Consider the following 70,909-nt stretch of genomic DNA (forward strand, 5'->3'; position numbering starts at 1 on the left):
TAACGATACACAGCATTTAAAAAAACTCAACAAGGGTACACTGGTGTCCATGTTAAAAAATCTATATATAGATATCTCTATCTCGATATCTCTCTCAATATCTCTATCTCAATGTCTCAATATCTCTGTCTCTACCTAGATATCTCTATCTCGACATCTCGACCTCGACATCTGTATATCTCGATATCGTTATCTCTATATCTCGACATCAATATCTTGATATTGCTATCTCAACATCTCTATCCATCTATATATCTATATATTTGTCAGAGCTCTAACTATACACCGATCAGCCATAACATGAAAATCACAGACAAGCAAATCTCCAAGGAAGGACATCCGGTGGTAAAGGGTGCCCAAGGCTCAACAGAGGCCCTACCTCTAACTTACAGGAGTGCAAGGATCTGCACCCAATGTAATGGTGCCATAAACCACAGCATACCTTCAGAATTCCTGTAGAGTCATGTAATGCCTTGATGGCTGATCGGTGTATACAACACAGGAGTTCCCAAGCAGACACTTGAGAAGCGCTCTGACGACGAAACCGAGGGGCGTATTGGTGATCAATATTTAAATTTCAATTCAAAATTTGATTTTGCAGAACGCCCTGGAATCGTTACACCCTTACACAGAAACTGCTCGCATTTCTAACCAATGAAGCTTCAGTCTGAGCCAGTCTGCATCACAGTAATGAGATCATACTAACTGCTGGCTACTGGTTTTCCTCCACCGTCAACCACACTGGCATATTTGTGCAATTCCATTACACACAAATTAGCCTCCTTTTTTGCTCGCTTAGCATGGTGAACATATTTAGCCCCCATCCCCCCACCCCCCGCTGCTGATGCATGTCTTGTTCTGAGTGCTGAGCCACCGTCGAAGCATGAGTGGAAACCACACCAGATGTTGTGAACATTTGTTCTCGGTCTGCAGAAAGCCAGCGGCAGGAACGCGGAGTGCGTCTTCATCGAGATGATGCTGGAGAACAACTACACGGCCTGGATGTCGGCGCGCTACGTGGGCTGGTACGTGGGCTTCACCAAAAAGGGACGACCACGGCGGGGGCCGCAGACCCTCCCCAACCAGCAGGACGTCCACTTCATGAAGCGATTCCCTCCAGGAGAGCAGCCCAGCCTGCAGCACTGCAGCTTCACCACCGTCAGCAAGAGGGGCAGACGGATGAAGGAGAGCCACGCTCTTCCTGACTCCCCCTCATCCTCCTCCTCCTAGGGAATGGCGGAGACCTTCATCCTTTCGTTGCCTCTTGAGCGAACCGTAAAGACTGCAGATGAGGGCCAACGTGCATCCCCATGGAAACAACCAGTCTAGCTAGTTGCCTGCTTTGCTCAGTTCCAGTTCTTTTGCACTGATTCACCAGGCTGTCCAGCAAATCTGGGAACTCTCAGTAAGCTCAGCCGAACGGACGTTTGTCGAGGATCGGGTAGCGCCAACAGGTTTGGACAAACTGCAAATCCGATGCTCCAGCGATGCTCCAGCGATGCTCCAACCAATGCGAACAATGGCATGTCCGGGCCCTCAAAGGGTGCTGACATCCTGAACCTCTCAGGCAGGTACCCACCTCCAGGTAGAGGTCAGTCAAGGGAGGAGCCTGACCAGACGCTGTGTAATCAATCAATCTAATGTAACCAAAGACGGCTGGGCGTCTGTCCAGGCACTAAACTAAACTCTGAGAACTCATGACTTGTGACAAGGGCACCGCACCCAGCACTTCAAGCCAAAGAATGCCCCTCCAGTGTCCAGAGTCTAGTCAAAAGAAAAGAATGACCTCCGATTAGAGGTAAACCCAATGACCATTCCACAGCCGTGGAGGACTGATATGTACATTATTTAACGAGTTCAACTCTAGCTGTGTAGCATCTTTGACCCAAAGCATCACATATGTTCTGCTTGATACACTAATAGGACGATAGGACAACTGTAAAGGCATATTATGTTTAAAAAAAAACAAAAAACAAAAAAGACCAGATGAATGTAGCTGAATCTAGAAGAATGTTGATTTTTGGTGCTTCAAACACCGCCCACCCCATCACGAACTGTTTTGAAGAAGAAGAAGGGTCTCTATAGGAACCATTCCACCATCTGAGCTTTAAAATGTCCCGTACCCGGCGTCATAATACACATAGCATTGCAGAGTTCTCTTCTTTGTCAATGGTTCCCAACCCTAGGACCTGTTGTGTTAACCCTGCTTCCAACATACCCAATCCTAATGAGCTAATCAGCTAATTAACAAGCCTCAAAGGCTACGTTCACACAGCAGGTGTTTCATTCGACTTCATTCGACGTCAGTCCGACTCGACATGTCACGTGAAGAAGTGCTTATTTGTGCTTGAGCATCAGTTTTGGGGCGTTTGGAACTGTTCAGACGAATGTCGGCTACAGGTCACATTAAAAAACATGGGATTTGGGCCACTTTACCTGCTGTGTGAACATAGCCTGGTAAAAATAACTGGTAACTGCTGGGCAGGAGGACCTCCAGGACCAAGGTTGGAAACCTACGTTCCAGTCAGGAAAGCTTGCATGACGGTCATCAGATCCAGATTTTCTAAAACCGAAACTGGATCAACATTGTCTTGAGTAGCATGTAAAAGTATAGGCTGTGACTCTCAAACTACTCCAGCACTCAAGCACCATCTCTGAGTTCCATTTCCAGAGCGTAGAAAATAAGGAGGTTTGAAGCAGCGCCATAGAAGAACGACTTTTGGGTCCCTATGGAAACATTCAACGGATGGAGCGCTATTGGCACTCCAGTGGTGGGCAGAGTGGGGCTCATGTAGATAGACTGATTTAGACCTTTGAACACCAGTGACTTGGACTTTGGACTTCCTGTTTTTGCTCACAGTTAACATCTATGTACTCCAAGTGGTAACAGGTCAACTAGGTCCTGCAACCCAAACATGCACATGCTAGTGGGTGTAGCGGCAACGCTTTGAGAGCATCCACCTGTTTAAGACATAATGACAGTAAGTGAATAAATAAACGACCTGGTCACTTTACATTGTGAAAGTTACTGCGTATGGCGGCACCCGTAAGTTCATAGTTACGGGAATTCGGTGGAGAGTATGAGTATACCTCCACCAAAGCATCCAGCGGTGGAATCCAAGCCCAAACTACATGCCTTGTAATAAAACCTTCTGAACCTTAACTCAAACATCGCTGAACATGTACGAATTCTCCAAGCCAAGTCTTTGGTTGAAAATTTGTTGAAAATCCAGCATATAGACACTGTAAGGGCCAATGTACAGTAAGACCCTGGTACGCTACGATGCCCCACTGATGGCTGAAGTGAAAATGTAACTATTTTGATACAGGTTGTGATTAAAAAATTGTTTTGTTCGTATTCCATCATCCTTCTGTCATCCAGACATTCCTCACATTCCCTAAAGCAAATCTGCTCTCTCCACCTGCTGGAACGGGACAGTATGAAGAACGAGGCCTAAACACCCATCGAATTCATCTGCACGATAGCCCGCCTTGCTGCAGGTTAATGCCCTGAAATACTTCTCCTCACTTCCTCACCCAAAAACAGCCAAGCTGCTTCCTCCTTAATTAATAAACAACAGGTCTAACAGTGTAACCCGGGCCTGTGTTTCCTAATCAGCAGCAGTGGGAAACTGTAGTGGAGCAGTTAGCTGAAATATGAGAACACCATCAGGAGGAGAGCAGATTACAGGTGTACAGCGCAGCTTCCCAGCCACTTATTAGATTAGTCTTAAATGAAATTACAAACGTCGATGGGGATTCACGACTGAAAAGCCTTTCTTATACTAGGACTAAGCTTAATCTGTGCCTGGGAACGCGTCCCCGGCTGCGGGTGAAAGGGGAAGCCAGGGAGATGTGTGTGGTGAGAGCGCAAGGCTCCGGTTTTCCTCCGCATTCCTGATCAGCCTTATTGGGCAGCGGCAGGCTTTCTGCCTGCAGACTCACTCGGATCCTCCCTTTGAAACTCTCTGCTCCACACACACACACACACACACACACACTTTCTATACCCATGGCACAAACTGGCTTCCAGAAATCTCACTTTCCCAAATCAGACAGTTCTCCTCAAGAAACCAACATTCAGCCAGAGACGACCACTGGTAGACCAGAAGGGGAAGATCTGAGGAGTTTCAGGCTTCAGCTTTGTGGTGGGAAACCAGGTCCCCTCCTCTAAAACATGGAGCCAGGAATGATCGATGCCCAGGTTAAAAGGTGATAAGGGGGGCCCAGATTTGTTGTCGATACGTGAACAAGGCAGAGATGATATTGATAGGGTGAAGTTGGATTAGGGTGGAGAAGCTTTAGACATGTTTTATTCCATAGCTCCACTTCTACCAAAAAATAGTCAACAGGTGATTATTGAAGGTATTCCCAGGCTTGAAACCAATCAGTACTCTGATCTGTCACAGTTTGTCTATTAAAAACAGGTGATCAGGAAGTTCTCCTGGAAGGTTCCTTTGGGAGGGAACCCACACCAGCAGGATCTCATAAATGCATGTACGCATTTATGTTGATCCTCACAGTCAAAAGGTTCGAAAGCAAGGCTTCAGCACACAGCCACGACTTTAGCAGTTTCTTGTGCGGCGCCTGATGTACTTCCTGTGGAAGGTACTGCTACCAGCAGTGCCTCTGAAGTTCAGTGAAGCAGTACTTGGTGCTGCGTTACGTTCACCATACCTTCACCTATAGGCTATATGCACCAAACACCACATACGGCTACACCCCTAGTAATGACTCCGGTATTTCACTGTATTTGGTGAAAGCCCCCAATACACTGAGAGCACAGCTGGATTTCTGTGCATTTCTCTCCCCATTAAGGCTTAAAGTACCACATTTTGTAATCAGTGAACGGCTCTGCAGAGCATGTCCTAACAGCAGAACCTCTACAGTACTTAAACTAATAAAATAGTGAAGGAGAGAGAGAGACAGCACAACCTTCCAGAGCTATTAAAGCAAAGAACAATGGGCAATGGGTCAGTCTAAATGACACACACACACACACACACACACACACACACACACACACACAAGACCCTCAGCCAGAAATCTGCTCATATTTTGTCACCGCTAGGCAAAAAGTGTGGTCTCATGTTTGGCGTTTTTCACTTTCTGAGCCTGGCCGTGATTCTTTACCTTGTATTACAACTTCTTGATAAATGGACCAATAGAAACACTCCAAAATGACCTTATTAAGTTGGCTTAAACTGCAGTATGGATGTGTTTTATTTTCTCCTGTGAGGTAGCGGCGCATCTCATTTAAAAAGGGCCGGTGTTACAAAGCGGTTCTTTGCGCAAAGCCATATAAGATCCATTTTTGGTTCCATAAAGAGCCATGTCGGCCATAGAGATCCAGAAGACACCCAAAAAAATATAAATAAATAAATGTTAATCATCCATGTAATTGTACCACCTCGCTTACAAAAATGGTTCTTTATGGAAGCAAAAGTGGATCTTCTATGGCACTGCTCAATTAACCATTTTTACCACCTTTAGTCACATCCTTCACAGCAACTCTGCAGCCAAATAATGCGGCCTAGCAAGACTTCATAACTACGGTTACATCTTAGGTTTAATTAATATAATCTGAGGATAATTTAATGAACGTACACTTAAATTCATCCACACAAACTAACATTTAAAAGGAAAAAAGCCCCCCAGACTAAAAGGCTACATCAGTGCCACCTCCGAAGGACACATCGCTAGGCTGAATTTTAAGCACCCTCTGCATTTTTTTTTTTTTTTTTAAATGGGACGACCCTCGTGGCATACACGGTCCCGTGACCGAGGCACGGCAGGGACGATCCACAAACAGCTATGAGAAGATACCGCATGCAGGCAGACTCACGCGCACACAAGCACCGGGCAGTGCCAGCTTGTTAACACTCCTTCACAGTCAAGTACTTTATTCTTATTAATAATAATGTTTTTTTTTCTTTAAAAAATCTTTTCAATATACAACACCATTTTAGACAAGACATTTGTTTACAACTAAATTCAGATCAGTTATGGGTCATTCGGAACCTAGACAAGCGGACAGCAAAAGGGACTAAGACAGAGAGGAGAAAGAGCGCGACAGAGGGAGGGAGGGAGAGAGAGATAAAGCTAGAGCTAGAAGGGAAATGGAAGGACAGCGCGACATACTGGAGAAGAGAATTTGGAAGGGCCAGAATTACAATTATTAGTACAAGATCACAAAGAAAGCGAAATGAAGTTGATTTCCCAAATAAAAAAAGAAAAGAATAAAAAAAGTAAGAAAGACAAAAACAAAAGGGTTTGGGGAGGAGTTGGGGGTTTGAACGGCTCTACTGTCCCATCATTCATTCATGCAAGTACAGTCCTCATGGAAGATTCACTTCCACTGTTTCCTTTTTTTTCTTCTCACAAAAAACAAAAACAAAAAGTAAAACAAGGAAAAAAAACAAACAAAAAAAAGTTAAGATAGATACATAGTCCTTGGGCCCAGGGGGCAGGGCTAGGGCAGCCATCACTCAAGATGTGGGGGCGGAGCTCTTCCTCAATGGCATCCCTCTCTCCATCTTATCCTCCACAGAAAGGGAAAAGGGAGGAGCAGGGCTGAGGGTGTGTGTGGGGGGGGCATTGGGAGCCAGAAAAGACAAAATTAGATGAATGGAGGGAGGGAGGGAGAGAAAGAAGGGTGAGTGGTGGAGAGGGGTGGCGTTCCTCGACCTCTGATCCTGGCACACTACCACAGAGACTCGGTCTTCAGGACAGTCCCCGCACACACACTCTCACTCCGCACGCCTCCAGCGCCGCTGCCCTGTTAACAGAACACATGCAAACACTGTTACTTACTGAACAAACGCACAGACTGACCACATCTGAACACACCTGCATTACCTTCAGAATAACAATTATTACCTTTAATCTATTCATATAACCACATTATTAATCCACTAATTGAACATCAAAAAAATAATAATAATAAATAAAGCTGTTCTGCCGAGTGGCGCAACTGTCTAAAAGCAGTTAAAGAGTACATCCACCTTTTAATATTAATGGATCTGCTTCCAGCACTTTTTGAGGAGCAGGCAGGGTAGAAAGCAGCCAATCAGAGGCTTTTCGGTTTTGTATTTCAAATAGGCAGCTATGGAAAGTTAACATTTAGAAGGTTGCCGCCCAATCTAGCAAAAAAATATATTTTCATCCAATGATGCGGAATTGAATTGAACCACTTGGGGCGGACTAGCCAGGTTTGGAACAGCAAGAGTCATTTATCAGCATAAAACGTTTATTACTGGACAAAACTAGTAATAAAACTACACACTTCTCAGCATACTGTGGACATAAGCAGCACTTCAAGAGACCTGACTAACTGCATAGATACTAAAAATAAAGCATAATCTGAGGTTTAATTACACTGAGTGCAGAGTTGCATAATGTGAATTTAGTGATGCATTTCTCAAAAATGCTGTGCAGCTGCTTCAGTCTACATCTAACCTCTAATTTTTTAGCACAGATCCCAACATGAATATGAAATGCAGAAACTGGGTCCAAACATTAAATGTTTGGATTTGCCGCTTTTGCCCTTCTCAGCAGCCCAGCGTAGTCTACACTCTCTGCTCCTCAAGAGTACAGTGAATTCAGAATTCAACACTGGCTCGATGGCATTCACACACATTCCTGAAACTAATCTAATCAAAACCAAGTGAAATTTGAGATGTCATGGGATTGAACAGCACTAAACTGGAATCCATTACACTGATGGGAGGGCACATTTACACCCTTAGTTCCTGCGTATTAGACGGGTTGGTGTACACTGTGTGTGTGTGTGTGTGTGTGTGTGTGTGTGTGTGTGTGTGTGTGTGTGTATAGACTCACCTGCTATCTGGATATGTAGGTGTACGTGCGTGATGGCGATCGCCCTTCCATTTGACCATTAGTCGACACGTTCAGAAAATCCCAGATGAGGATGGTGTCGTCATGGGAACTGCTGATGATCTGGAACTCGTCAAACTGCAGCCGGAACACTCTGCCCGAATGCTCCTACACACACAGACAGACACAGACAGACTTAGGTCACCTGTACTTCACATTGTTAATTATTAATTTTAATGATCTTTTGGTTACTGCAATGAAGGCAACGGTGATGTTGCCTAGATGTAATGTCAAGCCTGCATGTGCACACGAGGTGTGTATGCCAAGGTCACTCACCACCAGTGTTCGCAGACACAAAGTGCTGGCCGGGGCTCTTGGGTCCAGAGCAGCCTGCAGGTCCCACACTTTAATTTTACTGCACAGACAAATACACAGCAGAAGCCATTAGACACAGAACCTACTGCCACTGTTCAATTAAACACCATCAGCCCATCTCCACTGCCTGCAGCCCACTGGCTAAACCAGCACTCCCCTACAGCTGAAACTGTTCTGCTTTAGAGCTCCTCTTACACACACACTAGCAAACCATGAGGATCTAAAAGAGACCGTGTTGGACAGTTTTCTTTGTGACAGTATAACACGCTGTTTGGGGACTACCAGCCAAAAGAGGATTATAGCCTACAGCTATTAAAGAGGAGCGGGAGTAGTTTATTATTATAATTATAATAATAATAATAATAATAATAATAATAATAATAAATTATTTTGTGACAAACCAAAAAAGTAATAAATGTTTATTATTTTAGCTTATATATTATTTAACTCAAACAAACTAAGCTGCAAAAACAGGCAGTTATAATTGGTAGTTTTCTAAGGACCCAAAAAACAGCAGTTCTTTTACATAACAGTTCAGCTCCACTCATCGGCAGAGAGAGTCCTATTCTATTGGCAGTACCTCTCTACAAGGACTAGATGCTGTGTGTGCATTGGGTCATCTGTGTCAGCAATGGGTGCAACTCAAAGTCACTGAATGCATTAATAAAATGCTGTGTCTACAAACATTTGGACATATGAACTCACCTCAATTTTTAATACTGCTCATCTGCTTTGATACATCGGCCTCAGGTCTTTAGTTATATTATTATTATTAGAATTATTATTATTAATAAACTTCAGTAGGGCTCAATTAATAAGCTGCTTAGTTCGAGCAGGTGTTGTGTTCGAGCAGGACCACCACCACCACAGCCCCTCCAGAGTTGGGTAGCACTGTAAACAAGAAGGGTGTTTGGGAACACTGCAAACTTCACCGGATCCTCACCCATCATAAGCTCCACTCACGATCCTCTTGTTATCGAACCGAATGCAGCGCACCAGCTCCTCGTGGCCTTCCAAAACCCGCAAACAGGCACCGCACTCAATATCCCATAGCCTGCAGCCAGACAGAGCAAATATTAAATTTACTCCAGAGCCAGAGACTATAAATCATGGTAGTGAACACAGTCAGAGCTTTATGAGCCGAGCTGATCTCATTACACTCAAACTGACACTGATAGAACATAAAAGCCAGGCAACAGCAAATGGAGGGTCAAATCAAATACAAGACCACATTCATTCATGATGGCCACAACCGCCACACACACCTGATGGTGTTGTCAGAGGAGCCGCTAACCACAAGCCGGTCTCTGTACTGCAGGCAGGCGATTCCACGCTTGTGACCATTGAGAGTGCGCACAAACTCACATGTGCTCGTGCTCCACACCTAAAGAGACAGACAAAACAATATACATTTAATAACAATAATAAGATAGCATAGTGCTTCACACACACTGTTTAATATTAGACTTTTGTACTGGGCCTCAAATCAACAGAATTAATATACAGCAGACTCTATTCTGAATTTAGCAAGTCAATAAATCCAGTTCAACAGAACGTATTATGCACCATTTGTAACGAAACAGTTGGCCAGTGGTCTTTAAGTACTGTGGATATTATAGAAAATATTATTGTCTATTATAATAGTCAGTCTCCATGATCAATCAATCAGTCTTGAACCGTCTACCAGGCAGGGTACCTCCAAGTTAAGACATTATTAAACAAGTTAGTAAGGAGACCACTCTGCTATTCGCCCAAGTACTCTCAGAACAGGAGGGTCTTCAGTCTGGGTCAGACAGCGAGCGACTCTGCTGTTCGGACACCTAGGGGAAGCTTAGGACAGAAAAAGGTCTGGACGCTTGCCTTCCGTGGTCATTTGAGAGGTCATTTTATGCCTCCTATTTTTCTTTAAACATATAATACGATTTTGGCCCAATGGCCTATTGTAAAGATGTAATTGACCAGTCTATGCAGCTTAGCGGTTCAGGTTTTTTTGTTTGTTTGCTTTACTAAAACAACCCTTCACTTCTGCCTCGTATTCAAAATGAGAAAACTATTATTATTATACCAGATTGTACCAGCTCAATTATGAAATTAATCAGGGTAACAACAGTCCCAGTATCAGTACTCAGAATCTTTGTGCTGCAACACTCCTCCTGACTCTGTAATGTGTGAATGGGCAGATCTAAACTGCGGTAGCTTAAACTGGATGCTAGGTTCTATAAACAATGTTTACATACAGCGAGCTTTTTTTTTTTTTCACGGCAGAATTCAAAATTCTGTTTGCATGATAATCTCTACGTACAAATTCAGAGATCTTCAGGACTGCACCGCCCATCAGCTTCTATTAATTGTGCCTTTCAAGGCAGCATTTGCCCTTTTACTAAGAGCTGGAACACTGAAAGCATCTGTAGTAATCAACAGTACACTACAGATGCAGGAAATACAGATAAGGCTGAGAAACCCTGGAGTCTCCCATATTAAAAAAAACATCACGATTATAAATCCAGTAACAAATCAGGTTCACAGTATCCAGAACAAAGCTCCCAGACACCAGAGGAAGCACAAGCTGGAAACACAAACTCATTATGAGCCCCATTCTCGGTCAAAAACGGTCAGGCATGTGTAAAACAGCGACCAGTGCAGTGTGGAGTCATGTGAAAAAAACACACACACACACACACACACACACACACACACACACACACACACACACACACACACACACACACACACACACACACACCCCTGCCTCATTATTTGGGGAATGTTTTGAGAGGGTGGGAGCTCCAAGTGGTGGACGTTCTCCCTCTCTCAGTTCTTTTTTTCCCCCCATGCAGAATGACTTGGCTAATGTCCCAGGGCGATGGGTGGGCTCGCACGGGGCTGCTGTGCGTTCCTGGAATCCCGATCGCCCGCAAATCCAGCGTCTGGGAGACAGAAGGGCAGGAGACGGAGCGCGATCCAGACGAGGTGAGCCGACAGGCCGCAGTCTGGCCGCCGCTCAGCCTGCCTGTCAAAACTGCAGCCTGTAGAAGATCTCAATGAACTGTGGGCTCAACAGCCCCACAGCGCCCTCTGATGGACGTTATACTAATGATCCACACTAAGGACTAAGCCCAAGGGGAGGGGGGAATCGGGGGGGGGGTAGGAGCTCGATGTTGCAATGGAGATTTAATCCTTCACGTCATCAGGTATGAAGGAAATGAAAATAAATAAATAATAAATATATGTATTATAAGGTGGGCTGTCCATTTTGCTGTTAGAATCACTAATCGTTATAATCGTGCATAATAAAATAATTCATATTATGCAAAAATATGCTAGTCAATGTTTTGGGGTGGAAAAAAAAGCATTTTAACCGCAAATACATAAAAATAATAAACTGATTTGTTTACTTTATGCCAAACTAGCAAAATACATTACATAATTCTGAAACATAATAAAAATAGACCAATAATAATAATTTTATTTCCAACTATGGAACACCCGCGATTCCCAAAAGAGTCAATTGAAGAAGAATCAACTGCTGAACGAGGTGAGAGACTTGCACCTCTGGATGGCACAGATTTTTTTTTAAAACCCTATACACATGATCTCACTCACCTTAATGGTGCGGTCTCCCGAGGCAGAGACGATGTACTTGTCGTCGAAGTCCACCACGTTGACGGCGGCCCGGTGGCCCACGAGCACGCGACGCAGGCTGATGTCGGTGGGGGAGGCCATGTCCCACACGGCGATAGAGCGGTCCTTGGAACACGTCACCATCAGACCGTTACAGAAGCGCAGGTGCAACACCGCCTCGTTGTGGTGAATCAGAGTGTTCAGTACCTCCCCCGAGTTCACATCCCACACCCTAGATTTGTGCAGCACGTGTGTGTGTGTGTGTGTTTGGGATAAAAGAGAGAGAAAACAGTCAACACAATCGCCATTCCTTTACTGCAGCAGCAAAGGCGATCAGTCAGGAGACCGAAGCAGTGTGGAGAACCGCCGCTATGGGCCAACTGAGAAAGTCCTCCCGTACGAGACGGCGCCTTTTTTTTTTTTTGTTTAATTACTGTTTTGGAAGAGTGCATCCAAAACACAGAAAGCTGTGGTTTAGGATAAGTCACACTGTCGGCTCTGCACTTTCTCACGTAGGGTCGAGAGTCTCCATTCCACTATATATAAAAAACAACCCACGCTCAATTCGAAGCTTCACAGATGATAAACTGCACTGACCTGACAGTGGAGTCGGAGGAGCCAGTAACAATGACCCTCTCGTCATACTGCAGACACAGCACAGACCCTGTATGTCCCGTCAGAATCTTCAAACACTCCAACGACTGTTTATCCCAGATCTGAAACCACACACACATGCATATGAAGGTCACAAAACCTGCAAAGATTCACTCAGCAAGCATAGATTTTAAACCACGATTCATTTTTAATTGGATAAATGACTCGACTCACAGAATCACCACAGTTTTATAATAACAAGCTCATATTACTCAGCTTAGCTAACTGAAGCCCAAAAAAATCTAAACACCCCCCACAACTCATTTCCAGCCCAAAGCCCATGTGTTACTGGTTCCACCTGCATTGCAATCTTAGGTTTGGAAAATCTTCTCCAGTCTGGAGCCCAGAAACTACTGCATAATACATGCATGTCAGTTATACAGTCCCTGTTCTAATGAGGGCGCTCAGAATAACCGGTATTGACTGATGAGGTCAGAATCCAGATCTCACATGCAGAATCCCTGTCGATGCAGAGCCACCAGGCAGGACCACAGGTCATGAAGACCAAACCAGCCAATCAATCAGCGTGTCAGAAGCTGGAACTGACCTGCAGTTTATTTATTTGGTGCATCGACTAATGCAGGGAGTGGTTTGCTTAGGTCTGGGGTTGCCAAGTTGCTATTTAATCAATAATTTATATGTTTAATTATTTATGAAGAAAAAAAAAATTAATACAAATCTACTGGTTAAAATGAAGGACTTTACAATCGCTCTACGAGGAGTTGCTCAAGAAGTACTGACTAAATAGCCTTTGAAATGCATGCATCATTACACACCTGATCAAAGTATACTTTTTCAATTTCAAGTTTAAGTTTTGATTATATTTGATATTTTAATGCGTCAAAATGTGTTATCTGCAACTCATGTAACCTCCCAAATAGAATTATTTGTGCAGCTGCACCACTGTCTTGGACAAAATGCAAATATTACAATACCTACATTTTATAAAAACAAAAAATAAGAAAAAAGCTGCACAAAACTGGATATTGCTCTATTGAGAAATTATGTCCAAAAATATTTGGACATGGTGCATCTTTATATCTCCATTTCTGTTTTTGACTTTGAATCAGGCAGTTATTTTTATTGTATAAAAATTATGATGAACGGATCAATAGAAATGCTCAAAAATGACTTGGAATAACAGTTTGAATTTTCACCAGATGTTACCATAAGTCAATGACTCAGAAGGTCATAATATTAATAAAGCTCTGCATGTATGCAAGATTGGAGATGATCACTGATATAGATATAATCTGCCTCTGCTGGACAAGTTATGGAAATTAAGAACAGTGTGAATTCTTCCTTTGCATCAAGCAGCAAAAAAAAGTAATTAGTAATTTAATGTACAATTTGCCTTACATGCCATTACACATCCTGCGCTGCGACTACTGCGCATACCCACACTGCAATGGCAACACCGTGCAGCCTGAACATAAAGCCAGGAATCCCGCCTGCCCACTTCACTGTGATCGGGTTAACCCATGTGGCTGGTTTCTCTCTTCAGCTTAGATTTTCCTTAAAAGAAAGACTGATTCAAGTACATGTGGAATATACCTTGATGGAGTTGTCTCGGAGGCCGCTGATGATCTTGTCGTCGTCGTACTGGAGGCAGTAGACTCCTTTACTGTTCTCAGACCTGCACTGGATCCTCTGAAGGTTGTGCCTTCCACAGCGCCAGTTAGCCTCGATGGTCTGTCAGCAGCAACAACAGAGACGCAACATGACCACTGCTGGGATTTGTTCAGTGTACAGTGCTACAGAGCTGGAGGATTTCCCTATGGCCTAGACTGCACAGGCTGCACGCTCCATCTCCTTCTGCAGCCCGCCAATGTCAATCAAGCTCCCAGTAGCAAGTCAAATCACCCAGATTACAACAGGTTACCTTGGTGGTCAACCTTTTTACACACAAACACTTTGAGCACATCATGAGTGATGTACAATGGGAGGTCTGGCGTACTCACCTCAATGTCCTGAATGATTTTTGGGTAAAGAGAGCGGTAGTACGAGTTCGGTGGGACTTCTGTAGTTCGGTTCTTGAACAAGTACTTTTCCCTGTGGGAGGAAGTGGGAAATGGTCACAAAGCAAGCACTAGACCACAGCTGCAGTGTCACACAGCTATAAAAAGAAACCAACGGGTCAACACAGTAGGTTCGAAGCTGGAAGCTGTGCGACACCTGCCAAGAAAAAAGGTCTGAAAAGGGACCAAGTCTTAAAAAAAAAAAAAAGAAAAAAAAAAGGAAATAATCTAATCCTTATCAGTGGATTTATTTATTGTGCTATTTTAATAAGACTAACTATTTAAAGAAGTGTATTCTGACATATCTATATATTCTTTATAATAGAAAATACTATACTTATAAATATTCTGCATAATTATAATAGCTGAAAAACTGTAGATCCTCTTGTTAAAATGCTTGAGACATTGCCTTTGACCAAAGTGACCAAGTCTCGAAAACGGACATTTCACTTTTTATTGTATGGCACTTTAAGACTGAATATCTAAAGACTGTGTCCATCTAGGTTTATTTTCTGCAGATGTTACTTTAACTCATCCTACACTTACTTTTATTAAATATTCTGCAAAATTAGATTAGTTGCCCTAAAAAGCTCCATCACAAATGTCTTACTTAAACTTAAAAATGTATTCTCTGATGATTGAGACATTGCCTTTGAGAAGACATACTGAAGTTCACTGGGTGTGGTTACGGATGTTACAAAACATTATACCCCTGATGCCCATCACGGGGAAATGTACTATACAAACTATGGTTTTACATCAAATATCAGCTCAGCCACTGCATAAGGCACTGAACTACTACCACCACAAATAACCCTAATTCCACACCTATCAGCATCCAATACCACCAGAGGCAAGAGCTAAGATATTTTATTTAACACTGTTTCCTTATTGTTCCCTTTCATTATGAATTAATTAATTAATTAATAATTTGCCCTGTTCCAACACCTCCACCTGACTGCAGGTGGGGAGGGGATGCATACTAGGCCCAAAACAAAAATAAGTGTTAAGCAATATTACACACTTTCCTAAACCATTCAACTACCACACTCGAACACTAGGGACGTCACTTTGAGCTCCGATCAGATCTTCTCCTGAAAGCAGGATTTCAGGAGGAGCCCCTTAAACACAGTACAGAGTGGTGCACTGTGTGTGTGTGTGTGTGTGTGTGTGTGTGTGTGTCAGAAACTCACCACTGGTGCCTCTCGGAGAGGCCCTTCCAGAGCGGGTCTGTGCGCACCATGCGCTCAATCAGCTTCTTCCAAAGCATCCCCTCGGAGATGACGCGCTGCCACTCCTTGCAAACCAGCTCTGCCGAGCAGAGCGAGCGCGCGTCCAGGAACGACAGGATGTTTTCCGCTATGTGGTCCAGACCCTGAGCTGCAGCGGGCACACGGAGGAAAAGGCACAGAGAGAGAAAGACAGATAAGAGAACGGACTCCTAACACGTCCACCGCAGCGGGTAAATTTAGAAACGCTTCCTTGCTGATGTCCACTGAAACACAAAAATAACCCCGCCCCTCCCCCCACCCGCCAATCATAACAAGGCTTTTAGGATGTCCACCTACATCTGCACAAAGGAAGGAAAGAGAAAAAAAATGAAAAATACTAAAAAAAGAGAAGAGAAAGAAATGAAAGAAAGAGAAATAAAGAAAAAGACATTCTGAAGTAAGAAAAAAAAAACTAGAACATGAAAAGGAGAAATAAAAGTAAAAATACACAAAAAGGAAATCAAAAAGGAAAAAAGAAAGTATGAAAAAAATAATGAAATAAATAGGAAAAAAAAGAATAAGAAAATGGAAAGAAATGAGAGAGTAAAAAAAAAATAATAAAAAGGAAAACCAAAACAGGGAAAGTAAAAGAAATAGAAAATATATATACATTAGTAGATAGAGAGAGACAGAGATAGATATATGAAAATAAAAAAGGATGGAAATAAAGAAAAAGGAGAGAGAGAGAGAGAGAGAGAGAGACATACCCGGCAGCGCTGTGATAAAGTCCCTTTGGAGCATGGGTTTGAGGTAGGAGTTGATGTGGCCGTGCTGGTAGTGGCACATGCGTGAGATCAGATGTTCCACAAACTCCACCTGGTCAGCTTCAGACCACTGGTCAAACAGCTGGATACAAACGTCCTTCTCCTTCTCGTAGTTCCCCTCCGACGGCCTCTTCCTGGAGCCCGTCAGAGGACCATTAGTGATCTGACAACGAACAGAGCCTGTTAGAACCACGCAAACCATCTGCTTCCCACACGTATCGGATTCTCCCACCACCCTGGACCACTCTGGATCATATTTAGAGATGCGCCGATACAGGAAAACCAGGGCCCGTGCAAATGTCCGATACCGGGGACCACCTGGGTCGGCGTTACAGAGAAACAGGACATCAACTTCTGAAGAGACGAATCAATTAATCAGATCTAGATTGAGAAATCGTCCTTCATCTGGAGCCGCTGGGGGAGAAATCCTGTCTCTCTTGGTTGCTGAAGAACTCGCAGCCTTTTCTGGACCTCTCTAGCTGTCTGTAGGAGCTGAGAGGTGGCAGCGCTCCTTTTAAAACACACACTGGTCTCATGCTCGTCTCAGCTCCACGCTGGGCTGGCTGGGTTTCGTTGTGCTGCGTCTCAAACCACACACTTCTACACTTCAAGCCTGTTTTTTTTTTATGCATTAGATAAAATAAAAATCATATATTACACAGGGCAGTGGTGGCTCAGCGGTTAGAGCCCCGGGCTATTGATGACCGGGCTCAGCAAGCTGCAACTGTTGTGCCCTTGAGCAAGGCCCTTTACTCTCTCTGCTCCCCGGGCGCTGGAGTTGGCTGCCCACAGCTCTGAGTGTGTGTGTGTGCTGACTGCCCCTAGTTCACTAGTGAGTGTGTTTACCATTACAGCTGGGTCAAATGCAGAGGACACATACTTGCACCTTTCCATTTTTCTACTCACACTGCCCAGCGCTACGCTATTAAGTATGGGAGTGTGCAGTTTGGGACACAGCCCTTGCGTCTGTCGTGAGCATAAATGCACCATCTTTCCAAAGATTCATGTATCCAATTAAATCTAACAAACCAATCTGGATGAGACTGAACTCCACAGTGCTGCTCTCCAGGCTTTAACAGAACGTTGAATTATGCAATAAATAAAAAAAATAATAAATAAAATCACCAGTTTATTGTATTGATCTGTTAAGAATTCAGTGAACCATAATAATCCTGGTATAAGTGTTTGACAGATGATCTCTTCTCTGACAGAAGGTCTCTACTCACCTTAAATACTGTGGTGGTCTTCTGGGATAGATCTCCAGTATGGGACTCCATACCTGAGGTGTTCTGAAAGACAAGACATGAAATGGTTAGAATTGCTAACACCAGTCCTAAGAAATTAAAGAGGTCACAGGTGTTAGAGCGGATTTCGCCCGGGACTCCCAGCCTGTCCAGTAAGTGGACGCTCCAACAGCAAAAGTGCAGCTCATGTCAGTTCCTCTACAGCACAGCTACTCCATGTACTGACCAGAGAGGACGCTATGCAGGTCCTGCTGCAGACGAGCGCTTTCTTCCAGACAAGACTGTCTGTCTGTCAATCACTTCACTCCTAAGTGTAGCCCCGCCTTCTTCTGATAGAGCAGAGTAAGGGTTAAACTGATGTCTGGGGGAAATTAAAATTGGACTTTAGAATTTGGAGACTCTGGAGACGGAAAGACTGTTTAGATGAGGGAAAGGGGCGGTGTTTCGCCACTGAAACATGGGGGTGGGCGGAGCTACACATCACACTGCAACCAGCCAGCAGAGGCAGAGGTTAGACCTGCGGTTGCTTTCCTTTTGAGAGACGCCGAATGAACTCGTGTGGTGTGACGGACCAAAAACACAGCCGATTTCCAACCACTCAGTATAGGTAAATAAGCCCTGTTCTGATTGGCTGCCCTGCGTCGAGGCTCACTGAATAAGCAGCCCAGGCTGAAATTCTCCTTAGCAACTTCAGCGTGAGCTGAGATGTTACATTTGCTATTTCTACTGCAGACAAGAAGTCAGCTGCGCAGCTCATTTCCCACAGCATGCAGCTTTTCTTTGTGTACGGTAAACAGTCCAGCAGAAGCGGGTCGGGCGCGTTGTGTTGTGGGTGGACGCTGGGCAGGAACTGCGTGTAACCTGTCAAACAGCTGTACGCTAGATGTGCTCCACAGCCGGATCCAGGAACATACGACAAAGCAAGCAATAAGGCAATCTGCATTCATACCACGTGGTGGGACAGCGCATGCTATGGACTCAATTTTAGCGTTTTTAGGCTCTAGTCACGCAACTGACTAAGAACAGACTTTTACATTGGGTTTAAAACATTACATTTACTGGATCTGGACACAGGCACTCAGGTCATTGTATGGATCCTCATTTATTGTCTCTGATCTCCAGATCATCTAAAACTTCACTGGAGAAGGAAAAAACCTTCCCTTTTAATGGAAGTAATTAAATTAAAGCATTTCTATTGGTCCATTCATCATGAAATTCTGACGAAGCAAATGCCTCCCTGGTGGCAGATAACTTAACCCCAGAGTTTATCCTGTATCATAAAATAAGTGATGAGGGACATTCCTATTGGACAGTCCTCACCTCTGGACTCATCTTGCTTTGTGAATGAGCCTCATGGCTGCCTTCGCTCGTAAACCTTTTGCTATCACAATAACAATAACTCATTTGGATTTCCCAGCCTCCCTTTTTCTCCATCAATCAATAAAGCTACATTCTGTAGCATTTTTACCTCAACCTGGAGGTACCAACAACTGAAAACGGTCATTTATGATATCTCAGCTTGAGCCGGATGCTTATACAATTCTATGGCTCTATCCGTACCGCAAAAGGTGGCCCTTAGAGTATCGGCAGTTATCCAGGGCCGTGTACCGGGCTCAACAGGGAACCTAATCAATCAACCTCCACTTAGTCGATCCTGGGGTTCTGGAGTAATAACAGCAACTTATTTTTGGCTGAAGGATTAGACAGGATTCAAGCATATTCAGTATTAAACTCAGGGTTTCTTGGATGTGTGCTATTTACATTAAAATCTGTTGTATGAAAGCAAGGTTGTGGTTGTGATGTTACTCGTGATATTGCTTGAATAACAGCTTCAGAATCACTGTGATGCTCCACTGACCTGTGATGAAGAGAACGGCTACTATATAGCTGCTAACTGCACAATGCATCTCTGGAGAAGCAGGCAGGACCATGCTAGAGAAAACTGCTTAACGATGCGCAATTAGTGCAAAATCCTGCGCTATTACTCTACCGCCTCGGCCCACATGCTTCTTTCAGAGTCAGTGTCGGTTCTGTATTTCTCAGAAGTCCAAAAAGAGTGCATGCTAGCGTGTCTTTTGATGGATGGCTCAAGGCACGATTTCCACTTGCCGACTTCAGAGGGAGTCCAGGAGAAAGAAAGTCCAATGATGGATTACACAGATATTAGAATTTTGATTCTGTGGCTTTATGACTGGTAGATGTAAATGAGCTCTGCTCTGACTGGTTGTATTGCTTCTCACCCATAAGTCAAGTCAAGCTAAAACTCTTATACTGATAACTTGTAACTTCAGCCTTAGGGGGCGGAGCTATGCGGTCTTCGGCTGAAAGGATACATGTGGAAGCATTAACGTTTAGGATAAGTAGTCAAAATTGGGATCCAGATGCATCAGATTTTCCATGTATGGACTACACGGGCTTGGGAGTACGCGCCAAACTCACGCCCAGATTCCTAGACACGGACTAAGCCTATTCTTAGACCAAATTAAAGTGCCCATGACCTCACTACTGGATATTCTCTTGCTTGGTCTGGTCTAAGCTTAGCCTTACTCTGGGGCTGGGGAAGTGGCCATCAACTTTTATATGCACACACAATTACATTTTTCTGTCAAGATAAGGTGAGGGAAATTTGTTTTTCCTGAATGACCCTTTAACGGAAAAGGCCCTAAAAAACGACTTCCCCAATTCAATCAATTAATCAATAAGTCATTCAGGACAACCAATGCACATCTCCCAAAACACGCTGACCAAGCAACGCAAGCCTTACAGTCACATCCCACAGCTGAGGAGCGTTAAAAGACCATAAGACAGGGTGGGACGGTTCCTTGAGAGAGGATTAGTGACCTATGATGAAAGCACTTATTCCAACTTAACCCGTTTCCCCCCCAAAAAGTGTATCATTTATAAAAAGGGGTTACAGGGGTGTCTATTTTCGACCCCCTTGACAGGTCCTCATATACTCCTGGGACCTCATACACTCGACATACAGAGTGGTGTGTGTGGTGTGAATACAGGAGCATGCCAAGTTTGGGCACCCCGTCCAAATATCATCCTCCAAGAAGGTCTCGCAGCTCGGTCCTTAAACACACACTTTTCAGACACACCTAATTCACTAAAACCACCTGCCTAAGGTCCCCCTCCCTCGTGCCGCCAGGACGGCTCTGACCCGTCGAGGCGCAAACTCCACAAGACCTCTGAAGGTGTCCTGGGGCGTCTGGCACCAAGAGTTGTGAACTGGGTCCAGCGAACTGGGTCCAGTGACCAGTCTCCGGCTCGCCGGCTGTCTGCTTCACGGCCCGCGTTTGAGTCCCCTGATCTGCACGGCTCCTCGGCGTCAGCTCCTCGGCACCAGCTCCTCGGCGTTTCCACTCTTGATGGAGAAAAGAGTGGACACACTCCTACCCATCTCACTGTATCCATGGCAACAGGAAGCAAACCCACAGCCAGGGCAGATGCCATAATATCAGCCACGGAGACTGACAAAAAGTGATGCTGCGTACTAGCTGAGGTCTGTGCTGATTTCTAGGAGGAGAGGTTGTTCCTTTATGGGCCTTTTTGGGCTATAACACACACACACACACACACACACACACACACACACACACACACACACACTTCCCCGGTCATATTACTAAACTCAGCGGGCATCAGGCGCGTATTTCCCTCGGCTTACCTTCCATGCCTCGCTGGGTATCTGATCAGAGCCGTATTTGACCTTAAAGACCCCTTTCCAGGCCAATTTCACCCTTAAGCAGCGAACAGCGCCCGCCAGCACCGACGGGGCTATCTAGCTACAGCTAGCTACGTACGACACTACAGTCCACAGGAAAACACGACGTTTTGTCCAAACCACAGCAACTACGACATTTCACCTTTAACACGGCGTAGACCTGATATTATACTGGAGCTAAAGGCCCTAGTCTTTAAAAACTCTACATTATCCATTCGCTCCTAATTTAACCCACAGCAGCGAGCCGAGGAAGCCACCGTCGCCGCTGGCTAACGTTAGCTAGCATAGCTAGCTAGCATAGCTATTAGCACTAGCCGCTAGCTGGCATTTCCTCGTACGGTGTATCTTAGCTAGCTAGCCTTATTTACACGACTTAACGCGCGGGTAACAACGACAAACCTTTACTTTTTACCAAATAAAAATGTCAAACGAAAGCGCTGGCTCGGAATATTAATATTATAAGCTCTGTTAAGGAGCTAGCTAGCCAGCCAAGCTAACCGGTCGACTATAAGCTAGCTAGCTAACATGCTAGCCGCGTTAGCATCCGTCTACGCAACGTAGCTAGATAGATAAACGGAGAGTGAATATGAGCCATAAAGAGCAGATATCCGTACTAATATCGCCAGATATTATAAACAATAATCCGCGGCTGTGCTCGGATTACCGAGTAACTTCACTATGAGCACGGCGGGATGTTTGTAAATGAGGCAAAACCCGTCAATCTACCAAAAGGGGAAAAAAAAAAATCAAGGCGAGGCTTTAGCTTCAGCTTTAGCTTTAGCTTCAGCTTTAGCTTTAGCCAACCGCTAATAATGGCGCAGCGGCGCCGCAGTGAAGCCCGGCTGGCTGCTCCCAGCGGCGGGGCCAGCCTCACTCAGCTCGCTGCGAACACGGTGGTTTTGCTGAATTCTCCTTAACCGGCCGCCTCCTCCACCAGCACGGACATACTCGATACAGCTCAGATGTTACCCACAGACATCCAGCGCGATGTTTATATCGACTCCCAGATAAATAATAAATAATAAAAAGGTCCGGCCAACGATACGGAACTGAAGCAGGGGAAGACTGCCCAGACGGACGTCCACAGACCTCGCTAAAGGCTTGTCGTCGTCGTCCTCCTCCTCCTTCCTCTGTCCCCCACACTTTATTCACTAAACGGGCCGAAAGCGCAAACACTTAGACAGATAGATGGAGAGATAGATGGAGAGATAGATGGAGAGATAGATGGAGAGATAGATGGAGAGATAGACAGATGGATATAGCCAATGTTAGCTCGGCGGCTCAGGCGGCAGCTCATCCAGCTAGTGCTAGCTGGCTAACTAGCTAGCGAACTACCCCAGCCAGACTAGTCCTCGCCTCTCCCGTCAAACTGCTTCGGTTTTCGGTTAGTTTTTCCAAAACCAGGGGGTCAAACTTACCATAAGCTCCAACGTTTTGTCCTCCATGTCCGGCTCCATATTGTTGTTCCCCCGAAACTCGCATCAAAAAATGGAAACCCAGCCCTGCAGCTCCGGCGACGTCATACGAGAAAAGGGAGAAGGTGGGGTGGGGCGGGACACCGCGGTCGAGTCGGCGCGTTTGATTGGGCAAAAAAAGCGCACAGAGGGCGTGGCCGTGCTCCGCATATGCGCTGTGATTGGTCAGCTCCAGCCCCGATATAGAGACAAGAGGTGATCCCCAAATGATTCACGTTTTCGGTACGAGTGATGCTAAATGCTGAGAAACGTTCAGTCGACCTGATTCAGCACCCGGAGGGGGGCACAAGGGCCGAGCTCGGGTCTCGAACCCACAACCCACCGGTCATCAATAGCCCGGAGCTCTCCAACCGCTGAGCCACCACTGCCCTAATAAAGTACAGAAGGCCTTTAACGTGACCTCTATCTCTGTCTCTCTCTATCTCTACTGTTGTGAAGCTGCCCAACCAACCATTTATGTTGAATGTAGTTTAATATTCATATGAACCTTGAATATTATGAATCTAATGGGCATCAGATCCCGATCTTGAAAGTAGACGAAGCAGACACGGGCGTAATAAGCTTGCCCAAACAGATCTTCTGCTAGGCTGTAAATGCAGGCTCGGTGTTGCAAAACCTGCCGAAAGGAAGTTTCTCAAATGCCTGCTGGCAAAGGTTCACACTACAGTTCATGTGGACGAAAACTTCAGCATCGAAGTAAAGAAACCAGAGATGGTTCATGAGACCCTACTGAGCACTACGTAGGCAGCAGGTAGCCAATCGAGATTCACTTAGGGCTGGGCGACATTTTCACGATACACAATATCTTAATATTTATCATGATACATGTAAACACAGACAGATTCACGGATGTGCCACTCTTCGTAATGAACCCTACAGCTGATCAGGCCTCTTTCAGCACTACCAATATCTTGAATATGCTTAGAAAAGTATCACAATAACAATATTTATCACTACATAATAAAATATCGTCATATTGCCCACCCCTAGATTTGTCTCTGAAAATAGTGCATATACCCAATACCGCATAGGCCCGTCCTGACAAGTACGCTAATCGACTTATCGTGTAATGTATGGACAGGCCTTTAATAACTTTTGGTGACCTTGATATTGCCCATTGTGTTGACTGAGCGAGGGGAGATCATTAATGTCAACTAGTCAATTTGTAGAATGTCAGAAAACTGCAGCTTTAATCATTTTAAATATTTTTATATTTTTATAATTCCAGTCTCAGAATATTCTTAATAATTAAACTGTTTAAAAGGGGGTAGTTGCATTATTACGTTATACACTTTCATATCAGTGGCATTAAAATGCCAGGTTTTCAAAATGACTTAGAAACAATGTTATATTTATTATAAAATATATCTTAATTTTATAAAGTTTTCACGACAGGACGAATACTACAATATAATATGGTTGTACATAGGGCTGCATGATATTGTGGAGGAAGAAAATAACCCTGACACTGCAATATTTTATATTTATATTATTTAAAAAAAAAAAAAAAATCAGATTTCACCAAAAATCTACGATTCATCATGTCGTAATATTAAAAATGCACTCAGTCCTAATCCTGAAATAATGTCACATCCTAGATTCTCTTATGCAGATACTGATGCCGTATTTTAGCACAGCACTGGTGCAAGACTAGGGCTACAACAGTGAATAAACCCCCCCCCCCAAAAAAAAAACAAACAACAACAACAAAAAAAACACCCACAAGATATTTGCAAACAATGAGAACGTTTAATACATCTGTGACCTTATGTAACAAATGATTTATACAAAATATTGATGGGCTGAGCAAGGAGATGAGAATACGGAAAATCTGTTAAAATAGGGAGCATCCTCATTGTGATTACTGTTCTCCTATTAGACTACATCATTGGGTTTGCTTGCTGCCTAGTAAATCTGACAAAATCAAGGAGACCGTGCCACAATTACTGATAATGTCCAGTATGTGCTCATCTTCACCCCCCCCCCCCCTCCCCCCAACCCCAACCCTAACCCTAATCTGCATACAGTCACTAAATGACTAGGCCAAGTGAAGGGCTTAGATTCTGGATAAGTGACGTTAGGAATGGGGGTGGTTACAGGCATAGGGGATAGGATTTCAACCCTAAAAAGGATTTACACATCCATACAGTCGCAGTCCAGTCCAGCTGAGAACCCCTCCGCCACGGTCAGCATCCGTAGGCTTTCCTATGAGCCTGTTCAGTCGGTAAGAGCCGGAAGCTCATGTGTAAAAGTCCCAAATCGTTAAAATACCACAAGGCATAAGATAAAAGGTCCAGACTGTGGTGAACTGTGCCATCACACCATCCCCCCCGTCCACAAACGCACGGTTCAGGCACACAAACATGGTTCGCATGAGGTTTGGGGTGGGCGTTTTGTTTCAGGGCGGTAAAGCAAGTAAGTGGTGTACGTTCTCCAGAGCGAGGGCGAGGGCAAGGCGGACTTGGCCCGGAACACGCCTCCCTCATTTATACGGACGCAGCAGAACTGGAGAGACCTGGTCCTTCTGTGAGGGAGACGTCCTTGCACACCGTCAAGTCTGCTGGGATAGGAGGAGCAGGAGGCTCAAGCTGGCTTGGAACGCATCACCACCATACTGATATACAACATCAAGAAGGCCCAAAAAAAGGGGGATGGGTGTAAACTAAGGAACGGAAGTGCTAGTGTGGAGAAAAGGGAAAGGGCTCAAGGCCGAAGTCGTTCCTGCTTGTCGCATACATTGCTTAAAAACAACACAATAAGGGGTGGCTTAAAGCCCAGTCCTGGACTAGGTCTTCCTTTCAATGGAGACTCTCCATTCAAAGTGCTGTGTAGTCCAGGACTAGCCTTAATCCCTCTCCAGGAAACCAACCCGAAATGCCATAAACTCTCAAAACAGCACAGCAGTAGCAGCAGGGGCCAGTAAAACTAAAAGGAGGGTAAAGAGAATAGGGCTGCACAATAGGTCAAACATATCGTGTGCTAATCTTTATCATCTGCAACACTGTGGCTCAGCAGACGATGTGACCAATCACAGCTTACAAATTCAATATTGCAAAAGTAGCAAAAATCCAAATCCGCAATATCCATTTATCCATATTTCTTTATATATTTATATTTTACGCCCATACCGTGCAGCCCTAACAAAGAAAAACAGGGGGCAGGGTTTCTAAAAGCTTATCAGTATGCGTTTTTGTTCTGATGGAGAGCTGAGGCAGGGCGGAAAAAGGGGTCCGTCAAGTCGGCACGGTCGCTGTGATGCATTAATGAGGTGTAGAAAGGAGCAAAACCCAGTCAGCTTCATCCAGTCAGGAGATGGAGTCACTGTGTTCTAATGTCAGGGATACATTACATGTAGATACCATTTCTCTTCCCCCTTCGCGTCGTAATCTGCTCGTCACCGATTCACTCTTCCTGCCTTCACCCTCCTCCCCATCCATTCTCTGAGCGGTAGAGGGAGAGATCCTTGACGTGTGAAAAATTCCCCGGTTTGTCAGTCCCGACTACCTAGTAGTCATCTAAATCAAACAACTCGTCATCCTCCCCCATGTACTCCATGCCCTGGAAATCCACCCGGTACCGCAGGATTCCTACAGCAGGAGCAGAGAAGAAGGAGAATTGATGAACAGTTGGTTAAAAGGTTTGTAGAATTAGCAATTATATGGACGTTTAGGAAGGGTGGAGGTATGAGCTCCATTTACATCACCGATTGGACACCCATTTTAAATGACTCCGCATGATTTCATATTACATTCACCGTTAGTAATGGACACTGATGGAATTGGGCCTCCACCTTTAACTCATCTGTGCAGTGAACACACACTGCAGTGCCCTGGGAGCACAGAGAGGCCCCAACAGTGGCATCTTGCCAACAGTGTTAACAGTGTCGAGCATATGATGAAAATCATATAATGAGACATCACACTGGGATCGACCTGCAACCCAGTCTAACTCCCCCGCCCGCCCCCTGCATTTCAGGATATGAAGGATGGCTTCCTTACCTCCAATACCGCCAAAGCCTTTCACGAACTGTGACCCCTCCTGGCTCTTGTCCGTCACAATCTCCAGCGTGGCCCCGAATTTCTTGTAGTTGTTGGCAAACCACTCGAGCAGAGGCATGCTCTCTAAGAGTTCATGCTCCTGCCCTGTCTGAAATGCACGCAAACACAGAGAGAGAGGCTGAGTCTGTGGATACGCCGCAGTATCAAAACACCATCAGGCTGCACGACTTTAGATCTGCACCCTGCACTCACTTCTGGAAACCCTTTGCACACAGTCACACTGCACCCGCAAAGACTTTCCCCCCCACCCCCACCCAAATAATGTAAAAATTCAGATTATAAATATCTGTTCATTTAACTGCTTTTATCAGTGCAATATTGTAAATAGAGAGTATGTATAATGTGTGTGAGTATATATGTATAGTAAAGGTTAATGTGCAAATTGTGGATCACGATACGATAAAATATCACCACATCGCCCAGCTCGAGCGCTATATCATCTGAACCCGTTACACGCTCACCTCCTTGTCTGTGAAGTGAGATTTATCCTTCTCCTGCTCTGGTGTCAGATACAGCGTCTTCTCATCTAATACGGGACAAGACAACAGTGCATCAGTCAAAACGCGACAGCCTTCGCAATCATATCTGAGAGGGCAATAAAATATCATACATGTCCAAAAGTTTGTGGAAACCCCTTCTAAATCAATGCATTGAGCTACTTTAAGCTGTACCCATTACTGACCGATGTGAAAATACACACACAGCTTATCTAGTCCCTGTAGCGAAGAAGTACTGCCATTAGAATAGGACTCTCTGGAGCAGACAAACATCATGAACCCATTGGCTCCATGTTGCCTAATGCCAAGCATGGGCTAGAGGGGTGTATAAGCCCCTAATGCCCTCCAGCATAGAGGCAGGGAGTTGGAGATGAGCTCACTGCATGCAATTAAATCCTCACAGCAATGCTCTTTCAAAATCTAGCAGAAAATATTCTCCCTTAGACAGTAACTTCAACAAAACACACAGGATAAACTTGTACTATTGCTGATTTCGTAAAAACAAAAGCAATAAATGTCCCAATACTTTTGTCCATGTATCAGATTGCTGTTACGGGTTCGTGTCATTTCCTCATCACACAGTGAAAGGACTATGAAAGTACCGTTTTCCAGCATGCTGCCCTCGGTTCCATGGCAGCGTAAGACGTAGCGCATAGTGTCCAGGTTCTCATAAACAATAAGGATCTCCACGGCTCCCATCTCCAGCGCTTTGAGCGTGTCTTCCACTCCAAAACAGTACTTCCCCGTGTCCTGACTGATCTCGTCAAAGTAGCGTCCTGAAAAGAGAGAGACGTCTTCAGTGTAAGAATCACACACAGCAAACCCATTCAGGATCTACCGTTCGATTCAGGACTCACCTATTAGCTTCTTCTCTTGGATGAATTTGACGTTAGACAGCACTTCTGCAGACAGTTCGATGGCCTGATTAAACCCGTTCTCCCCTCCATAAGAAATGTCAACGAGTTTCAGCACCTTGGCTTGTAACCTCTGTATGGGAGCAGAAACGACAACATTTCAAAAGGAGAACCAGATTCACGCTGACTGTAAGAACATGACACTAATGCAGCAGGAAAAACAGCACTGCCATGTTTTAAAAAGGAAAAACTAAGTCGATGACATAAGACATGTAGGACACTCCCCGGACGCCTCCAGACATCCCTTCTAAGTACCAAATTAAAGAAGGTCCATCAACTGCTGAAACAGGCTTCCAGCTGCGCGCACTGCTTGTATTAACTCAATAGAAATGCAATCCCTCCAGAGCGGCCACAGAGCCACAAGCCTACTTGGCTAGAGGGGTATAAAGCCTCCCGGCATTGAGCTGTGGAGCAGTGTACTCTACAGTGACTGAGCTTTGTCTAATACTTTAAGTGAGAAAGCATGCCAGAACTAACCATCTTTTAATGATTTGGTGGCGGAATACTATCAAATCCACATAACAATGCACCAACATCTTCTGTAAAGCCCTTCCCAGAAGAGTATGGGCTGTTACTCCTGCAGCTACCTGGGGCACACTTCCTAATGACACCTTTGATTTGACAAAAGTACTGGAGAGAGCATCAGCCATCATTCCAGAGAACACAGTTCTCTCACTGCTCCACAGCTCAATGCTGGGGGGCTTTATACCCCTCTACTGGGCTCTGGCATTAGGCAGCGTGGTGTCCATATGTTCAATATGTTGATCTGCTCCAGAGAGTCCTATTCTATTGGCAGTGCTTCTCTACAGGGACTAGACAAGCTGTGTGTGCATGAGTGTGTGCATTTACAGACCTGCGTCTGCAAGTAGTGCAACTTAAAGTAGCTGAATGCATTCATTAGAAGGGGTGTCCACAAACATTTGGCCATTACACGCAAAACGTCTGCAGATTCAATACACTGGTTGACATTTACAGTTTCTCTATAACTGACCTAAATTGGTCTATGATCTACAGGCTTCAGGGTTCTTGGAGTACCGTTATCTATAATATATACGTTAACAATCAATACTGTCCTGTAATATTGCCCAAACACCTCGGAGTGCAACATACCGGGTCAAACATGTCCGATTGGCTAAGCTCGGTCTTGAAGTCAGCTGATCCCGCAAGAACCATCCCAGCCACGTTGACCTTGTCGTTGGATACAAACAGCTGCACTGCCGTCTCTGCCACCTTTCTCACATAGTTGTGCCTCTTCTCCATTCTCAAACGGGCAAAACGCAGAGCGGACTGACCTCCTCGGCCTTAAACAGAGAGGCACAGGGCAGTAGAGTGAGCCACGGTCTCAAATGGACACAGACATGTAAACAACATTTTCTAGACACTGTGCAGATCCAAAGAGCAGAGAAGGTTGGAACCGAACCCTTCAGGAAGGCGGATCTCCATCAGGACAGCTGGGGACCACTGGCTTAATAAATGCCAGCAGTAACCCACAGCCAAGACAGTTACGGCTTATCCAGAGCGGCTTACAAGGTTACTAATGTTACAGAGCCGGGCCAATGTAGTGTTCGGAGTCTTGCCCAAGGACTCTTCATTGGTGTAGCGCAGCAAAGCCAACCAGACCAGGGATCAAACCCTTGGTGTGGTTGGTGTGGCGCAATAGATAACACCACTACCTGCCACTGGGCTACCACACCACGTGGGAGACTGGGGTTCGATTCCCAGTCTGGGTGACTGCGCTGCCCTACACCAATAGCCAGGAGTCTGGGCAAGACTCCTAACACTACATTGGCCCACCTCTGTAATACATGTAACCTTGTAAGTTGCTCTGGATAAGATGCGTCTGCTAAATGCCGATAATGTAATGTAATAAAGATAATTGGATGATGTTGGCAAGATTTTACCGTGCTTCTTGGGCAGGTCCACGGTGAACTTGTGCAGCACCTCTCTCGTGTTGCCTTGCAGAGTTCCGAAGAGGGCACCACTACCATCGATCACAATGAACCCAAACTTGCTGTCATCCGAGAGCAACGCAGTGAGCGCCTAAACGGTGGACAACAGAGAGACAGGTTCAAGGTTTTATGGTGTACATGCTTTCAAGAAACTAAAGTCAAGCTACTTACTCTTTTTACAGCCTAAAAAGGAAAATCGAGTCCAACAGAGAAGCCATTAATTTGATGGTATCGTCTGAGCATCCAGGCCCATTAATTAAAACCGGTGGGCATGATTGTAATCAGCCAAAACTGGAACCACCGGATATTTGTTTCTTATTTTGGCCGGTGTGTTATAATGTCATATGTTATGATGAAAACAATGCAAAATATGCTGCACTTCATTAAATTCAATAAGATGTGCAGTTAATAAATGTCCTTTAGGCACTAACACAGCATATTGTGCATTATGATAAGATTTATCACAATACGACAAAATACGGTCAGGTTGGGTGGTGAAGGGCAGTGTGTGGCAGAATGCACAGGTGCAGCATGGTGGGAGATGTTGCTGAGGTTGTGTGTAAAACTTGACCAGTGAACCCAAACGTATCAATAGCCTCTTCACGGACTGACCTCAAACCTCCAAATCTTACTAGAATGAAAGTCTGTCTCACCTCGGTGTGGAACTTGTTGTCGCATAAATACAGAGATGTGTTGATTGGCTTAAACGGTTCAAAGTCGATGTTCACTTTCTTCTCCTTGCCCTCCTCAGTCACTATGGTCCCACAGTACACCACCAAACCATTGGGAGGCACTGCAAGGAAAAAGGAAAGGTCACTGAATCTTCATTTTTGAGCAAAATAACAATAATAATAATAGAAATCAGCCAGAAAACTAAAATTGTGTAAACCATTACTGAACAATATCATTTAAATAATTGTGTAATTTATTATAATTGTGTTCAAATTTATTCAATCCCACAAAAAAAGTTTCCACAGCTACATCCACATACACTGAAGAATTAATACATATTCTATCTTAAGGTGTGATGGGAAAGGGTTTTCGGGATAAACAGGCGCCGTCTTCTGTGCTGCATTTGGAAAAGAGGCTGTAGAGGACTTCATATGTATGGGAGGAGGCGTGAGCTTGTCCTCACCCTCTTAGTGTCGGGAGCATTGCAAGTGATTGTGAGAACCCTAGTGAGTAGGTGGGCGGGTTAACTGGCTCAGCTAAGAAAACTGGGTAGGTAAACAAATAAATAAAGAATCTTTTAAAAAAATCTAAATAAATGAATCTTAAAAAAAAAAAGAAAGAAAAAAGCTCTACACCGCCTACTGCGTTTACACGCCTTGATTATTATTTTTTTAGACGATTTAGAGATGTTAGTGTGGCACAGAGATTTTAGCCCTTATTAACAGGGCTACAATTCATTACATTGCTTTTAGCAGAATGGTGGAAAACAGCCGTTTACAATCTCTCCACCTTCACTTGTTTCAACGCCACTCCTAAAGGTTTTTCGCGCAACTGTAGCGGATAAAAGACTTATTTTGCCATCTTTTCCCAGCCGAAATAAGAGTTATTGTGCATGAATGGATTTGTAATGGAAACCTGGATAATGTTCTGATGTTCATAATACACTCGAAAAAAGCACCTTGTGATGTGATGCAGGGGATCATGATAATCGTAAGGAGCTGTCTAAAAGGAACTACACATAAAGGGTTTCTGAGGGCAGCGACTCACTTGACTGTTGATTTTTATTTTTTATTAAGTACATGGCCCTTAAAACGAGTATTGATATTCCATTACTGTGTAAAACGTCCCTCTAACCAGCTGTGTGTAGTTAATTGGTGAAATTTGACATTTGAATCTCTCATAAGTAATCAGTTACAGTCACAATGTACTGTGCTGTTTCTGCAGTTCTTTCTGATACCCAACTGAACAAAAGAAATAACACACACACACACACCCTTGTTGTAGAGTTTGAGTCTCTGCTGTACGGAGGTGATGGCTCCCAGCACTGAGAGTCTGTTCACTCTGCTCTTGATATTAGAGGCTGTGCCAAATTCATCAGCCAGCATCTTAGCCACACGGGAGATCTGGTCCTTAGGAGGGATGATGAGGGAGATCATACTGGTTCCATTCCTACAAAGTCACAGCAAAAAGATTCATAAATAAAAGAGGGGAAAGGAGGAGGAGGAGGAGGGGGGGGGGGGGGGGGGGGGGTTTGACAAATCAAACTTTTCTGGCGACCTTCACAATATGAGGGCAGGTTCGCAATTACGCTTTTACCCCAGAGGAGCCGGAAGCAAGCCAGCAAGCCCTGGACCACCGGAACTCAATTCTCTACAACGTACGTGTTTACACAACAGACCGGGCTCACTAATAATAAAGGCCCTGGGGTCCGCAGCAGCAGCAGAAGAGTTAGTCTGTCTAATTACACACTGAGAAGATACCAGAGGATTCACAGATGACCTCTACATGCTACTTGTGCATTATTTAGAAAAGTTTACTAGGTTTATATAAGGATGCCCTAGTAGAGTCTATGCATACTGTGTACACTACTGTTCTCTGTGTACTGTCTGCACATTATATGTAGAGTAGCTGCATACTGATTATACTAAAGACACACCAACAGCCAGAAACTAATTCCTTGTGTGTGTGTGTGAACATACTTGGCTGATAAATCTGATTCTGATACTAAAAGCATGTGAAATATTTTCCAATTTTGTTTTTGTTTGTTTATTTGTTTACAGCAATAGAAGCCAGGCCGATCTTATCACCATACACATCCAAAAACGTCCCTCAACCCAAAGACAAATCCATTACTTTACTTTCCTTAACTACTAATAATTTCACTGAAATGTACGACTTGATGAACACCCATTCAACTACTACCGGCGCAGAAAAAGCTTCAGTGATCGGCGCTGACCCCAGCTGTCCCGCCAAACCTCCAACGTTAGAATGGTACACAGCTGAGCCTTTCCACTGAGCAACAGCTGACCATCCTAAGTGGGTTAAGGGGCGTTACACTGTACCAGTCCAGTCCAGGGCAACCGTGCATGCCTCTGCTTAGAGGGAAAAAAAAACAAAAACAAACAAACAAACAAAACAAAAAAACGCCCCCGCTCAGCTGCCAAGGTGGATTATATCATGGTAAATACTGAACTGAACCGAGTGCGAGGCCCTGTGCCATACTCCATATTCCTCACACCATGTTCAACAGCTGTCAGCAAAGCTGCCCAACAGGGCACAGGAGACTAAGTGAGTTTAAGAGGGGGGGGGGGGGGGGGTTCAGGGGTTCTCTCCCACTCCATTCATCACCCACAGCACCCAATAGTGTCATGAGGGAGGTGTGGCAGGTGCCCCTCACCCTCTGGCTGCTTCAAGGCTCTTGATCAGCTTCTTGATCTTCCAGATTTCCACGTTCCTGTCCGCCGCACTCGGGTCGTCCGCCATCTTTCAGCGTGTCGTTTTCAGGGACCTGGTAGAGAGAGAGAGAGAGAGAGAGAGAGAGAGAGAGAGCAGTAGAGAGCGAGAGCAGTAGAGAGCGAGAGCAAAGTAAGTAGAGAGAGAGAGAGAGATTGAGAGAGAGAGAGAGAGAGAGAGAGCGAGAGCAGTAGAGAGCGAGAGCAGTAGAGAGAGAGAGAGAGAGATTGAGAGAGAGAGAGAGAGAGAGAGAGCGAGAGCAGGAGAGAGAGAGCGAGAGCAGGAGAGAGAGAGAGCGAGAGCAGTAGAGAGAGAGAGAGAGAGAGCAGTAGAGAGAGAGAGAGAGAGAGAGAGAGAGAGAGAGAGAGAGAGAGAGCTAAAGTTAAAGCACTATAACCGGATCGTTGGGCACCACGCGTTCCCAGGCTAAGCTAAGCTAAGCTAAACAGCTGGTTCGGGAGAAAGCCCAACATGTGGGCAATCGCTCAGCAAGACAACTTACACACAAACTACCTAAATAATTTCGGGGGTCGGTTTGTTCGGGTCAGCAAAACGTCCAAAACGAGCCGGCTGCTAAAGTTCCTCGCAGCTACAGCCGCGTTAGCGCTGGATGCTAGCTAGCTAACGCAACGCTACGCCCGGTGCTAAGCTAACAGCTAGCTACGCCAGCTAACCAGATGGCTGAGATGAAAGGCCGTTGGAAGTTAACTAGTGCTTTTATTAAGAGGAACATTCAGTGTGTTACCATCACATTTAGCTACTAGTTTAGTTAGCTAGATACTACCATAACAACCGGCAGCTAATGTTAGCACTTAGCTAGCTAGCAAGCTACGGAGTCATTCCTTCCACCTCCCCGTCGCTCCCAGCCAACTCGCACCTGTGTCCATATGTTTGTGGACACCCCTGATAATAAATGAATGCATTTAGGCTTATCTAGCCCCAGCAGAGACGTAGCTAGCTAGTGATGGCTAACTACTGCCTATAGATAAGACACTACTGGGACCCTGCCTCTCAATGCCAGGCGTGGCTAGAGGGGTATAAAAAGCCCCCCAGCGTTGAGCTGTGTCCTCTGGAATGATGATGGTGGAGCTCCATCCAGTAACTAGCTAGCCAGCTACACTTTTGGGTGGGATTGGGTGGGAGTAGGGGGGGGTCCTGACCTCACTAGCTAGCATAACTAGCTAACTAACTAGCGCTCTTGTAGCTGCATGCAAACAAATCCTCACAGCAAAGCCTTGTTTCCGGGACAGTAGAGAGTAGAAGCAGTTACTCCAACAAAAGCAGGACCGGCCTCTTTTTAACATCCTTGATTTCAGAAGAAGCGAATGAATGAACGAACAGGTGTCCCAATACTTTCAGCCCCGTGGTGTAGCTTCCTAGCTAGCTGCATTTCTGCTGACAGTCAGTCAGTGAGAGAGTGTGTGTGTGTGTGTGTGTGAGAGAGTGTGTGTGTGTGTGAGGGGGGTACAGCGCTCCTCAGATACACGTCAATCTGACTGAACTGAAAGTTGGACACACTCAGCTCGATTAAGCCCAGGCTGCAACTCCTCGTCACATGCGGGCTGAGCTAGCCAGCTGGCTCGGGGGAAAGACGGACACCGGCTGCAAAGTCCAAACACTTCAGTTCGTTTGGGTTCACTAACTAAATAAAATGCACGCAAATAAAGCTTAAAATCTAGCTGCCGTTATAATAAAAGCGAGGAAAGTTTAGCAATTTTATAAAGTCTCAACTTCATGTCACGTAAGCTAAGCTAGGCTAGGCTAGGCTAAAGGGAGACAGACCGCCTACAAAGCTAGCTAGCTAACAACGGGGGGCTCACTGGGAGGTGGGCTGCTTGTTGACAGCCCTGTCTACGGTCATAGATAAATATCCAGGTACCCAGGCGAAAACAACAACAACCGGGGCTCAAGTTCCCTCGGCCGGCTAACACTTGGCTAGCTAGCAGTAGCGTAGTAGATATGCTAAGCTATGCTAAGCTAAGCTAACCGGCTCCGCGGCCTCTTCGCTTCCTCCAGCCGGACAGCGCTTCAACAACGTGAGGTTTAGCGACCCGCGCTGCCCGGCTGGAGGGGAGAAAGAGGCGGAGAAGCCATCAGCGGAGCTCCACCGTATGTCTCTGCCAGCCCGAGCGGGGTGTTTTAACGGAAAGCGGGTAATAAAGGCGCTTACGGCTGCTCGCAGTTCACCGGCTCTCTCTCGCTGTGCGCGGCGTGGTCCGGCTGGGAGGCGGCGCCTACATTTTTTTTTTGAACATCACTTCCATGGAAACGCCGTGCATACGCACACAATCGCGGCTCCGATTGGGTGGCTGCGTTGTCAATCAACGGCGAGGTCTTCGACGCCCCGCCCTGTCGAGTCGGTGCGTAGTGCTGAAGTTTGAACGTCCTTTTAGGTCAAAAGTCTTCAGACTCATTCCTCAGGTAGAAGTGAGTGGAGATACGAGGGTTTAAAAGACTTCTGTAGAAGATGAAGTATCAACTGAAGCTTTTTACTCCAGTAAAAGTGTAAAAGTACTGGTTTCAGAACGACTTCAAGTAGAAAAGTAAAAGTAATGGAAGGAAAACAAAGGCCTGAAGCTTAGGCCGAGCCACAGGGGTCTGTAGTGCACTACCCCCCCCCCCCCCCCCCCCCCCCCCAAATTTTTTTCTTCTAAAAGTCATAATGAGGAGAATGATCTATTAAAATGTTGATGTTAAAAATGTTGGGCTGCACTAGGCTCCTGTTTCAGCTGCAGATCTGCCCATTGAAAATGAAGCATTTCAGTAATATCAGCTCTATTAAAGGAGCGTCTCTGTGCTCTACTGAGCATCAACATGAGCTTCATGGAGGAAAATATGAGGAGTCGTTGTCTAGAAGTTCTGTAAAGCTGCAGAAAGTCAGACTTCAGAGGCGAGTGATCAATAAGCTGTATTTAGGTTTGTTATTATTAACCCTTACATTTATTCTCATCACACTTTCCGGATGGAGAGATTTATCTGGAGAGGGTTTTTTTGATGGATGACGAGCCGGAATGAAAACAAAGGGAAATGAAATAGGAGTAACGAGGCTGTTTTTAAAATGTAAGGAGTGAAAAGTTTGGATAATTGGGTGAAAATGTAAGAAGTAGAAAAAGTAAAAAGTCTGAAAAATAAATAATTACTTAATAATTACTAAATAAGTATTTGTACTTCCTTACTTGACACCTCTGATACAGACGCTCAGCACTTAACAGTCTATTAGTGGGCACACATATGATTTATTTTATTTTAAAAAAATAATAAAATAAAGTTTTAAAACTTTACAATATATAAAACCAAAAGTTCCAATTGTGAAACATAAAAATATATATTTCTTAGCAAATTTAAGCAAAGGTTAAGGCCGTTTTAGAGATAGGTCAGATGTGTTGAGCCTGCTGTCCTCCGCTGAGACCCTCCGGTGCTCTGATCTGCTCAGCTGAGGGGTCATCTATGCAGTCAGCATACCATTAACCCACTGACAGGTGAAGTGAATAGCACTGATGATCCGGTTCCAATGGCACCGGTCAAGGGGTGGGATATATTAGGCAGGCAAGTGAGCAGTCGCTTTTAACGAGGGCCGAATTGTGATGCCTAGACCACTGGATCAGAACTTCCCAAAGCATCAGGCAGGTCTTGTGGGGTGCTCCTGGTATGCAGTGGCCAGCACCTACCAAAAGTCACTAGCTAGGTTTCAGGCTGGACTGCTTTCTGAATGTGGCCCAATACAGGGCAGCCAATCAGAGCAGAGCAGATTTATGGACAATCTGTGGTTTATATAACCAATGGAAAGTCATGATTTGACCTTAGGGACAAACTATATGATACGTGCCCTTTAAATATGAAGTGAGGGATGAGGAATCAAGGTGCAGAGGACTACAGAGTGTCCACCTTTAAAGACCTGGTCATGGAAGCGGTCTAGGAGAAGCACTCTGAAGGCTCTGTAGACTCAGAGACACGTTTCTAATAAGTCTGGAGCTCAGCTCAGCGAGGCACACCGCTGAGAGAGCGATCACAGTGCTGGGGGCAGTGACTCTAAGGTCAAATGTGCTATAGTAGAATGAAGAGACATCACTGACAGACATTCAGAGACAAATTCCTTACAGCTTAGGAGCTTTTCAGGAGGTCAGACTGCCCACCTTTGAGAGATTGGCTGTAATGCCGCAAGCACACTGATTACGCCAGTGTGTAAGAAGCTTATACCTCGTATTAATGAACCAGATAGAAAAAAGAAGCACGAACCTGCAGCTGGGAAAGCCAGGAATAAGCAGTTATTGAGTAAACCCTCAGTCTCACGGCCTGTGTATTGTATCTCGTGTGTTCTTTAAATTATGGACATACTGTAGTCTAGTTCTGTTTAGGGCCTTTATTTATATGAGCTGAGGTATTTCTGGCCTACTTGTAGTACCGCAGCACACTGGGGGGGTGCTATTGTAGCGATCTTTTCAGACAAGCAGCTCAATTTAGGGCTTGATTTATCGTAACTACAGGAAAAGTTCGCCTTGCTCGGCTCGAAGTGCTCAATAGTCATGTACTGAGTCTCCTAATTAATCATGGGTGTGTTTGTTTTGGCCGTAACGCGCAGTAATAGACCAATCAGCGTGTCTCTCGCCGCCGTTACCTTTAAGAGCCAGGTGCGGTCTATCTGACCTCGGTGGATTGCTGTGGATTGCTGGTGTAAAGCATGGGTCGGGCTGCACACGCCTGTGTTGACAATTCACTGCCAAGATAGCAACGAACGTCTGACTGTTGACGAACGTCTGCCTAGGCTGTTTTCAGTCAGTGGAGCTCCTGCAGATAGCAGCAATAGGCGGGGTGTGAGATAGCAATGGGCATTGTAACGTGCCTTGCGAAGGGTGTACGATAGAGCCCTGAGTGTTTAGAAGGGCAGTGCTGTACCCCTCTGCTTGCCTGATAATATGAGTAATAGTTATTATTATTATGTGATTTTATCTTTACAACATTAATTAATGTTAGTTAGATAACACAGGGTTTTAAAATGAATATTTTACTCAAGCTCTGGCAGTTTGGCAATGCCCTTTTTTACGAACTCTGTTAGCTAGCATGAATAAAACCTATGTAAAAAACCTATGCTAATGTAACTGATGCCTTTTGCTGCAAAAATCTCACCTGATTCGACTCATATTTAATGGGTTAGGTTTAGCCGGTGTGCTTGAGCAGGGAACTCACCAGACTGTGTTGGACACCAGCCCTCAGGGCTCGGGATCGAAGAACGCTGCCCTTTGCACAATTATTGCAATTAAATTTAAAAGCAGAAATTTAATTTGATTCACCGTGAGAAGACAGGAGTAGCCACTCATATATGACCACTGCTTTGTTGATGGTATTATTTAACACATGTTCAAAAATTCATCTGAAATGTGCCCACATGTAGTTAGAGCACAAATCCAGCAGAGGGCGCCGTAAGCATAGAGGAAGGCACATGTCATGGCCAGTGTTGAAAGGATCACCCTGTTGAACTGTGGACTTCAGGGTGTAACGTGCATGGTGAGTAGGTCTGTCTGGAAGTCTCCAGAGAGGTCAGGAGATTTAGGCCGGACAAACAGTTAAAGGGCCGATAGCACATCATCGGATCCTCATGTAAACAGGCTTCAAATGGTGAAGACTATGCCCTCATATATCGCGGCCTTAGTAGGGTGCAGCCCCTGAATTGGGACACAGCTTATACACGTACAACTGGCCTGTGTGATGATGTCATGAAATCCCACAGCCAATTAGCAGCACCCATTTATGCTGAAGTCGTAAGGTAAGGTAAGGTACAGCCCGGACTGGTATTTAAAGGAGGCATTAGAGAAGACAGACAGCCAATCAGAGCAGAGGTAGATCATTCTTAAAGGCATCAGGGATGGGGCTCTGAGTGGCTCAGCCATCTAATGTGCTGTCACTATGGCCCGGGGGGGGTCGAGAGTTCGAATCCAGAGCCGTGTCACTTTGTCATCGGCAGCCGGAGTCAGAGAGAGCACAATAGGTCGTAGGTGGGTAGATGGCGCTCTCTCCCCTAATCACTATGTAGAGATGTAGGCTGGCGTAGGTGTCTGGTGGAGCTGAGGACCCAGGATTTTGTCGGCAATGCCGGGAGCATCGGGCCCTGAGTGTTTCATGTGTTTATATGGATATAAAAAGAAAATGTAATGAAAAAATCATAGAAAATAAGAAAATATATATATATATATATATAAATAAGACAAAGACCGCTCAAGTATAGGATACCTGAGGACATTTAATTTTATTTCTATATTAAAAATACAATATCATCATGTTCGCTTGATTAATCCACACTTTTTATACTTTCCTAACTCTTATTTCCCTGCTGCAATAAATAAATAAATAAACAACGAGCGCTCAAATGCAATTAGTGTATATTTGAGTTTCACTACAGTCCAATAATGACAAAGCCGAAAGTCTACGACTAAAGATGGGCCTTAGGAATCAGTATTCTGACCACGGATTAAACCTAGTGTCAGACTCAGCTGTACTTAAGTTGGTTTAGGACGAATTCTGGACTGGGAATCTGGCCCCCGAGTGTTTAAAAAAGGCTACACGGCACGAGAAAGTTGTAGAATACAGGCATACGGACGAAGGTCAGCTACAGTTTGAGATGGAGACTCTCTGAGAATTTCAGAGGCAGTAGCTAGAACATAGCCTGCAGCACATAGGCCGAAAGGTTGGTATCAGCGATGCAGAGAACAGAGAGTTCTTCAGGGTTTCTTGGTGGATTTACTGAGCCTGTCACCCAGCTGCTGGATAAGGTCAGCGAGTTCCTCCGTGGCCTGAGATTTCTCTTCCAGGAGCTCATAGCGGAGGCTGGAGATGTCCTGCTTTATCTCCTTCAGCTCACCTGAAGAGACACACACACACACACACACACACACACACACACTTCATTTGTGTGCAGTGATTTTATCTACAGACATCACACCTCTCTTGTTTCATCTTAATCAGTTAGCACACTAGCAACCGTATGATACCACGGCAACCACCTAGAAAGACACCTAGCAAAACCCCCTAGAACCCACTTGGGCTACCAAAGAAACCACACGGCTCCTAATTAGCAGCACCCTAACGAACACCCTGTGATATACACAATATGTCCAAAAGTCTGTGGACACCACCTTCTAATGAATGCATTCAGCTACTCTAGGTTGCACCCACTGCTGACACAGAAGTGCAAATGCACACACACCCCAGATAACATGCTCACGTGGGGCCTGTATGGTTGTCCATGAGTCCCCACATACGGATGCCCACCAGGGTCAGTTGAACATGGGCCCCATCTGGGTTGTAGGTTGTACATTGCACATGGGGCCTAGATGGGACCTAGCAACCATCTATCAACCACTAGGAATAGCATAGTAACCACATAGCAACCAAAAAAGAATGGACACCCCAGCTGGACCACTAGAGAACCCAGAGCGACCACCTCTCAAACATTAAGAATAGTCTAGTAACCACATAGCAACCGCCCAGGGCACCATAGCAATCTATAAACCACTTTTAACACTCTACCGACCACTAGAGATCCCGTAGCAACCATCTACCAACCACTAGAAGTTGCATAGCAACCCTATAGCAACAACCTAGCAACTATGTATGTTGACTGCTTAAGATGGACAATATATTCTGTATGTATTTTCTTCAAGAAATGCATACAGTTAGTTAATTATGAAATTATGCAAATACATGCAAATACATGTAAATCGTGGGAACAGACTAGGAGTAACACGGTCCAGAAAAGCTCATGCTACCCATACCAACGCCAGCCTAGGCCAGAATTCTCTCCTGTTCTCCCAAAAGCCCACCCCAGCTTTCAGACCAGGCTGGTAACGGTGGAACACGGATGAAACGGACACTAAACACCCTGAAAGCATCCGGACTAATGTTCCTTGATGATACAGCGCTGTAGTGAACGCTCTATTAGGTGTACCTTCATTGATCTCGTCGTTTTCACTGTCAGTCTGAGCCTTCAGGACATACCGCTTGATGAGGCGCTTCATGAGCTTCTGTGTTTGAGCCAGCAAGTCAAAAACAGTAGATTAGAGTAGATTTGAAGCAGTTTTGATTTCTAAGAATCATTTCAGTACATATCAATACAGATCAAAAAACAACGAAGAAAAACAACATAAAAGAGAAGAACCTGGTATCTGGTTGGATGTTTGATGGGATTCCTCACTGTGAATTCATCTTGAGCGTGGTAGGACCGGAACCTGTGGAGCTGACATGAAGAAGAAACAGGACAATTCACTTCATTAGAATAAGCTACGAGGCTAACATCGCTAAGAAGTTTAAGCTGCATTAGCCACATAGCTCCAGCATTAAGCCTTACTACATTTGAGGTTGGTGTGTGTCGATACATAAATATAAATACTGTAACAACTTTACTAACGTTTTACTGTTCATTTAGTTTTGTACTGGAGCTACGAGGCTAACGCGTTTATAACATACTGTGTTTGGTAGAAGTAGCTACATAGCTTTAGCATTAAACAAGTTAACATGTTATTACATTTGAGGTTGGCGTGTGTGTGTGTGTATATATGTAAACTACTGTAACAACTAACCTTTTACAGTTTATTTGGTTTTGTACTGGAGTTACGAGGCTTATGTAGCCTTCTGTTTTGTAGCATAAGCTGCATAGCCAATAACATATTAGCTATGCAGCTAATATGTGTCTATATATTGTGTCTATATTATATATATATATATATATATATAGACACATGGCAACCTCAAATGTAGTAACATGGTAATATGTTATTAGCTATGCCTCTTATGCTACAAAACAGAATGCTACGTATATATATATATATATATATATATATATATATATATATATATATATATATAATACGAGTTACAAGGCTAATGTAGCTAAGAAGTTGCTAAGCTATATGTATATATATATATATATATATATATATATATATATATATATATATATATATAGGCCTTATCAACACTCATCGACTGCATTACATCCACTCTTCAGATTCCCACCTTGGTTCAAGAACTGGGTATGTCCACGTCTTGCTGCCTATCAACCACTAGGAATAGACTAGTAACCACATAGCACCATAGCAACTGCTTGACAACACATCCCGTAGACAACAGATCCCGTAGGTTGGCGTGTGTCTGTGTGTATATATATATATATATATATATCGACTGCATTACATCCACTCTTCAGATTCCCACCTTAGTCCGAGAACTGGGTATGTCCACGTCTCGCTGGCTGCCATGGCGACGGCCCCTGGCCTTGCACAGTCTGACAAGACAGGCTCTGGTTCTTAAGGCCATGTAATAGAAGGACTTGGGGCTGGGCACCAGATTGAACGGAGGAGGGAGGGTCCTGCCCTCATCGAAATAAGACAGCCACAGCTTGGCACGGGCAAACTTCCACTCAACATCGGCGTCCTCCTGCTCACACAAACAACACAAGCTGTCAGGCTGTCACAGCCACAGAGAAGGAGAGGACCTCTCGCACTGCAATGCATTGAACTAATGTGTACACTCTAGGCAAAAAAAAGGGTTCCGTGTGGAACTGGGAAAGGGGTTGTTTGACTCGTAACAATAGTGGAACCCTTTTTTGGTGCTGTATACAACCATCTACGAAGGGTTTTTTCCACCTGTGTGAAGATGGGAGGAACGTTTTAACCAAGCAAAGAACCATTCGAGCATCCCAATGGTTGCAACCTTGTTTTGGTTCTGTACAGATCAAAAGTTCTAGATAGAACCTCAGCGAGGGATTAGGGTTCTGCTGACAGAGTGCCGCACCGCACCAGCTGGTCTCACCTCGATCTCCTGGTACGAGTGGTTTATCATTGCGATCAGCATGTTGAGCAGAACGATCACCATGGTGACGTTGTAGACCCCATACAGAACATAACCGATGTTCTCAATGAACTTATGGTCGTACTTCAGCACCACAGAGATTACTTCACTCAGACCAAAGATGGACCAGAACAACGTCTTGAAGCTTTCCTCGACCCTGGCAAAACAGAACACATGCACACAAACCCATACTGTACATACACTTTATGGACAAAATGTTGGGACACCTAAAAATTGCACCTTCATGAGCTTTTATGATGCTCCATTCTAAACCCATAGGCATTAATATAGAGTGGGTTCCCCCTTGCAGCCCTAACAGTAGCAGGCCAGGAGCTCTGCAGCTGTGGAGACTTTTCTGCACTATGCTCTGAGCTTCTCTGTGGTTCCTAAATGCTTCCACTGTTCAATAATACCACTCACAGCTGATGGTGGAAGATCTAGGAGGGAGGAAATGAATAGGGTCCCTATTACAGAACCATGCTGGAGTTCAGTGAGCTCTTTAGAACCATCTATTCATTATCATGTAGGTTCTCAACTAAGTACAGATCATCTGAGATCAGCTAAAAGGCCAGTGTTTAAAATGTGTTATAAAAGGCCAGTGTTTAAAATGTTGGACACTTACGTTGTAAACGCAGGGTTATACTTGGCTCCCAGGTAGTAAGAGTACAGGTTGAACATGCCAATCATGAAAGCGAGAAAGACCATGATGAAGATGACCATGAACTTGAAAATGTCCTTCACGGTACGTCCCAGGGAGATCTGCAGGGGTCCGAAACTTTCGTTGGCCGGCAGGATGTATGCAATGCGAGAGAAGCTCAGGACCACAGCGATGGAGTATAGACCCTCAGAGATGAGCTGGGGGTCAGATGGAAGCCATCGGTTCCTCGCTGAGGAACACACACTCAGACGTTAGTACACTGGTGTCATTTAGGGATCATGGATTGTGCCTTAGATTATCCAACCAATGGTCAGGTTTCAAAGCAGCTCAACAGCTCAGCCCTTCAACTCTGGCCAGTAGGGGGAGTGCTTCCTGAATACTCCGAATCACCTGAAGCTTAGCATAGCCACACTCACCGTAAGTGAAGTAGGCCACCTCTTCAGGCAGAGAGGCGTTGCTCAGGTCAGCGGTGGTCACGTACAGGTCGACGTACAGCTGGGCGTGGGAGGCCCGCAGAAACGCCATGAACCTCGCCGTGAACGATGCCACGAAGATAGACAGCATGCCGAAGTCCAGGATGTTCCATAGGTGCATTACGTACTCCCGCGGCCCATCCTCCCAGATCTCTTTGCATTCTGACCAGATCATTCCTGACCAAGGGACCAGAGAACAGCCATTTACGATCACCTTCTACGCTGCATTGCATTTTTATTAAGGCCCCAAGCACATGTGTTTTTCCTGGTTCTTCATACCCCTCCCTTTTTAGGAATACTAACCAAGCACCCATTTCATAATTAGCATCTCCGTCCAGGAGAACTGGGTGGTTTTGACGCGGAACACCTGGCGTGGGTGGTCAGTGATGGTCTCGTTGGGTAGGTTCTTGACTCCTAAAAAGCGGTCAGAGGCGTTGAGCACCAGCAGGCCCAGGAAAATAGTGAAGGAGACAGCGTGGGCAACAAACTTCATGAATGGACTGCGAAGAACCTGACCCAGCTTGGGAGAAGAAACACAAGAAGAAGCATTACTCAAAACAAGGCTGCTGTAGGTGATCGTGGGATCGAACATGTGTCTCCGCTTGGCAACCTTCGGAGAGCTAAAAGAGTGGATATAAAAGCGTGTGCAGGTGGTGTTCAGGACTGTACTTTGCTGTAGGGCATGATCCAGTATGCAATTGCCAGGAAAGGTAGGCCCACCATCACGCCCAGCACCGTTAAGCATTTCACTCCAATAGGCTGTTGCCTCAAGCCAGACAAGTTCTCGTACCACAGGGTCAGGAGCTGCTGCTGACAGTTCGGATGAGCCACAAACTGTGGAAAAATGGTGAAGATTAATACAGCAGGGTGGGAAAAGTCCTGGGGCAACTTTGGGAGTTGTTTAGAACAATGTACCGGGGCAGAAAGTGGTGTTTTGATGGTGAAAACTCCACGTAACAGTGCGAGGAGGGCTGCAATCAATAATACTAGCAGTTCTAACAGTGAACGAAAGTGAGTAGCCACCAATTACAAGACTGGACTGGAGTGTTCAGAGGCTTGACTGGAATTTAGCAGTACTCTACCTTTTTCACCTCGTATTTGATAGCCAGTTTCACACGGCTGAGGCAGGGCCTGTTGTGGTCACTTGGCAGATTGTGGTCCACATCGCCGTTTAGAATGGCCTCGACCTCCTCTGTATTCCGACACAGGTCCAGCACCCCGACCACAAAGTCTTTGCACTGCATAGACAGCTTCCTGTAGTCATTCTACAGTCAAACAGAGGCAGAGATTACCGTCCTAAGAGCAGGAAAACCTTCGGAGGAACACAATCACATGTAAACTTTGACCGCAAAGCAATTAGCATTGTGCCGTAAAAACTAAATGTAAGTATTCTAAGATTCATTAAGAACTTTCCCACCTTATACGACCTAACGGATATAACCATGCATAATTTCGTTACTGCGAAAAAACAGATCATTCTGTATGTCCTAACCAGATGCAAGAACTGTAGTGTGTCTGCATTCATGGCAGCGTCCAAATACTTTACTGAAAATTCCTTTTCTGTCTGCTTTCAGTGATTCCACTGATCTTATAGACTGGTGGAGCTGACTAGCCCACGGATCCACATGAGCACCAGATCAGCAGAATCTAGGAGGCCCACCATAACTGAACCTTCGTTACCTGTCTGCTTTCCATGATTCCACTGATCTCTATCTTATAGACTGGTGGAGCTGACTAGTCCACGGATCCACATGAGCACCAGATCAGCAGAATTTAGGAGGTCCACCATAACTGAACCTTCTTCTTCTGTCTGCTTTCCATGATTCCACTGATCTCTATCTTATAGACTGGTGGAGCTGACTAGTCTACGGATCCACATGAGCACCAGATCAGCAGAATTTAGGAGAGGACGTTTCAGTCAAGTATTCACTCCAGTTCACTCCAGTAGCCTGACCTAAACACCGGCTCTCAAAACTCCATAGTAAAACCATATTTCTAAACAAACTGACCCCAAATTGATCCCAAACTGACCCCTAATACACACACCTGCTTTGATTGACATACCTACTGACTGAGAGACCATTTTAGTTCAACATTTACTGTTAGAAACCTCCACAACATCTTTTCAAGTCTCTTTATTGCACACTTAGCTGTTCTTTGTTCTATAGAGTACCAGAAATGAGGTTCTTTGACTTTTTATATACTATTATATTTGATATTTGAGCAATAATGAAAATCTAGTTAACCAATCAAAGAACCCCCAAATCACTCAAATCATAGCTTGACTTGGCCTCAACCACTTGGTAATTGAGGCCTGCAGTTCTTCTGCAGATGTTCATAGGGTGCTTTTGTGACCTCCTGGATGAGTCTTCTTTGCCCACTTCGTAAAGTTTTAGTAGGCCCACCATTCCTGAAAAGGTTCACCAATGTTTAAAGTTCCCACTGTGGTTCATGGGAGTCCCAGAGCCTTAGCGATGGCTGTGTAACCCTTTTCAGACTGGAAACTCATAGTTAGCATGTCTGTTAATGTTGGAGAAAAGAGGCAATTGACTGATGTCGATGGCGACTGTTCGGAGAGTGAGCTCGCATCGGAGAGCGGTGATTAGGGAATAACGATGGAGTGATTACGTGAGGCGCCCTCGATAGAGGCGCTTCAATTAACGGCTTGCTAAATCAATGACAGATGCTAACAAACTGGCCATGAGAGTCTGCGATTAGGCAAGTTCCCCGAGTGGCTCTTGGAAAAGACAGCCTCTACACTCTTACTCAATCTTCTTCAACCATCAAACGGCACGCTAGAGCTGAAGGGTTCCTCTAAAGAGAAGCACTCAGAGTTGTCTGCGTACCAGCAATTACCACTTCACAGACTCCCACGCAACTACGATGAACCAAAGTCGAGGCTTGATCATCGTTCGCACAAAAGGCTGAAAGCGAAGTCGGACCAAAAAACAAGGACTCCTCCTCCATCTCTCGTCTTCTGCTATGCATATCGTGGAGTCCGTGACAGCACTTGCTGACCGAACCTCTCTCAGACTGATCCTGAGGATGTTTGAGTGTGTGTGAAAACAGATTAAACATGCAGACGTGGTCTTTGAAACACCATTAGCGCTCCCCGGGAGGCCGGCGTTAATCCCTGAATTATTTAATCAACTGATTTAAAAAGTGTCTCGGCTAAAAAAAGAAGACATATCTGAAGCATTTTGAGGTCTGAGGGAGGTCCCAATTCCTGACCTTTTCCTAAAGGTGGTCAAAGTCCTTGCTCATTGTCCTGAAGCTTCTACGAGGCTAATGCTACAGGCTAAAGACAAACTCGCTGGGAGTCAAAGATGTCACCCAGAAGGCCCAGAAACTGGAGGACACTCAGCTGAAAGAGTGTGTATCAGTATTCTGTAAATCCTGAATACTGAGTCCTTACTATGTGCTTTATCATACTCTATATGTCCAAATGTTTGTGGACACCCTTTCTTACGGGAATGCATTCAGCGACCCTGTGTTGCACCCATTGCCGAAACAGATTTGCAAATGATCACACACACACACACACACACACACAGCTGGTCTACTCTCTATAACAACATACTGCCAATAGAATAAGACTCTCTGACGCAGATAAACATGAACCTATTGGCACCATGCCTCCTAATGCCAGACGTGGACTAGAGGGGTGTAAAGTGGAACTGACTGAAGTGTTCTCTGAAATGATGGATGGTGGTGCTCCATCCAAAACGTTTGGATGGGTTGAGTTGGGGGAGTTGCAGAAGAGGTGGGGTGGTGATCGTCATCCAACATCCTGCCCTCACTAATATGTCGCTCTCGTTGTTGAATGCAATCAAATCCTCACAGCAATGCTCGCTCCAATATCTAGCTATCTCTGGACAGTAGAGACAGTTACTCCAACAAAAGCAGGATCAACTCTTTTTAATCTCTTTGATTTTAGAAGAAACTATGAACGAGCAGGTGTCCAAATACTTTTGCCCACATTGTTTTATGTTTAGTGAGTCATCTGAAGGAACATTTGGAGTGAGAAATGATTGAACTGTTGCTTAAAACTCACCTTAAACTCAGTTTCGATGTTGGCCAGCTGGGACAGCTCGTTGCTGAGCTCCAAGGCCGTCAGCACCGGGTCTTCGCTGGACAGTGAGAGGTAGGCGGCGCTGGCCAGGCCTTTGTAGGCGTTCATCCTGGAGCGCGAGTGGCTGAAGGAGTCCAGCTTCTGATTCTCCATACACTCGCTGCACTTACAGAAGTGGTCGTGCGGCTTCTCGATGCGGGCGCCCTTCAGCAGCAGTATGTGCACGATCTCGTACTCCTGCGTAAAACAGTGCGATAGCCATACATCATTCTGCACACTACACATGTCCAAATGTTTGTGGACCCCCCTTCCAATGAATGCATTCGGCTACTTTAAGGTGCACCCACTGCTGACACGGATGTGCAAATGCACACACCCATACAGCTTGTCTAGACCCTGTAGTACTGAAGTACTGCCAATAGAATAGGACTACTGGCACCATGCCACCTAACCAGACTAGAGGGGTATAAAGCCCCTGTGGAAGAACTGTGTTCTCTGGAATGATGATGGTGGAGCTCCATCTGATACTTTTGGGGAGATGAGGTGGGATGGTGATCATCATGTAACATCCTGACCTCTCTACCTTGTTGAGGTACCTCGTCGCTCTTGTTGCTGAATGCAATCAAATCCTCACAGCAAGGTTTCCTCCAAAACCTAGAAGATAGCCTTCCTCCCTGGACAGTAGAGACAGTTACTCCAACAAAAGCAGGATCAACTCTTTTTAATAGCCTTGATTGTAGAAGAAACAGTGATTGAAAGAGCAGGTGTCCCAATACTTTTGTCAATATATTGTAGACAGAGCAAATCAAGCTCTCCCATTGGTTAGGTCTTGTTTAGGAGCTGGACTCCTCAGATTGACTATAAGGAGCAGCAGTAGCAGCAGTAGGACTTTGCAGGGCCCTTTACCGAAGGAGTCGCTGTAAAACTGCACACTACGACCTCCCGATGTGCCAATGTCTGTGACTAGCTTCATTAGCATTATCATAGAAGTGGGGTTTTGGGGTTTTTTAAAATCTAGGAAAAGGCATTTAGACATTTGACCACCCTACCTGGCAGTGTGCGGCCAGGATCACAGGTGTAACGTCCTGCGAAAAGCGTGTCCCATCCTCGTCGTAGGCGTAGAAGTCGTCTTCCCGCGGCTCCTGCTCCAGCGGGCTATGGGCGAAGCGCAGACCGCCCTCAAAGGCCGAGTGCGCCAGGATGGCCTCCACAATGCGCACGTAACCCTTGCTGATGGCCAGGAGCAGGGCGTCGCCTATCCGCGCCAGCCCCTCCCTCTTCAGCAGCAGCTCCGTCACCTCCAGGTGCTCGTTCCCCACGGCGAGCTGCAGGGCGTTCTGGCCCATGTAGTCCATGCAGTTCACGTTGAGGGTCTTGGACTCCTCCAGCATCTTGCGCACCACCGGGATGTTGCCGTATTCTGCAGCATCCAGGAAGCGCTCCTCTTCAGCGGTGAGGCTGGTCCCTCGCTCGCTGAACATGTAGGCTGGCCCCCTGCGGCCCTTCTCTCTCAGGGTGGTGTGCCTCCGCTGCATGGCTTCAAACCTAGACAGAGAAGATTTTCCTTGGGGGACTATTTTGCCTCGCAGTTCCCTTCATGTAACCCTCCGCCATGAAGAAATACATGTTTTAGGCCAGAATCTGATGAAAACTCTGGTAAACCCAGAATGATGCCAGTGTTTCGGGCGTAAGGGAGTGTATGCATACACCCTTTGGTGTGCTAGCTTTCTGTGAGGGGGTTTTTCAATATCTTTATATAGCTTTATTAAGTATAACAGTTTATTTTATCATAATTCTTTATTTTATTTAAGTTTATTATTAAAATCTTCATTTTATTTAAGCTTATTTTTTATTCTTTATTTTATTTAAGTTTTTTTTAACAAAATTCTTTATTTTATTTGTTTTTTTTTTAACAAAATTCTTCATTTTATTTAAGTTAAATTTTTTAATTCTTTATTTTGTTTATTTTTTATTTTATTTAAGTTTATTTTAATGTATTTTTATTTTATTTAAGTTGTTTTTTTATTCTTTATTTTAATTGAGGTTCATTTTAATTTGGTAATTTATTTTAATTTAATTATTTAATTACTAACCATGTATATTAATGATGATGCCACCATGGCCTTTGATGTTATGCTTTTGTGCACTCATTTGTGCACCAAACAATTTTGAATGAATATTAACCTCAGAAATTGTGGGTAAATTGTTGTGCAAGGTGGACATACATCATCATTCTTCTAATAAAGGTTTATTTATTAAAAATGAAAATAAATAAACTAAGCTCTATTGCTATTCCCAGTTTCTTACCCAACACCTGGTTTGTCTAATCAGTCTATCATTAAAGTAAATCTTCTTAGATGTTGTTTGTTTCTTAACATTACATTTAAGAACAAAGAAAATTTGATATTCTTAAAAAATTTCAGATTTTTTAGGTTTTTACTTAAGAAACATTTGTAGAACAATTGGTATTCTTTAAAAAATATGTTCTTAAGTATTTTCTTAAGCTTACGCCAACCTCACACTTAACACACTGAACTAAAGTACTGTTCATTTCTACTTAAGAAAAATTCTCTTTTAGCTCCTGTTTCCGAAACATATGTACGTATTGTTTTTTATGTTTATGATGTTTATGATAAGCTGTGAAGAGCAGAACAACAGACTTTGTTACAAATGGCATAAATAGGCCAACAATAAATCACTAGTGCATTAAGAAAATATTCTTAATATTTCTTATTGAAAGCTGAGGATTCTTTGGAGAATTTGCATTTAGTAACTTTCTAATGAAGATAGTAATGTTTATCTGAAGACCTTTTGTAAGTTCTTCCTTTGGAAAGCTTTTGTAAATCCGTGCCGATTCATCTTAAGTGTGTTTAAGTTCATGTTTATAAAGAAAATTTAGATAAAGTTTTTTTCAGAACTTTTCAGAACAATTTTAACTATTGACATTCCTAAAAAAAATATATTCTTAGAAATGATATATTATTGTAATTGCATATACTTAACTTTATGATAACCTCACACTTACAGTCCTAGACTGCAAGACTTCAGAAAGTCAGCCTAAACTGATCAGTTTAAATAGTTAAAAAATAGAATTCCTGCCTAATTTAACTGGATTCAAATAGTAAAAGTAAAGATTGCTGACGAGGTGGAGTTACAGTGGGGAACGTTCTTAAAGTACTGTTAGTTTCTAGGAAATTTCATTTAATTTTTTATTCAGATTTTAACGATTTTACAGATTTTTGCTGTTTCAGTTTTTCTTTTATTTTACTATTCTTCACGGATTTAGCTAAAAAAAAATATTCAAAATTCAAAGTATGATGAGCTGTAAAATGCAACATTCAAGGCTATGTTATAAATGACCTACTGAAGGAAATTATGAAGAGTGTCTAAAGAAAATATCTGGGACTTTCCCCAAAGAATATTATTTTTAAATACAAAAATTCTTATTAGATGTGCTAGTTAGATAAACTGATTATCTTAAAAAATGTTGAATTTTCAGGTTTGTTTTAGCTTTTACCTGAAGAAACATTCTTCGAAAAATATGTTCTTCAAAAATATGTTCTTAAACATTTTCTTAACCCTACAGTCACCTCAGGCTTGTCTCGGGCTGCCGAAGTTCTGAACGATCAGTTAAAAAAGCTGAATTATAGGATGAATGTCTAGTTCATCAAGATTTAAAGACCTAAAGGTAAATTCTCATCTGAAGGAAATGACCAAGACGGTCTGAAGAAAATATCTGAGACTTTCCCCAGAGAATATTTCCTTTAAATGAAAAATTCTTATTAGATGTGTTAGTTAGATAAACTGATATTCTTGAAAAAAACTCTTCTGAATTTTCAGATTTGTCTGAACGATCAGTTTAAAAAGCTGAATTATAGTTGAATTATATAATTTATCAGGATTTAAAGACCTAAAGGAAAATTCTCCTCTGAAGGAAATGATCAAGACGGTCTGAAGAAAATATCTGAGACTTTCCCCAGAAACAGTTCTTCATTATCTTTCAGGAATTGTGTTAAAGAATATCGGGAAGACCCGGACTCTCAGCCGTGTTCCCTTATTTAGGATGGGTTCAGATCCATCATTGTAAGAGCAGAGCTGGGACCAACTCTCCCGGATCTGACCTGGATCTTCCCTCAGGAACTAATCCAAGAACATTCTGAGGAAGCTGCTGGTTTCATGAGGCCCAATCATATGACCGATTTATTTTAACCATTTATCTTAAGATTTTGGGGTCTTTCTTTAGAAAAGCCTTTAGTGAATCTGCCCCCAGGTGGGCTGCCGGTGGGCTGTCAGCACTGTCAGGATTGTCCACAGAGTTTAATGCCTCTAAAAGCTCCCGTCACTGAAAGGTATTACACCAAGCTGTTATGGCCATCCCGTGGTGATTATTACACTCTATGTAATGACGACGTCATCACAACCCCACTCCAGGTAATCTGTTCTGGGGGGCTTTCTTTCAGGGGCATGAAACTCTCCAGACCACCTTTGTACAATCGCTGTGGATATGACAAACGGGGGGTCTCTCCACTCACGTGTGTTGCGCGTGCCGGTGCGCGTGATCGTGCGTGATGCCCCGGTCCTCCTTTTCTTCTTCCTCCTCCTCCTCCTCCTCCTTCACGGTCTGCGCGTGCAGCGCCAGCAGCTCCGTTCCGCTGATGGGGAGCCCGCACAGCGCCGCGTGAGACACCACGAAGCGCTCGTTCGCCGCCAGCATCTCGCGCTCACCTGGGCACGAAGCGCGAGCCACGCTGACCATAGACTTCACGACTTCACCACTTCGCGAGCTGCACCTGTCTTATGGGTCACCATACACTCCGTGCTGTACACGCTTTGCTTCTCACCTGAGCGCGAGACACTGGCTTTTCCTTCCTGTTTCTCCACCTCCAACCCCCGACTCACACCCTGACTCCCCCCCCCCCCACCCCTTTCATCCGAGTCCATTAATCTCATAATGCAACACTCAGCCTGGGTCACACACACACACACACACACACACACACACACACACACACACTCATCAAAAAGCTCAGTGCAGCTGTTCACACATCACAGGTCCTTTAGAAACACCCAGTGGAACATCCATCATGTCCAACACAGGACCCAGTGATCTACCCTACCCTCAGTGGAGGTGCTTGGGCAATCCCACTTGGGGCCCACAGCATGGGGGGCCATGCCATGATGAGCAGGTCCATTGGAGCAGACAGATACTGGACCCCTTATATTGCTTTACTCTCCTAAAAAGGGTCGAACAATGTAAAGGTACCCTTAAAGATACAAGGTCAGGTCCTTAAGGTCACCTAGGGGGCGATACCAAGGATTTCCGGCCCCATAAAAAACTCGAATAACTCTAATTCTCCAAATTCTGCCAAATCTGTCAATCACAGGCCCTACGAATTGTCCTTCCTCAAAGTTAAGAACCAAACTGTGATGTCCTACACGACCCCACAAGGTATGGTGCAGTGGTCAGTACCAAGTATCAAAACTGCCCCAAGGAAGGACAACCGGTGACCCAGCGACAGGGTCCCGGGCACCTAAGACTCATTGATGCTCATGGAGGTCCCAACTCAAAGGATCTGCTGCTAACATCAGTCTCGATATGATATGATACTTCATAGGTACGCCTCGAATGGACAGATCTGCTGCGGTGGCCCGAGTAGGACCTGCTCAATATAAGGCACTGGGTGGTGTTAATGTTATGGCTGTTCGGTGTACTTACAAATGAGTGACCAAATAAGTAGCCCTGAATTGACAAGCACCATAAAATAGGCCACAGTGACCATTGAGTCTCCATTACAGTGCTGTTGGAGGATAGCAGCTAATGTTAGTGAATGCAAATGTATTAGCCGGCTAAGCAGGAAGACGTCTATATGTCATGGCAGTTTACGCCCTGATTCCTGTCAGTCGTGACTCCTCTAATCTGTTTACCCGACTCTGTTCTAATTAGCTTCCTCAGGTGCTCTTAATTGCCATTGAAAGATAATCCTTTGGCTGGGTTGTTGCTATGACACGGCCGCTAATCCATTGACTGGGCCACACAATAACAACCCAGCCCTGTGGAAACAGCCCAGCGCGATGAAGACCAAACGCCGGGGTGGAAAAAACCCCCCAGCCCAGCAGCGTTAGAGCGTGTTAGATAGTCACCCAACTCCACCGTCTCTCGTTCAGCAGAACGGGAGCTACAAAAGAGCCGGTTTGTAGGTGTTAGCTCACCTAATGCCAAAGGTGCTACTTCTAAATTCTGAAGGCCACTGCAGGTCTAATGGCAGACGCTCCAGTAAAGGGCTTCAAAGAGAAGCATATTTCTTTCTGTTGCTCATTGCAGATGTTTGAAGAGTCTGCTTGACCACAAACCCTGTCGGCCAGGTGAGTTGTAATGCATCGGGGAGGTCGGCTGATTGCCCTGATTGCATTACTCTGTCAGCATCAATCCACAGGCCTCATCCTATGAGACTACTCAGGCCCTGCAGGATGAATGCAATAAGGACTACTGGATCAGCAGCAGCAGCAGCAACTCACCTGTGTCTGCACTTTGATGCACTTCAAAGGCACATTCAGGCCCGGCTCTTTACAGAGGAGACGCGTTTGCGGCCTGCAATTGAATTCGAGGGCCTAAAGCAATTAGGCTGGTGGAGGGAGGACGCCCATTAAAAAAGGAATAAATCCAGAAAGCATCAAAAATAACAAATGTGGACATGTTGATTTAGATATTTAGAAGTTATCATTTATTTATTTATTAATTAACTGCAGCAAGCATTGGACATACTTTTAGGCTTGCTTTTAGGCTACGCCCTCTGAACTGCTGACTGCTGATCTTTTTGCCTTGTGTTAACATATTTAGATAATAGTAGGTCTGTCACCATAAAATATTTATTTTAAAAATTTGTGGACGATACTACTACTAACCCTAGTCCCAGAAATAATTGCGACAAATGCTACTATTGTTCTTTGAAGATCATTTATGTCACAGATATAATGATAATATAATAGCATAAAAACTTAAAATGTGCTACAAATGATGTGGCAATAAATAAATACATAAATAAATAAAAATAAACCAAATAATCATACTAATTAATTAATTATATTCATATTAAAACAAATATAAAAAACATAAAATAATTAAATAAAAAAATAATAATTGTTTTGGGGCAATTCATACTCCCTGTCAAAAGTTTGTAGCATATATTTTAAATGCTTTCAAAATTAATTTTAATATATATATATATATATATATATATATATATATATATATATATATATATATATTTTTTTTTTAAGCCTATTAACTTTAGTGGCAAACAATTATTTATAAATATGAGCGAGGTCATATCCATGTATTGACTGATACGTCCATAACGTAATTATTGCCATCGGGGCCTGGATTGTATCTGGATATACTTTGGCCAGATTCCAAAAATGCATCCCATGTGTGACCAAAGCACACCGGACTGTCCTTTCATGCATAAAAAGTGCATTAGCCCTTAACCCACTTAAAGTCTCCCCTTACAACCAGTATATATACTGGCCAAATACCAGCAGGTTGCCACATTCTATAAATCCACAGATCTCTTTATTATTTATTGTATTGTAATGCGCTATATGAATTACACTACATGTCCATATAGTTGTGGACACCCTTTCTAATGAATGCATTCAGGTGCTTCACGTTGCTCCCATTGCTGAAACAGATGTGCAAATGCACACACACACACACACACACACACACACACACACACACACAGAGCTTGTCTAATCCTAATAGAGAAGTACTGCCAATAGAATAGGACTACTCTCTGGAGCAGATCAGCATCATGAACCTATTGGGACCATGCTGCCTAATGCCAGGTGTGGGCTGTAGAGGGGTATGAAGCCCACCCCCCCCCTCTCTGGAATGATGGTTGGTTCTCCATCCAGAACTTTTGGGACGAGTTGATGCTTCTGTCCGACTGGGATGAGCCTTCCTGTCAGAAAGCTGGTAGATTTCAGACACTTGAGATAGGCTATTGCACCCACCAGAGGGCGCACTCAGGCTGAGCAATGGACCCCAACCCTAATAAATAATGTGTGTTTATGCAGCTGGGGATTCTGAGGAACTGAGGAAGCCTACTTTTTCAGGGGCAAACAGAGCTGGAGAAGACAGACTGACTTTCCAGAGGAAAGTCCAGGTCGGGGAAATTCAGCACAATCCCATTCTGTATGAATGTATGTGTGTGTGTGTATGTGTGTGTGTGTGTGTGTGTGTGTGTGTGTGTGTGTGTGTGTGAGTGTGTGTGTGTTTTTTTTCCAGAGTAAGGTCTCTGAGGACAAGCTCAAGGCTTGGAGCTGTAATCCTGTCACTGATTGATTTAATGTTGCCTGCACCAGCCCTGAGCTTACAGAGCCTCAGATCCGTGTGATCACACTCGTGCAGGTAGACGTGCACGCACACACACACACACACACACACACACATAAACAGACACACACATATAAACACGTGCAAAGAGAGAGAGAGAGAGGGGGGGGGGGGGGGGGGTTAGTGACAGTTTAGGTGGAAATTCCAGCAGTTTTTCCGAAAGCATTCAGAGGGAGTCGAGTCTGAAATTAGAGTGGTGCTGATGTGCACCAGGCGTTGCCATGACTACAACTGGGGTTGCAGTGGTATGCGTTTTTTTAGGGTACGATGGCCATCTCAGAAAATATCAGAGCCCTACTACTAGTGTTTGGATGTGAAGGGCCCAGGACCTCATCTACATGGCTTGTCATGTCACTAGTAGTGATGCTGGATGCAGGTAGCGAGACTAACTCAGTGACATTGATGCTAATCCCAATGTAGCGATGCTGGGCAAGGCCGCCGGTCCACGCAGTACCGATCTAATCCCACGATAGGGGGTAGGCTAGCAAGGCCGTGGTAGTGATGCTAGACGAGGCCGGTGTCGTGCCACATCCTATCCCCCTGGACACATCCTATCCCCTCTGATTTCATCTTACAGAAGGACCATTTAGGACCTAATACATTAGCCAGCCAATGTAGCTAGCATGCTACTTGTTAGCCAGCAGAGCTGGTCCACCCCCTCGAGTGTATTAGCTAGCATGATGCTCGTTAGCCAACCCTCCCCTTTTTAATCGCTTTTTAATTTATTTTTTGTATATAAAAATATATATATTTTTTGGATTCCAGTTATCTGCTGATCTTGCACAAAATTTGCTCGATAGCGGACAGCAAATGCACAATAGCTAGCTTTACCTGCACACTCAGATGCCAAATAATTTTCAAATAATTACATTTTTTACTTACATTAAATTATTGTCACATTGTCTGCCATAAGAGCTTCATTTTCAGGACTGGGAAACACCAGGCTATGGTTCAGCATATCATATCCAAACATATCTAAACAAATATATAAAGGACCACAGGGGTTGGTTGACCACACTATCTGGCTCTATTGTGTGCCAAATCAAATTATTCATATCAGCTAAACCCACATGTAACCGAAGCTCGAGATGTCCTGAACGAACCAGAGGAACATGCTGTAATTGGTTTATTAGCATAATGAGGTATTGGTATAACAAGGTTTTGAACCTTGTTGGTTGTAACAGACAGAGATGTTTTTTTTCCACTGACAAAAGTATGGGGACACCTACTCATTCATTGTTTTTTCTTACTGTCCAGGGAGGAAGACTTGAGATCATATTATTTTGTGCTCTCAATATATTATTTAGTGGCCTCTACATATTATCTTGTGGCCTTCAAATATTTTCTTGTGGCCCTTACATATTAAATTGTAGCATCAATATATTATATTTTGCCCTCATTATATTATTTTATGCTCTTCAGATATTATCTTGTGGCCTCAATATATTATTGTGTGGCATTAAAATATTATCTTGTGGCCTCATTATATTATTATGTGGCCTTAATGTATTATCTTGTGGCCTTCATATATTATCTTGTGGCATTCATATATTATTTTGTGGACACAATATATTGTGGCCTCATTATATTATTACGTGGCCTTAATGTATTATCTTGTGGCCTCAATATATTATCGTGTGGCATTAAAATATTATCTTGTGGACACAATATATTATCTTGTGGCCTCAATATATTATTGTGTGGCATTAAAATATTATCTTGTGGACACAATATATCATCTTGTGGCCTCATTATATTATCATGTGGCCTTAATGTATTATCTTGTGGAATAAATATATAATCGTGTGGAACTAAAACATTATGTTGTGGTCTCAATATATTATCTTGTGACCTCAATTTATTATCTTGTGGCCTCAATATATTTTCTTGTACCCTAGATTTCCTATTTTCTTGTGGCCTCATGACCAACTTGATTTGGTCAAGCTTATTGACCAGATGATCAAAGCTATCTGTCTAGCGGACTGGCTGAACCTGTGCTGGTCAAAAGCTAAGTTGGTCGACCATTCCAGTTTGTCCAATTTCAAGTTAGGAAACCAAGGATCCTGACATGATAAGCTGTTAATTGGAAACACTAAGCTCAAGATTTCAAGATAAACACTTATAATAGGCTGCTGCCACCAGCTAGCGAGGGAGCGAGTGGGGCTCCAGCAGGGGAGAGCGTGTCCTGAGGGAGGTTAATTAGCTGCTCGTTGCTGTGGGCTGGGCCAAGAGTTAAATACAGCACACCTGGGCAGGTGAGTGTTTGTGACAACATGAAGTCTTTAGTGTTGTGTTTCTGTGTTTTCGCTTTGGGAAGGGCTCAGATGTTTGCTGGGCAGGACCCGGTCACTAAAGTATGCGAACTGCTGGTGGACTGGATGACCTCTCAGCTTGCTTTTCTCTAGCAAGGCCTCATGTTTGTCTCTGTTTCTGACCACAGCACTGCAATGTTACCGGTCAATGGAAGAGCAGCTTGGGCTCCACGCTGCAGCTGACCTCTACTGGCCGAGAGCTGCGGGGGGTTTATCACACTGCGGTGGAGACGGCGCTTGGGGCTTCGGGCCAGAACCGAGAGGCGAGGGTGGTTGGGGTGATCAGCGATGGCCCTCAGCCCACCATTGCGTTTTCAGTGCTGTGGGTGCAAGGTAGGTGGTGTATGGGAAGCTGCCTTGGCTTTTGACCTCTTCATCTGGTATACAATGTTTCTGAGTCAGGATTGCTACGTATTCCTGAAGCAGAGCCACATATTGGCAGCAGGACACCTGCTGCTTCAAGATCCTTGAAGTCCTGGAAGTTGTGAGGTGGGGCTATAACCCAATTCCTTTCTGAAGATGTTCTGACCCAGTCTGCTAGCCATCACAGCTTGGTTCTTGTCAAAGTGTCTCTGTAACTGTAAGTGTGCTTGCCCATTTGTCCTGCTTCCAACATGCCAATTTCCAGAACTGACCGTTCACTTGCTACTTGATATGTAGAGCTAACCACTTGACCGCCACCGTTGGAACCAGGTAGGTGGCTGTAATGTTATGGCTGGCTGGTTGATTGGTTGGCTGGTCCTTTCTTCTATTAAAACTGCTTAATTTGACATTCCCCACTCCTTGAACTCCCATTGGCTGAGAGACCCTGCTCAATCAGTGAGTTAGCAGCTAATTGGCTAGCGGACTTGATGGTTTACTTTTTTTATTTTATTTTATTTTTTTTATTGGTTGGACAGATGTCCAGCTCTGCTGGTTCAGTCGTCCCACCATTGTCCACATTTGTGACTTCCAGGTAGGTTCCAATCCACACTGCATTCATGTGTTTAGTCCAGGTGCATCCAGGCTAATTGATCCTGGTCTGTGTGTTCTCCTGTAGGGTCATGCAGTGCTTGGGTTGGCCAGTGCTTCTTGTTGCCGGGCGGTGGTCAGGTTCTGAAAACCTTGTGGATGCTGCGCTCCCCTGCTGAGAGCTCTGAGGACGACTGGGAAAGCACCAGGTAGGCTGGATTCTGAGCGATTCTGAATAGAACATGATTCTTGGTGTGTCTGTGCCTCTGCTTATTCAGTTTTGTTCTTTTTTTTTTTTTTTTTTTTTTTTTTTTTTTTTTTTTTTTTTTTTTCTATGTTCGTTCATGCCTTCCAGGTTGGGAGAGGACCAGTTTGTTTTTGTGGGCAGCGCTGAGGGTGTGGATTGGCGCTAATTTGCTGCACGTCCATGTAATTTGGTTCTGTTGGACTTGATGCTCTGAGCCGGCGCTAATAAAGCTTCTGAGGAGAGCTGCTGTATGGTCTTCTTGTTCTCTTATTAATGATCTCCCTGACAGGGCCAGCTCCCAGATCATCACCACTCCTCCGAGAGGCTTTATTAATGCACTGCCCTGGTGGCATTTTGCTTTGTGCTAAATTGGCCGACGTGAAGGCGCTAACGCTTCCTGCTGAAAGTTCAGGGAAGGAGCACGGCATTCTCTCGGATACTGACCTTTTGGGCCGTGTGTTTAGTCCAACACTTGTTTAGAGTTCCTCAGCTCAATAAATACTAGCAAACTTTTCTGATTTACCTTTTATTTCTCTTGCTTCACCTTCACAGCGTCCAGCTCTTCCACGGAGGTTCGATTGGGTTTCCTGTGCTTTACTATGTGCTTAAGCATCCAGCTAGGCTGGAAGGAGATGGAGAATAAGAGGTCTGGGCCGAAGTAGAAAAGGATACGTCTGTAGAGTTGTAGTTTGCTTGGTGTTCAGACTGAAATTTGATTGAGGACCAACACCTTTTTTGATGTGCGTCTGGCAACAATGGCTAAAGAACAACACCCTACACATCCTGGGTCCTACCGAGAGGCCTAACTCCTCTCGCAGGCTCTATATATCTCATTTTATCCATCTTGCATTATTCCAAAGCATGCTTTTCACATTATGCAGACTGACAAACTGAACACTCAGCCTCAAGTGCCTTATTTCTTCCATAAAGCAATGAAACTTCAATAAAGCTCATCAACACATAATCGAGTGCGGTTATATGAGCGGCTCGGCGGCGTTAGAATGCGTCTCAGTCATGTTTGAGAATCAAAAACATCTGTTGTACCAGTTCCGAGCTCATGAAAAGCTGTTCAGACGCCTCTAAATGTGTCGGAAGCTCATCAGAAATGTGGCTGTTGCCGACGCCGACAAGCAGCCATGGAGCAAGAAGGCAATAATTCAATGTGTTTGGCCTGTAGCACCACAGTGGGTCGGTATGGAGCTCACACCAGTGCTGTAGCTTGGATTTGGATTTACATAATAAAAAGTCCAGGCTTGCTGGATTTCACTTTACTGGACTGTCAGATTAAAGTGCTGGCACTAAAACCCTGAGGTTGCTGGTTCGAAGGCCCTGGACATGCCGCCTGCCATCATCAGCCAGAGCCAAAGAGAGCACAATTGGCCGTGGTCTTGCCAGGGGGTAGATGGCACTCTTACTCCCCACATCACATCACACCACTGGAACCCACAAGTGATACTTCAGGGCTGGGTACATGGTGCTTTCCTTCAAGTGACGTCAGTTAGCCACTGGCAGCAGTTTACAAAAAGGTGGTGGCTGGTTCTGGCATGTGTCAGGCCTCCCCCTCCCAGTGTCTCCCAGGGTAATTTGCTAGCTACTAAACTTGCTAGGTACGTAGCTAGTGTGCTGGATCGATAAGATGCCTATACACTCTACCTAGCACTAGGAGTTAGCGCAGCTCTCACAGATCCTTGTGTAAACAGCGAAATTGCAGCTAAGTAAGTAATTCAGTGCCTCACAGCAAAGGAGCTTTCTTAAGCCTTGTATCACGACGGATTGCATGGAGGCACGCTAGTGTTGCCCTGCTGGAAATGTTCCAATTTTATTTATTTGAGGTGGAAAACACCATTAGCGAAAAACTTCATCTTCAGGCATCTTAATATAGCTGTTCTTTTGAGGGGTGAGGGGGTCCTACCCTTAGCACGGCTCTGGTTTATGCAGGCATGTTTGGAAGCAGGTGGAGATGGATCTCCTCAAGGGTTGTCTGCCCACTTGGTATTGATATTGGTATTGGTAAAAATTGCTCTAACAAGACGACGGCACCTGGGTCCATTTTAAACAAACCCACCCTGCCAAGTGTGAACACGCCGTAAAATGCAATCGATCTCCTTTAAAGCTCTTAAGCAAAGACTGGTCTAAGTACAGATCACAGTTAGCACTTACTGCGCCGGGTTTTACTCCGCAGGGTTTGCGTTTGAACAATCCCAATATGAAGTTAATATTAACAGCGAGAGCCAAGGCCAGGACCGAATGGGTTTACCTTGGATCGAGCCCAAGAAACTGGCAGCTCCGCTGAGCCTGGAATGAACTTTTCATATTGATCTTTGAAGTCTTGGTTGCCTGAAGTTGAATCTTTAGTTGGATCTTTATTTTTTCCCTTGAATTCCACCCCAATAATCAGTGAAACTGCTAAGAAACTGGTCATCTTTATCCTGTCCTCTCCGGCTGTCTCTCCTGTTTATGGGTTTACGTCTGGTTTTGGAGGCAATGGAGCTGTGGCAGCGGAGAGTCAGGGGTGTTCTAGCAAGGAAAAGACTTTTAGAGGAGAGTGGAGGAACATTAATCAAGGCATTAGACTGTGAAGTAAGGTTTAGCTAGAGCTACATCTTCAAGAGCAGGCTCGCTCATCTATCATGGGACTGCCGGAGATCACATCTGCTGTAATGGAACCTTCTACTGTCTGCAGTAGGGTAGAGTTTTACTGCTGCTGATCGTTGTCCTTGAAGGTGATGCTCGTACCGACGATTAACGGCCGTGCAACGAAATAACTCCCTCTTGTGGTGGGTTGGAGAAATTAAATACTACATTCTGAATCCCAGGAACAGCAAGTGAGGTTATGACATGACTAAATTTCAGGAGAGCCCCTTCAAACTCCAACCCAAAGTTTCCAGCCCAGTCTTCTGAGTTCGCCTCCCTGTAACAGCCTTAAAGGTCGTGGTCCATTCTAGCCAATGATTACCCAGTTAGCATGTCCATGTTGAGCCTGTATGGGTAGCCCAACTGGGACCTGGAAAGTCTTGTCTTCGGGTGGGTTCCACGTGGGCCCCACATATGGATGCCCACCATGTTCAGTGATGGGACCAGGAGGGGTTAAACATGATGCCCCATCTGGGTTGTATACTGCATACAGGGCCTAGATGGGACCCATGTGAGATTGAGGCGGACTGTAATCATTGGGCCCATTTTGGAAGCCCAACTGGGTCTTACTAAAAATGCATGTATGAATCCACACGAAGCCCATGCCCATCTGGAACCCACCTAGCCCATGTTCCACCCCTGTGAGCCCCACATGAGCATGTTAGCTGGGTTAAAGGTCTGTTTGCCTTGAGTGTAATATCTGTGGTCCAGGTTGAGTGCATGGACCCTTTCTAATTTGCTTTCACATCCAGCCATCAGTAAAGCAAAGAAACTCAAGTACATGAGCTTTTTTTTGGTGTAGAATAAAGTGGATGAGCTGATCCAGAAGACGGGCCAACACACTACGTTGGCATATTTTAGTTTGCAGCCAAATTAATCTAAAGGAAAGGCCACAAGTGTCACCAATGCCAAACTTCTAATGGCTTAATTTAACTCAAACACTTAATTAGATACTTCTACTGTGCCGAGTTTCTTCTGGTTGGCCACCCAAGTAGAACCGACACCACCAGTTGAAGAGAAGCTGTGGCAGACGGCAGCAAACACACATTTATTCCAGTGAAGAATACAGAATTCCCCCCACCTCCACCCTTCACCTCCACCCCCCTAAAAAAAACCCACATGGTTGATGAATCTTGCTGTGCTAAATTGCCCCTAGGTGTGTGGGACCCTGCAATGGACTGGCCCTTTGTCCAGGGGGGCTATTCCTGCTTGGACAACACGACTACGAGAAATATGTCCACATATTTTTGGACACCCCATCTAATGAATGCATTCGTTGCGATTTGCAACTTGAGTTGTACTTAGATGTGCAAATGCACACACACAGCTTGTCTAGTTCTTGTAGAGAAGTACTGCCAATAGAATAGGACTCTCTGGAGCAGATCAACAGGAGCCAGGGTACACAGAGATGAGGTGGGGTGGTGATCATCCTCCAACATCTTGACCTCCCTAAGGCTCAAGTGCTAAGTGCTTCTCCAAAATGTAGTAGAAAGTCGTCTTCTCTGGACAGTTGAGACAGCAACTCCAACAAAAGCAGGAGAAATGAGCAGGTGTCCCAATACTTTAGTCTATAGAGTGTATAATGCAAGGTGTCCAGCCAAATTTGAAGATTCAGGAAAGGCATTTATTCCAAGTGTGATGTGTTGCTTTTACTCCAGATTGAGAGATACTGTATCTCCTGCTTGCTGTTTGGACCCCTGGAGTCCCTGAGATTTCCATTCTCATACAGAGATGGATCACTTGCTCAGTTTTTCTTCTACAGAATGGCTTCTCTTGTGCTGTGACTGCTGGCCTGAGTGAATCTGAAATGGATGCCCTTGACTGGCGCTGTGAAAATACCTAAAAAGCTGGAGAAATCAATACGTTCTCAGGTCTTTTTTTGCTGGCGGATTAATTGAAAATAGCAGAATCCATTTTTATTGCGATCGTAATAAAAACGTCGTGTCCTCCTGCGCATCGCAGGCTAAAGGAAGCGTTCTAGGATGTTTTTCACTTGATTTAGAAATCCTTGTGGGACTGTAAACGAGCGCTGTGTGAGTTGAAGAGTAAGTGCATGCGATCCTGACTCCCTAATTCGACCCTCATTAAACACACCATTACCTAAATATATGGTTACTTATGCAAACTGTCACTTAAAGCAGGCCTAGATAAGCGTAGCAGAAGACCACCATGGCCTTTCTAAGTTCTAAGCTCCACGCTGGAAGCAGAAGGAAGACCATGTCCATGCCGACATTGATTACCGTGACATAATCTCCATGAATTCTCTGCTGAAACCCTTTGATTATATTCATAGCAGTGCTCTCAGATTTGTTACAAGTGACCCCTTTCACTCTCATCACTGCCAGCTCTCCCTGCTTTTCTGTGCCTATGCGAGGCCCATTAACGGAAATAACCCCCTCTACTGCTCAGCTATGCAGAGGCGGTTAGACACAGATTATACAGCTGAGGTACAAAACAGGCTTTCTGCATAATGTTAGCCGTCAGACCGCTGGACTTTGACCTGGCAATGGGAGAGCATTCACTTTTTTTGGGGGTGCACTTTATTTGGGTAGTAGTCTTGTGGAAAGGTGAGGTTTCTTCCGAACAAACTTCCGAGCAAACCATCCCTATATCATGATGGTACCGCCACCGTGCTTCACTGTTCTGCTGGGATTTTAGGTTTGCAACCCACGTAACATTATGGTCATAGCATGGCATCCTACCATACAGGCCCTCTGGGTTAGGGGTGAACATGTTAGGGCATCAAATTCAATATTTCTATCAATTTCTATCAGTTTCTTTGCAATAGAGGCTCCAAATGGACCAGTGGACTATAGTGCTACAACTATGAACCTATGAACTGCGAAGGAATGCTGGTTGGAATCCTGGGTCATGCTGCTTGCTTGCGATCAGCAGCCGGAGTCAGAGTGAGCACAACTGGCCTACCTCCCCACTTCACTCCTAGTGTGATGTTGGTCAGCACAGGCATCTGTTAGCTGATGTATCGGAGCTGGGGAGCCGAGCTTTCCTCAGAGGGCTCTGGCTACATAGCGATGCTGCATCAGCGGCAGTTGGAAAAGAGGAGGTGGCTGGCTTCACTTGTTCGGAGGAGACGTGCTAGTCTTCACCCTCCTAGTGCTGGGGGCGTTGCTGGTGATGGGTGGGGGAGGGGGGGTCAATTGATTGGAGATTGGACCCCAGGGGTGCAAGTCAAGAGGTCTTAAAGACTGATGCACCTTCCCTAACCAGTCTCAGCCACTGAACTCTGGGTCTCCTTCAGAGTGATTGTTGGCCTTATCCAGGCAGTGCCTGAGTGGTCTCACAATTTCCCACAACAGTGCCCACTGGGACACCCAAACACCTGGGTAATCTTTTGCAGCTTTTTCCTTCAGATTTTCAGTCTGACTGGCAGTATTTGATTTAAGAGGGGGGTCTTTTATCCAGGAAAGGAGGGCTTCCTCAGCAATTTACAGGTAGAGTCCTCATGAGGGTAAATAGCATCTCTGTAAACATCCAGAGGTAATAAAGGCCTTCAGGCCTATCTGCCCTCCCCAGGGTAGTACACCTGCGGGACCTAGATTGAGCACGCCTGGATTATGGGTTTTATTGCTGGTGTTGGAAATGAGTATGTTGGGCTCCACAGCTCGTGGATATCTGTAGGTCTCCAGTCTCCAGCTTATTCCTGAACTTGCCGAGGATGCCACCTCAGCCCTTGGATCACCTTAGACACAGGGACATCTTCTCAGACACGGAGAGGCACTTATTTTATCTGTTTACAAACACACAACCATGCAGACTGTAGTAGACAGTTCCTGGGAGTCAGTTTCATAGTCATCTAGAACACACACACACACACACACACACACACACACACAAACACCCAATACAGGAATATATCAGGAGCATTTTTTTTTTAAAAGAAGAGAAACAGAGAGAGTGTTGAGCTAGAGAGTACCAGGTGACAGCCCTGGCTGTTTTTCAGCTCATCCACGTCAGCCTTCAGCTGCTCCATGGCTGAACCCTGTGCGTGCACCAGACTCGCCGCACTGCTTGACTTCTCTCCAAGGACACTCAGATCTTGGGCTCTGGTGAAAGGGAGCGGAGACATGGTGAATATTAAAAACCCCCCTATGATGCAAGACCGAGACTAACCAGGCTAACCAGTGTACATGCAGGCTTCCAGTAGGCCACAACCAGTTTCCTACGAATGGACTGACTTATAATGATGGCTGTAAATCCCCGTCCCTCAAGCTTTATTTATTTTATTATTTTTTAGCTGAACTAAAAATTGTTTGACTTCCGGTATCTCCCTGTATCTTGCACCATCCATCTGACCTCCAGTTTTAGCAAGATTCCTAGACCCTGCCATAATAAAGCATCCCCATAACACGACACTACCACCACCATGCTTCACTGTTCTGTCGGGATTCGGTTTGCTGTTGAAGGTGCGTTTCTAGACACCACGTGTTGGGCACTTCTTGGGGCATACACTGCTGTACCCCTCTGCTTGCCTAATAATATTACTAGCTATTGATAATATTAACTAGCCTTTCCAGGACAGTTACACCACCAAAAAAAAAAAACTAAAAGAGTTTTTAATACCCTTGATTTCATAAGAAATCATTGGGTGTCCCAATACTTTTGTCCACTTAGTGGTTCCTGAGAGATTCCAATGCTGTGAGGTTTAAAGCTGAGCCTACCCCAGCTGATGTGCCATAGCCGTATTCTGCAGGGTTCGTAATACAGCCCTGCAGGGTTTATCCGCACCCCCACCACACACACACCTCTATAATTCTTCGATGCAGGCCTTCAGCTCCGCCACCGCAGCCCGCCGCGCTTCAACAAGCCTGCTGGTCCAGCTTGACTTCTCATCAAGGGCTTTCGGCTCTGGAGCTCGCGCTAAACTCAGGTGAGCGTACACGGCGCTTTGAGACAGCGATATCACACAGGCTGACATAAAAGGTTAGGCAGCGTCAGACAGGTGAGAGGAAAGATATTGTACCTGCGTTCTCCTTCCTCAGCATCTCCACTTCAGCCCTGTAGCCGCGCTACCGCCGTCTGCTGCGTCTCCGTTAAGCTCCCAGTAGAGCTGGACTTCTCCTCAAGGGTGTTCAGTTCTTCAGCCTGAGCCGAAACGAAAGGAAAGTTTTCTGAAGAGCGAAGTTCTTTTCTGATTCCTCCCTCACTCCAGTTAACTCCAAAGACCCCCACTGCCCACCCCGGGTACTAGCACCGAGCTAAGACCAGCGATCATGAACGCCGCTACCGCTAGATGAAAAGGAATTCACTGAATGACTGAACCAATGAGCCACGTTTCACACCCTGTGTGACTTACCTGCGTTGTCTTTCTCCCACTAGTTCCATCAGAGATTTCCTAAGCTCTACACTGCCTTCAAAAAAGGGGGTCCCTCACGGGTTCTTTAGCAAAGGTTCTACCATGACTAGTAGAACTAGGCCTTTAGACCTAGCTCCACCAAGGGATTGCAGTAGGATGTACGGTCATTTGTCAATGCCAGTGCTTAAAAAGGGTTCCTTAAGGGTTCTTAAGAAGATTCACAATGACTAAAAGAACCGTACTAAATGGACAAAAGTATTGGGACACCTGCTCATTCAGTGTTTTCTCTGAAATTAAGAATACTAAAAAGAGCTGATCCTGCTTTTGTTGGAGAAACTGTCTCTACTGTCCAGGGAATAAATCTAAATCTCGTGTGAACATAGCTGTGAGGATTTGATTGCAATCAGTGACAAGTGTGTGCGTTAGTGATTCCTGACTCCCCAACTCATCCCATAAATATTGGCTCATCATCATCATTCCAGAGAACACAGTTCTTCCACTGCTCCACAGCTCAGTACTGGGGTTATATTGGGTTTTATTCCTGTGCCGGTTCCTAATCATGTCAATGGTTAATCTAAAGCCCTAGGCTTTCAGTTCTGCTTGTGAAGTCCTAACCAATGGGAGAGCTTGATTCTACCTAGAGAAAATCTCTTTCAGAAATGGAACCCAGACATTCGTACTGGACCAGTACCAGCACTGTAATCTTGCAGAGTTTCAATACAAGCATCATTTTATTGAACAGTAGGAGGCAGAATTATGGACAGGGTCTTCCAGGCTGGGATATTTCAAAGCTTGGCTAACAATACGAGACTGTTATTTATTTTTTTATTTACTTATTTATTGTGTAAATAATGACTATATGAGGCACGTGAAAGCGTCTGCCATCACAGACATACCGATTCCACTTGATAAGACCCCTTTATGACAGTACAAATCGTATAATCGTATAATTTTCTTACAGCGTTCTCGTAAGGACACGTATTGAGATACATCGCCTATATATTTTTTAAGATGCCTTGACATTTTAAGATGCCATGAGTAGGACAATTTATGAGCAGGTAAGGAAGACTTGTGCTGGGCCTTATGAGGATGAGGATACACAGGTTTTATGGGCTGAACGATACTTTGAAAGAAAGCCCCAGGTAGCAAAAGATGAAACATTGTTATATACAGTCCACAGGATTGCTCCTGACTGTGCGTTTCAGCATGGTGGGTTTTCCAAAGCTTCTGTTGTTGCAGTTCTAAGATAGAGAAACCCAAGAACGGCTGGGACTGCATGGGCGGTTGGCCTTCAAACATCAACACACTAGCGGTTAGTGTTGACAGCGGTCAAAAATAGAGACACTATAAAGATAAAAGTATTGGGACACCTGCTCATTTATTGTTTCTTAGAAGAGTTCCTCCTGCTGGCTCTACTGTCCAGGGAAGAAGACTTTAAATCTACTAGATTTTGAAGGAGCATTGCTATGAGGATTTGATTGAATTCAGAGTTCCACAGCTCAATACTTGGGGGCTTTATACACCTCTAGCCCATGCCTGGCATTAGGCTGCATGGTGCCAATAGGTTTAATATGTTTAACATGATCTGATCTAGATAGTCCTATTCTATTGGCAGTACTTCTCTACAGGGACTAAACAAGCGTCTGCCAATGGGTGCAACTTAAAGTAGCTGAAGGCATTCATTAGATGTGGGTGTCCACAAACATTTGGACATGTGTAATGTAGAAGGTTGGTGACCACTTTCCTCTCTCTGCAGTGTGTACAGGTTTTAACATGCCCACCCAAACCGTCAGTCCTGCAGCTTCTACTGAATCTACCCACATAAGTCTTCTGCTAGTGGTCTCGTTTTCGGCTGCTGCAGCCTTGGAGCACCATTCCTCCATCTGGGTCGCAGTGGAATTGACCCTATTCTCAAATCGGTCATCAGGTCCCCAGATGGTCCACGTTTTTGCTTCAACCCATCTCACAACCCATTGAGAGAGAAAGTACAAATGTAGACCTCAGAGGGGACTGAGAGAGGTGTGAGAACCACTGCTGGTGTCTTCCTAGGTTGAGGTTTGGTCATACTTTGTTAGCAGACAGGGTTCTGTATAGGTCCTCAAGGGTTCTTCAGTACAGGCAGCATCTCTATACACAGCTATGATGATAACTTGCAGAACCCTTTGAATGCTTAAGTAGTTGTGTGCTTGCTCCCTTAAAAAGGGT

General features: G+C 44.7%; 5 protein-coding genes across 6 annotated transcripts in view; 2 read left to right on the forward strand and 3 right to left on the reverse strand.

Annotated features, from left to right (window-relative positions):
* The window catches only part of LOC140537221 (fibroblast growth factor 18-like), an 8,665-nt gene extending 5,334 nt beyond the window's left edge, over positions 1-3,331 (forward strand). The window contains exon 6 of the mRNA XM_072659545.1: positions 934-3,331. Coding sequence (XP_072515646.1) covers positions 934-1,230 — 297 coding nt within the window. The 3' untranslated portion in view covers positions 1,231-3,331. The remainder of the gene's footprint in view (positions 1-933) is intronic.
* A 2,555-nt stretch (positions 3,332-5,886) lies between these two features.
* Positions 5,887-23,029, reverse strand: fbxw11b (F-box and WD repeat domain containing 11b). 2 transcript variants are annotated; one of them, XM_072658663.1, is made up of 13 exons: positions 22,929-23,029; positions 17,766-17,828; positions 16,483-16,702; positions 15,698-15,884; positions 14,448-14,538; positions 14,041-14,178; positions 12,430-12,548; positions 11,815-12,064; positions 9,477-9,595; positions 9,155-9,265; positions 8,173-8,251; positions 7,840-8,004; positions 5,887-6,778 (listed from the first exon to the last, which is right to left on the reverse strand). In XM_072658663.1, the coding sequence occupies exons 1-12, from the start codon at positions 22,965-22,967 to the stop codon at positions 7,843-7,845; spliced, it is 1,578 nt and encodes a 525-aa protein (XP_072514764.1). In that variant the 5' UTR covers positions 22,968-23,029; the 3' UTR covers positions 5,887-6,778; positions 7,840-7,842. The 2 variants fall into 2 exon arrangements, with proteins under 2 accessions (XP_072514764.1, XP_072514765.1); XM_072658664.1 differs by lacking the exon at positions 22,929-23,029 and adding an exon at positions 21,454-21,881.
* Positions 23,030-24,992: 1,963 nt separating this feature from the next.
* On the reverse strand, positions 24,993-36,041 carry etf1b (eukaryotic translation termination factor 1b). Its single transcript, XM_072658378.1, has 11 exons — positions 35,979-36,041; positions 33,753-33,863; positions 32,349-32,524; positions 31,057-31,196; positions 30,356-30,494; positions 29,565-29,755; positions 28,398-28,527; positions 28,143-28,316; positions 27,505-27,569; positions 26,984-27,131; positions 24,993-26,572 (listed from the first exon to the last, which is right to left on the reverse strand). Exons 2-11 carry the CDS (start codon positions 33,836-33,838, stop codon positions 26,490-26,492), a joined length of 1,332 nt encoding a protein of 443 aa, XP_072514479.1. The 5' UTR covers positions 33,839-33,863; positions 35,979-36,041; the 3' UTR covers positions 24,993-26,489.
* A 4,045-nt stretch (positions 36,042-40,086) lies between these two features.
* On the reverse strand, positions 40,087-53,607 carry trpc7a (transient receptor potential cation channel, subfamily C, member 7a). The gene is made up of 13 exons (XM_072658341.1): positions 53,384-53,607; positions 49,901-50,396; positions 48,834-49,088; positions 45,862-46,044; positions 45,449-45,613; positions 45,083-45,299; positions 44,723-44,956; positions 44,271-44,535; positions 43,610-43,805; positions 43,013-43,234; positions 41,958-42,035; positions 41,748-41,823; positions 40,087-40,661 (listed from the first exon to the last, which is right to left on the reverse strand). Exons 1-13 carry the CDS (start codon positions 53,605-53,607, stop codon positions 40,522-40,524), a joined length of 2,751 nt encoding a protein of 916 aa, XP_072514442.1. The 3' UTR covers positions 40,087-40,521.
* A 5,912-nt stretch (positions 53,608-59,519) lies between these two features.
* avd (avidin) lies at positions 59,520-60,922 on the forward strand. Its single transcript, XM_072659546.1, has 4 exons — positions 59,520-59,600; positions 59,687-59,891; positions 60,598-60,718; positions 60,865-60,922. The coding sequence occupies exons 1-4, from the start codon at positions 59,520-59,522 to the stop codon at positions 60,920-60,922; spliced, it is 465 nt and encodes a 154-aa protein (XP_072515647.1).
* The last annotated feature ends 9,987 nt before the right edge of the window (positions 60,923-70,909 follow it).

Source organism: Salminus brasiliensis, chromosome 16 (genome assembly GCF_030463535.1).
Source record: "Salminus brasiliensis chromosome 16, fSalBra1.hap2, whole genome shotgun sequence".
Taxonomy (NCBI): Eukaryota; Metazoa; Chordata; class Actinopteri; order Characiformes; family Bryconidae; genus Salminus; species Salminus brasiliensis.

Bases quoted from the DNA above. Each gene is read 5' to 3' on its own strand.
- avd (XM_072659546.1), top strand. From the start codon at position 59,520: ATGAAGTCTTTAGTGTTGTGTTTCTGTGTTTTCGCTTTGGGAAGGGCT. The intron at 59,601-59,686 runs GTATGCGAACTG...TTCTGACCACAG, and splicing joins GGCAGGACCCGGTCACTAAA to CACTGCAATGTTACCGGTCA. The intron at 60,719-60,864 runs GTAGGCTGGATT...CATGCCTTCCAG, and splicing joins GACGACTGGGAAAGCACCAG to GTTGGGAGAGGACCAGTTTG.
- etf1b (XM_072658378.1), bottom strand. From the start codon at position 33,838: ATGGCGGACGACCCGAGTGCGGCGGACAGGAACGTGGAAATCTGGAAG. The intron at 31,197-32,348 runs GTGTGTGTGTGT...TTTTCCTTGCAG, and splicing joins ACTCAAACTCTACAACAAGG to TGCCTCCCAATGGTTTGGTG. The intron at 28,528-29,564 runs GTATGTTGCACT...GCTCCCATACAG, and splicing joins AATCGGACATGTTTGACCCG to AGGTTACAAGCCAAGGTGCT.
- trpc7a (XM_072658341.1), bottom strand. From the start codon at position 53,607: ATGGTCAGCGTGGCTCGCGCTTCGTGCCCAGGTGAGCGCGAGATGCTG. The intron at 50,397-53,383 runs GTGAGTGGAGAG...TTCTCTGTCTAG, and splicing joins CACCGGCACGCGCAACACAC to GTTTGAAGCCATGCAGCGGA. The intron at 44,536-44,722 runs GTGAGTGTGGCT...TGTGTTCCTCAG, and splicing joins GGTGGCCTACTTCACTTACG to CGAGGAACCGATGGCTTCCA.
- fbxw11b (XM_072658663.1), bottom strand. From the start codon at position 22,967: ATGGAGCCGGACATGGAGGACAAAACGTTGGAGCTTATG. The intron at 16,703-17,765 runs GTGAGTAGAGAC...GTTCGTTGTCAG, and splicing joins AGACCACCACAGTATTTAAG to ATCACTAATGGTCCTCTGAC. The intron at 8,252-9,154 runs GTGAGGATCCGG...TTGTCTGTGCAG, and splicing joins GTGAGTGGAGCTTATGATGG to TAAAATTAAAGTGTGGGACC.